The sequence below is a fragment of the Oncorhynchus kisutch genome, linkage group LG21 (assembly GCF_002021735.2).
Source record: "Oncorhynchus kisutch isolate 150728-3 linkage group LG21, Okis_V2, whole genome shotgun sequence".
NCBI lineage: Eukaryota > Metazoa > Chordata > Actinopteri > Salmoniformes > Salmonidae > Oncorhynchus > Oncorhynchus kisutch.
In genome coordinates this window covers 41,277,553-41,349,641 of record NC_034194.2, presented here as the reverse complement: position 1 = coordinate 41,349,641, position 72,089 = coordinate 41,277,553, and the positions used below count along the sequence as shown (strand labels likewise).

Below are 72,089 nucleotides of genomic sequence, written 5' to 3'. Positions count from 1 at the left end.
TTCTAAGAAATGTGTTTGTAGTTTGTCAGTATTTGTAAAGATTATCTGAACCTATTTGCACCGATTTATAAATGTATTTCAGCAATATGTGAATTGAGAGACAAAGCTGTAGTTTATTACACCGATATGAAAATAGCAAGTGAATACAAACTACCCCTCCTACAGTGGTCTGTCCCTGATTTGAAAGAGCTCCGTCATTTTAATGTGCGGTTGCTAGGTTACGCCGCGTCATGACTGGACCCAACCCACGGTTTAATGTGCGGTTGCTAGGTTACGCGCGTCATGACTGGACCCAACCCACTGTTTAATGTGTGGTTGCTAGGTTACGCCGCGTCCTGACTGGACCCAACCCACTGTTTAATGTGTGGTTGCTAGGTTACACCGTGTCATGACTGGACCCAACCCACGGTTTAATGTGCAGTTGCTAGGTTACGCCGCGTCCTGACTGGACCCAACCCACTGTTTAATGTGTGGTTGCTAGGTTACACCGTGTCATGACTGGACCCAACCCACGGTTTAATGTGCGGTTGCTAGGTTACGCCGCGTCCTGACTTGACCCAACCCACTGTTTAATGTGTGGTAGCTAGGTTACGCCGTGTCATGACTGGATCCAACCCACTGTTTAATGTGCGGTTGCTAGGTTACGCCGCGTCCTGACTTGACCCAACCCACTGTTTAATGTGTGGTAGCTAGGTTACGCCGTGTCATGACTGGACCCAACCCACTGTTTAATGTGTGGTTGCTAGGTTGCACCGCGTCATGACTGGACCCAACCCACTGTTTAATGTGTGGTTGCTAGGTTACACCGCGTCATGACTGGACACAACCCACTGTTTAATGTGTGGTTGCTAGGTTGCACCGCGTCACGACTGGACACAACCCACTGCCGTGGTTCTCCTCTCTCTCTCTCTGTGTGTGCATCCCAAATGGGCCCCTATTCCCTATTTAGTGCACTACTTTAACCAGACCCCTATGAGCCCTACATAGGATTAGGGTGCCATTGGGGATTCACAACATGTCTGGGTTATTTTATGACCCGGGTAGTCATCCTGCCAGCCAGTCAGCGTGTGGTGACTCATCGCTTCACATTACAGAGAAGAAGTGGTGAAGGGAGTAGAGGGGATTATGGGTAGTTCATTACTGCCTGGTGTGATACTTTAACAGGCCCGACAATGTGCTCTGGCTTCACTACTACGTGTGTGTGTGTGTGTGTGTGTGTGTGTGTGTGTGTGTGTGTGTGTGTGTGTGTGTGTGTGTGTGTGTGTGTGTGTGTGTGTGTGTGTGTGTGTGTGTGTGTGTGTGTGTGTGTGTGTGTGTGTGTGTGTGTGTGTGTGTGTTGCAGTAGCTAGAGGGAAGGTGCATGCCTACTTCCCACCTGCTTGCAACCCTCTCCCTTACAACTCTCGTAATAATCTGGGAAGCAGCTCTGTGTAAGCCTTACCTTGACCATAAACAGCCTCTCCTTCATCAACACTCTTGCCGGGCCTCCTCGTTGCAACACACGTTAACTGGGTGGCCCCATGCTAACTCGGCCAGTACCAGCTGTGGGGAGGTACTGGTCATCTTTGATCTTTTCTTCTCCTTTCCTCGCCACCGGAGTTGCCCATTTCCCAACAGCGTGTCACTCACTAAATCGGTTCGTCACGCAGGTATCCACTACTGCTCTGTAGCGACTTCCACCTAGAATTCCTGAAACCATTCAAGTCTACAGGCAATGGGAGTGCTTATTAACGGGCAGGACGGAATGATCTGGAATCTCCTAGCCGGGCCCCTGCACGGTAGCAGCACGGGGCTTTTGATTGTCGTCAGCAGCTGTGATTTGAGTGGCAGCTACACCTGGCAGAGTAGTCCTGTTTTAGGAACCACAGTGCTCACCCCAGCAGGGGGAAAGGTGTCTGAAACATTGCCCACTCTAACTCTCTTATTTAGATAGGCTACTGCACCTATCAGGACATTCCGCTTCAGCGGTCGCTAACAAGATACAAATAAATGTGTCCTTACGACTTATACCATGGAACATCTCTTGGACTCGAGCCACGGCGCCGACAGGCCCGAAGGAAGGACGATGCTCATCTCAGCAGAGCTGAAGCGATTTATAGCAATGACATCGCTGCAAATAGTGTGCGACCTGACTCCTTGGTGAAGGGTCGCTCAGCCATCCTTAACCAAGCTAGAGAATGAAGGTTCACCCAGCCATCCTTAACCGAGCTCAGACTGAAGGTTCACCCAGCCATCCTTAACCAAGCTCAGACTGAAGGTTCATCCAGCCATCCACCTCAAGAAGTCCACTTACAAAGACTCAGCCACCCTAGTCATAGACTGTTCTCTCTGCTACCTCACGGCAAGCGGAACCGGAGCACCAAGTCTGTCCAAGAAGCTTCTAAACAGCTTCTACTCTCAAGCCATGAGACTCTTGAACATCTAGTCAAATGGCTTCCCAGACTATCCACATTGCCCCTCCCCTCTCCACACCACTGCCACTCTCTGTTGTCATCTATGCATAGTCATTTTAATGAACTACTACCTGAACTAATTGGTGCCCCCGCACATTGACTCTGTACCGGTACCCCCTGTATATAGTCTCCACATTGACTCTGGACTCTGTACCGGTACCCCCCTGTATATAGCCTCCACATTGACTCTGTACCGGTACCCCCCCTGTATATAGCCTCCACATTGACTCTGTACCGGTACCCCCCTGTATATAGCCTCCACATTGACTCTGTACCGTAATACCCTGTATATAGCCTCCACATTGACTCTGTACCGGTACCCCCTGTATATAGTCTCCACATTGATTCTGGACTCTGTACCGGTACCCCCCTGTATATAGTCTCCACATTGACTCTGTACCGGTACCCCCCTGTATATAGCCTCCACATTGACTCTGTACCCGTAATACCCTGTATATAGCCTCCACATTGACTCTGTACCGGTACCCCCTGTATATAGTCTCCACATTGACTCTGGACTCTGTACCGGTACCCCCCTGTATATAGTCTCCACATTGACTCTGTACCGGTACCCCCCCTGTATATAGCCTCCACATTGACTCTGTACCAGTACCCCCTGTATATAGTCTCCACATTGACTCTGTACCGGTACCCCCCTGTATATAGCCTCCACATTGACTCTGTACCGGTACCCCCCTGTATATAGCCTCCACATTGACTCTGTACCGTAATACCCTGTATATAGCCTCCACATTGACTCAGAACCCCCTGTATATAGCCTCCACATTGACTCTGTACCGTAATACCCTGTATATAGCCTCCACATTGACTCTGTACCGGTACCCCCTGTATATAGTCTCCACATTGACTCTGGACTCTGTACCGGTACCCCCCTGTATATAGTCTCCACATTGACTCTGTACCGGTACCCCCCTATATAGCCTCCACATTGACTCTGTACCGTAATACCCTGTATATAGCCTCCACATTGACTCTGTACCGGTACCCCCTGTATATAGTCTCCACATTGACTCTGGACTCTGTACCGGTACCCCCTGTATATAGCCTCCACATTGACTCTGTACCGGTACCCCCCCTGTATATAGCCTCCACATTGACTCTGTACCGTAATACCCTGTATATAGCCTCCACATTGACTCAGAACCCCCTGTATATAGCCTCCACATTGACTCTGTACCGGTACCCCCCTGTATATAGCCTCCACATTGACTCTGTACCGTAATACCCTGTATATAGCCTCCACATTGACTCAGAACCCCCTGTATATAGCCTCCACATTGACTCTGTACTGGTACCCCCTGTATACAGCCTCCACATTTGACTCTGTACCGGTACCCCCTGTATATAGCCTCCACATTGACTCTGTACCGGTACCCCCTGTATATAGCCTCCACATTGACTCTGTACCGGTACCCCCTGTATATAGTCTCCACATTGACTCTGTACCGGTACCCCCTGTATATAGCCTCCACATTGACTCTGTACCGGTACCCCCTGTATATAGTCTCCACATTGACTCTGTACTGGTACCCCCTGTATACAGCCACCACATTGACTCTGTACTGGTACCCCCTGTATATAGCCTCCACATTGACTCTGTACCGGTACCCCCTGTATATAGCCTCCACATTGACTCTGTACCGGTACCCCCTGTATATAGTCTCCACATTGACTCTGTACCGGTACCCCCTGTATATAGCCTCCACATTGACTCTGTACCGGTACCCTCTGTATATAGCCTCCACATTGACTCTGTACCGGTACCCCCCTGTATATAGCCTCCACATTGACTCTGTACCGTAACACCCTGTATATGGCCTCCACATTGACTCTGTACTGGTACCCCCTGTATATAGCCTCCACATTGACTCTGTACCGGTACCCCCTGTATATAGTCTCCACATTGATTCTGGACTCTGTACCAGTACCCCCCTGTATATAGTCTCCACATTGACTCTGTACCGGTACCCCCCTGTATATAGCCTCCACATTGACTCTGTACCGTAATACCCTGTATATAGCCTCCACATTGACTCTGTACCGGTACCCCCTGTATATAGTCTCCACATTGACTCTGGACTCTGTACCGGTACCCCACTGTATATAGTCTCCACATTGACTCTGTACCGGTACCCCCCTGTATATAGCCTCCACATTGACTCTGTACCGTAATACCCTGTATATAGCCTCCACATTGACTCTGTACCGGTACCCCCTGTATATAGTCTCCACATTGACTCTGGACTCTGTACCGGTACCCCACTGTATATAGTCTCCACATTGACTCTGTACCGGTACCCCCCCTGTATATAGCCTCCACATTGACTCTGTACCAGTACCCCCTGTATATAGTCTCCACATTGACTCTGTACCGGTACCCCCCTGTATATAGCCTCCACATTGACTCTGTACCGGTACCCCCCTGTATATAGCCTCCACATTGACTCTGTACCGTAATACCCTGTATATAGCCTCCACATTGACTCAGAACCCCCTGTATATAGCCTCCACATTGATTCTGTACTGGTACCCCCTGTATACAGCCTCCACATTTGACTCTGTACCGTAACACCCTGTATATAGCCTCCACATTGACTCTGTACCGGTACCCCCTGTATATAGCCTCCACATTGACTGTACCGGTACCCCCCTGTATATAGCCTCCACATTGACTCTGTACTGGTACCCCCTGTATATAGCCTCCACATTGACTCTGTACCGGTACCCCCTGTATATAGTCTCCACATTGACTCTGTACCGGTACCCCCTGTATATAGCCTCCACATTGACTCTGTACCGGTACCCCCTGTATATAGTCTCCACATTGACTCTGTACCGGTACCCCCTGTATACAGCCACCACATTGACTCTGTACTGGTACCCCCTGTATATAGCCTCCACATTGACTCTGTACCGGTACCCCCTGTATATAGCCTCCACATTGACTCTGTACCGGTACCCCCTGTATATAGTCTCCACATTGACTCTGTACCGGTACCCCCTGTATATAGCCTCCACATTGACTCTGTACCGGTACCCCCTGTATATAGCCTCCACATTGACTCTGTACCGGTACCCCCTGTATATAGCCTCCACATTGACTCTGTACCGTAACACCCTGTATATGGCCTCCACATTGACTCTGTACCGGTACCCCCTGTATATAGCCTCCACATTGACTCTGTACCGGTACCAGCCACACATGTTGCTGAACTAGCCTGGTTACTCTTCTATTATAATAGATTGTGTATTCAGGGTTAGGGTTCCGTGTGGAGCCAGGGTTCCGTGTGGAGCCAGGGTTCCGTGTGGAGCCAGGGTTCCGTGTGGAGCCAGGGTTCCGTGTGTCTCTACATCCAGTATAAAGGAAGTTAGAGGTAGTTTAGCGAGCCAATGCTAACTAGCGTTAAAATGGTATCCACGGGTTCATCTGACTCTCTGGGGAAGTAAACAAAGGGCTTCATTACCAACATCCCGAAGTATCCATATGAGAATAGCTTTCATACCCTGTGTGTGTAATCCCAGTGAAAGTAATCGGAGCGTGTCGGTGTGTGAGAGCAGGAGATAAATGGTGTATTTGGCCAATGGTCACAGTCCTGCTCTCCTGTCATACTGATACATACACCTGCATCACTGGGACCTCTTGTTCTTTAACAGCACTCTGTCTTCCTCTTCCCCCTCCATCCTCATCCTCCTCTCTGTCTTCCTCTTCCCCCTCCATCCTCATCCTCCTCTCTGTCTTCCTCTTCCCCCTCCATCCTCATCCTCCTCTCTGTTCTCCTCTTCCCCCTCCATCCTCCTCCTCCTCTCTGTCTTCCTCTTCCCCCTCCATCCTCATCCTCCTCTCTGTTCTCCTCTTCCACCTCCATCCTGCTCCTCCTTTCTGTCCTCCTCTTCCCCCTCCATCCTCCTCCTCCTCTCTGTTCACCCTCCATCCTCCTCTTCCCCCTCCATCCTGCTCCTCCTTTCTGTTCCCCCTCTATCCTCCTCCTCTCTGTTCATCCTCCTCCTCTCTGTTCACCCTCCATCCTCCTCCTCTCTGTTCACCCTCCATCCTCTTCCTCTCTGTTCACCCTCCATCCTCCTCTTCCCCCTCCATCCTCCTCCTCCTCTCTGTTCACCCTCCATCCTCTTCCTCTCTGTTCACCCTCCATCCTCCTCTTCCCCCTCCATCCTCCTCCTCCTCTCTGTTCACCCTCCATCCTCCTCCTCTCTGTTCACCCTCCATCCTCCTCTTCCCCCTCCATCCTCCTCCTCCTCTCTGTTCACCCTCCCTCCTCCTCCTCTCTGTTCACCCTCCCTCCTCCTCCTCTCTGTTCACCCTCCATCCTCCTCCTCTCTGTTCCCCCTCCATCCTCCTCCTCCTCTGTTCTCCTCTTCCCCCTCCGTCCTCCTCCTTCCACCAACTACTCCCTCCTCTTCATCCTCTTTCTCTGCCCTCCAGGAGTTCTTTGAGAACCCAGCCTTCAGGCCAGATGGGTTGAAGCTGTACCCTACTCTGGTGATCAGGGGTACAGGTCTGTATGAGCTGTGGAAGACCGGTCGCTATAAGAGCTACTCCCCTTCTGCCCTGGTAGATCTGGTGGCACGCATCCTGGCACTGGTGCCACCCTGGACTAGAGTCTACCGCGTCCAGAGGTATGTGTGTGTGTGTGTGTGTGTGTGTGTGTGTGTTAGACAGCTAGTGTTTACTTGCTTTGACAATGTAAACACGTTTCCAATAAAGCCCCTTTGAATTGAATTGGGATGTAAAAACAGAAAAGCCCTTTTCTGAGTCAAAATGCAAACTGAGATCTACCGCTCATATACTTATTTTTTGTAATTTTTTAAAAACTGAATTTAATAAACATAAGCCTATGCAACAGCAATGAATTAAAAATAGTTCTGTAGCTGCATATTGGATATGCTTGAATTGCCTTGCCAATGTTCTTCTCAGACCAAGTTTCTAAATGATATTTTACATGATGGAGTCTGAGTGGAGGGAGGAAGCAGGGATGAGGCTGCCTCTCACCTGACTCTCCCTCCCTCTCTCTCTCTTTCTCTCTCTCTCTCTTTCTCTCTTTCTCTCTTTTTCTCTCTCTTTTCTCTCTTTCTCTCTTTCTCTTTTTCTCTCTTTCTCTTGTTCTCTCTTTCTCTCTCTTTTTCTCGTTCTCTCTTTCTCTCTCTTTTTCTCGTTCTCTCTTTCTCTCTCTCTTTCTTTTTCTCTTTTTCTCTTTTTCTCTTTCTCTTTTTCTCTCCCTCTCTCCCTCTCTCTTTCTCTCTCTCTCTCTTTCTCTCTTTCTCTCTTTCTCTCTTTCTCTTTTTCTCTCTTTCTCTTGTTCTCTCTTTCTCTTGTTCTCTCTTGTTCTCTCTTTCTCTCTCTTTCTCTCTTTCTCTCTTTTTCTCTCTTGTTCTCTCTTTCTCTCACTTTCTCTCTTTCTCTTGTTCTCTCTTTCTCTTGTTCTCTCTTTCTCTTGTTCTCTCTTTCTCTTTTTCTCTCTTGTTCTCTCTTTCTCTCTCTTTCTCTCTTTCTCTCTTTTTCTCTTTTTCTCTTTCTCTCTTTCTCTCTCTCTCTTTCTCTTGTTCTCTCTCTCTCGCTCTCTCTCTTTCTCTCTCTTTCTCTCTTTTTCTCTCTTTCTCTTGTTCTCTCTTTCTCTTGTTCTCTCTTTCTCTTGTTCTCTCTTTCTCTTGTTCTCTCTTTCTCTTTCTCTCTCTTTCTCTCTCTTTTTCTCTTTTTTTCTCTCTCTCTCTTTCTCTCCCCTCCCTCCGCTGAGAAAAGGGGACACAGTCATCTAGCTGCAGCCTGCACCAATTCCTGTTTATCTTATGACCAGAGACAGTGAAATACACTACCTAACCAAAAGTATGTGGACACCTGCTTGTGGAACATCTCATTCCAAAATCATGGGCATTAATATGGAGTTGGTCCCCCTCCCCCCTTTGCTGCTGTAACAGCCTCCACTCTCCAGGGAAAGACTTTCCATTGCTGCGGGGACTTGCTTCCATTCAGCCACGAGAGTTAGTGAGGTGGGCCCTGATGTTGGGCGATTAGCCTTTTGCTCGCAGTCGGTGTTCCAATTCATCCCTAAGGTGATCGATGGGGTTGAGGCTCTGTGCGGGCCATTCAAATTCTTCCACACCGATTTACGACAAACCATTTCTGTATGGACCTTGATTTGTACAAGGGGGCATTGTCATGCTGAAACAAGAAAGGGCCTTCCCCAAACTGTTGCCACAAAGTTGGAATCGTCTAGAATGTCACTGTATGCTGTAGCATTAAGATTTCCCTTCACTGGAACTAAGGGGCCTGAACCATGAAAAACAGCCCCAGACCATTATTCCTCCTCCACCAAACTTTACAGTCGGCACTATGCGATACCATCCTAAAGCCCTTTATGTACAGTACACTGATGTATCGGTCTCTGCTTCTCTGTCTCAGGGACATTCCCATGCCTCTGGTGAGCTCTGGGGTGGAGCATGGTAACCTCCGAGAGCTGGCTCTGGCCAGGATGAAAGACATGGGGACGGAGGTGAGGAAATGCACTGCAAATCAAATGTATAAAATAAGGCCAGAGGGGGGCGTGGCGTTCACTCTCAACTAGAACACAATTTGTTTTATTTGCCCACGACTGGAATGCTGTTTTAGCCAATCAGCATCCAGGATCCAAACTACCAAGTATATCATGAAGCAATAGGGCCCCAGGGGGTGTAGTATATTGAAGCAGTAGGGCCCCAGGGGGTGTAGTATATTGAAGCAGTAGGGCCCCAGGGGGTGTAGTATATTGAAGCAGTAGGGCCCCAGGGGGTGTAGTATATTGGCCATTATAAACTGGTTACCAACATAAATAGAACAGTAAACCAGTAGTTTTGCGTCATACCCATAATATATATAATCTGATATACACATGGCTGGAATGCTGTTTCAGCCAATCAGAATCCAGGATCTAAACTACCCGGTTTACAATAATGTGTGTGTGTGTGTGTATATAAAATGTAATTACAATCCAATGTTAGGTCATATGGAGTGGTAGTTAGCTAGTTAGAATACATGATCATAATGTCTTTCTCTCATCCACTAGTGTCGAGATGTGAGAACAAGAGAAGTGGGAATCCAGGAGATCCATCACAAAGTGCGTCCCTACCAGGTGGAGCTGATTCGTAGAGACTACGTGGCCAACGGTGGCTGGGAGACCTTCCTGTCCTACGAGGACCCAGAACAGGACATTCTGATTGGTCTGCTGCGTCTGCGGCGTTGTTCCGCCCAATCATTTCGCCCTGAGCTCAAAGGGGGCGTGTCTATCGTCCGTGAGCTGCACGTCTACGGCAGCGTGGTTCCTGTCAGTAGCAGAGACCCCAGCAAGTTCCAACACCAGGTACACACACAAACACACACCCTGGTCCTGGACAACTGTAGAACTACAGTTCAAGATTTTGTTGCTGCTCAGCACTATTCATATATTACTAGCTACTCAACATCATCATGACCTCAGCACTATTCATATATTACTAGCTACTCAACATCATCATGACCTCAGCACTATTCATATATTACTAGCTACTCAACATCATCATGACCTCAGCACTATTCATATATTACTAGCTACTCAACATCATCATGACCTCAGCACTATTCATATATTACTAGCTACTCAACATCATCATGACCTCAGCACTATTCATATATTACTAGCTACTCAACATCATCATGACCTTTTTGTTAAGTTGAACCATGTGTTTTTAAAATGAACTGAATCACTGTCTCTCTGTTATGTGTCTCTGAGTTTTTGCTGTTGACTCTTCATGTGCTCCTCCTGTTTGCAGGGCTTTGGCATGATGCTGATGGAAGAAGCAGAGAGGATCGCCAGAGAAGAACACGGCTCTGGGAAACTAGCCGTCATCTCAGGTGGGTCTCTTATCGTCTTATCTCTCTCTCCTCCATGCTTAGGAGCAGGAGACGAATGGTCTTATCTCTCTCTCTCCTAGGAGCAGTAGAGGATGGTCTTATCACTCCCTCTCTCTCCTAGGAGCAGTAGACGGCTGGTCTTATCTCTCTCTCTCTCTCTCCTCCTAGGAGCAGTAGACAGATGGTCTTATCTCTCTCCTCCTAGGAGCAGTAGACGGAGGGTCTTATCTCTCTCGCTCCTCTTAGGAGCAGTAGACAAATGGTCTTATCTCTCTCTCTCCTTGGAGCAGTAGACAGAGGGTCTTATCTCTCTCTCTCTCTCTCTCCTCCTAGGAGCAGTAGACGGATGGTCTTATCTCTCTCTCTCCTCCTAGGAGCTGTAGACGGATGGTCTTATCTCTCTCCTCCTAGGAGCAGTAGATGGCTGGTCATATCTCTCTCTCCTCCTAGGAGCAGTAGATGGATGGTCTTATCTCTCTCCTCCTAGGAGCAGTAGATGGCTGGTCATATCTCTCTCCTCCTAGGAGCAGTAGATGGCTGGTCATATCTCTCTCCTCCCAGGAGCTCTTTATTTTAATCCAGGCTTTTTCAAAAAATTCTGTAAACAGAAATACACAATGAACATAAACACATTTCAGTTTCTCCTCATGGCTCAGCCACATAATTCCAGGGTAAATACAGAGCATTCAGAATATATTCAGACCCCTTCACTTTTCCCATATTTTGTAAGGTTACAGCCTTATTCTAAAATGTATTCAATTGTTTTTTCCCCCCTCATCAATCTCCACACAATACCCCATAATGACATCACAATACCCCATAATGACATCACAATACCCCATAATGACATCACAATACCCCATAATGACATCACAATACCCCATAATGACATCACAATACCCCATAATGACATCACAATACCCCATAATGACATCACAATACCCCATAATGACATCACAATACCCCATAATGACATCACAATACCCCATAATGACAATTTAAAGTGTTTTAAAAAATGTAAAAGTTAGATCACATTTACATACGTATTCAGAACCTTTACTCAGTACTTTGTTGAAGCACCTTTGGCAGCGATTACAGCCTCAAGTCTTCTTGGGTATGTAGCTACAAGTTTGGCACACCTGTATTTGTGGAGTTTCTCCCATTCTTCTCTGTCAGGTTGGATGGGGAACATCATTGCACAGCTATTCTCTGGTCTCTCCAGAGATGTTTGATCAGGTTTAAGTCCGGGCTCTGGCTGGGTCACTCAAAGACATTCAGAGATTTATGCCACCCCTACGTTGTCTTGGCTGTGTGCTTAGGGTCGTTGTACTGTTGGAAGGTGAACCTTCTCCTCGGTCTGGGGACCTGAGCGCTCTGGAGCAGGTTTTCATCAAGGATCTCTTTATTTTGCTCTGTTCATCTTTCCCTCGACCCTGACTAGTCTCCCAGACCCTGCTGCTGAAAAACATCCCCACAACACGATGCTGCCACCAACATGCTTCACCGTAGGGATGGTGCCAGGTTTCCTCTAGACGTGACTCTTGGCATTCAGGCCAAATAAGTCCATCTTTGTTTCATCAGACCAAAGCATCTTGTTTCTCATGGTCTGAGTCCTTTAGGTGCTTTTTGGCAAACTCCAAGCGGGCTGTCATGGGCCTTTTACTGAAGAGTGGTTTGCGTATGGCCACTACCATAAAGACCTGATTGGTGGAGTGCTGCAGAGATGGTTGTCCTTCTGGAAGGTTCTCCCATCTCCACAGAGGAACTCTGAAGCTCTGTCAGAGTGACTATCGGGTTCTTGGTCACCTCCATTACCAAGAACCGTCTCCCCGATTGCTCAGTTTGGCTGGGCGGCCAGCTCTAGAAAGAGTCTTGGTGGTTCCAAACTTCTTCCAATTAAGAATGATGGATTCCACTGTGTTCTTGGGGACTTTCAGTGCTCCAGAAGTGTTTTGGTACCCTTCCCCAGATCTGTGCCTCGACACAATCCTGTCTCGTAGCTCTATGGACAATTCCTTCAACCTCATGGCTTGGTTTTTGCTCTGACATGCACTGTCAACTGTGGGACCTTATATAGACAGGTATGTGCCTTTCCAAATCATATACAATCAATTGAATTTGGACTCCAATCAAGTTGTAGAAACATTTCAAGGATGATCAATGGAAACAGGATGCACCTGAGCTCAATTTTGAGTGTCAGAGCAAAGGGTCTGAATACTGATGTAAATAAGGTATTTCTGCTTCTTATTTTTTAAATAAGCATGTTTTTTCTTTGTCATGATTTGATATTGTGTGTAGATTTAATTAATCTATTTTAGAATAAGGTTGTAATGTTACAAAATGTGGAAAAAGTCAAGGGGTGTGAATACTTTTCTAAGGCACTTTTCTAGAATAAGGACAAGTGTATCGTGGTAGAAAAGGCAATAGAGGATCAAATACATTTTAAATCTCTATTTCTTCAAGATCACATTTAAAAACTTTGCTGGCTATTCTGTCAGTTGGCATATCCAACAGTCTATTCCAATGTCTCACCATACACGCCTTCTTCCATCTCATTTCACCTCACATATCTCTGATCTGACCTGTTTCAATACGCAGAGGCAATATCCCTGATCTTCCCTGTGCACATTGCGATCCCTTGCTTTTAGGTAGGTTATACCTAATATATCTCTCACACACCAATTCGCCCTTAATCAAACAAAAGGTTCTCAATTTGGGTCTATGATAAATCCCCTCCGACCATTTTTTTGTTGTTGTCATATTGCATCAACAGTTGTTTTTTAATCATGTCTATGTCAACCTTCATTTGGTTTTCGTACAGATGTTCACAGTCAGACTCTTGGAAAAAGGTCAGACCTTTCAGTTGCTCAGGCTCCTCCCCCTATGGATAAAGTCCATAGAACAACTGTATTAGCTAGTCTGTCAGTTGGCATATCCAACAGTCTATTCCAATGTCTCACCATACACACCTTCCATCTCACCTCACAGGGTTCCCAGCCCGTGTCCCCTGTTATTTTAATCTTTATTTTTTTTTAAATGTCACCTTTATTTAACCAGGTAGGCTAGTTGAGAACACCTTTATTTAACCAGGCAAGCCAGTTGAGAACGCCTTTATTTAACCAGGTAGGCTAGTTGAGAACACCTTTATTTAACCAGGCAGGCCAGTTGAGAACGCCTTTATTTAACCAGGCAGGCTAGTTGAGAACACCTTTATTTAACCAGGCAGCCCAGTTGAGAACACCTTTATTTAACCAGGTAGGCTAGTTGAGAACACCTTTATTTAACCAGGCAGGCCAGTTGAGAACACCTTTATTTAACCAGGTAGGCTAGTTGAGAACACCTTTATTTAACCAGGTAGGCTAGTTGAGAACACCTTTATTTAACCAGGCAGGCCAGTTGAGAACACCTTTATTTAACCAGGTAGGCCAGTTGAGAACAAGTTCTCATTTACAACTGGGACCTGGCCAAGATAAAGCAAAAGCAGTGCAACACAAACAACAACAACAGAGTTACACATGGAATAAACAAACGTACAGTCAATAACACAATAGAGAAAAAATGAAAGTCTGTTTTCAGTGTGCGCAAATGGGGTGAGGAGGTAAGGCAATAAATAGGCCATATTAGCGAAGTAATTACAATTTAACAAATTAACACTGGAGTGATAGATGAGCAGATGATGATGTGCAAAAGAGCAGAAAAGTAAATAAAAACAATATGGGGATGAGGTAGGCAGATTGGGTGGGCTATTTACAGATGGACTATTTACAGATGGGTTATGTACAGGTGCAGTGATCTGTGAGCTGCTCAGATAGCTGATGTTTAAAGTTAGTGAGGGAAATATAAGTCTCCAGCTTCAGCGATTCGTTGCAATTCGTTCGTCATTGGCAGCAGAGAACTGGAAGGAAAGTTGGCCAAAGTAGGTGTTGGCTTTGGGGGTGACCCGTGAGATATACCTGCTGGAGCGCGTACTACGGGTGAGTGTTGTTATGGTGACCAGTGAGATATACCTGCTGGAGCGTGTGCTACGGGTGAGTGTTGTTATGGTGACCAGTGAGATATACCTGCTGGAGCGTGTGCTACGGGTGAGTGTTGTTATGGTGACCAGTGAGATATACCTGCTGGAGCGTGTGCTACGGGTGGGTGTTGTTATGGTGACCAGTGAGATATACCTGCTGGAGCGTGTGCTACGGGTGGGTGTTGTTATCATGACCAGTGAGCTGAGATAAGGCAAAGCATTACCTAGCATAGGCTTATAGATGACCTGGGTCTGGCGACGAATATGTAGCGAGGGCCAGCCGACTAAAGCATACAGGTCGCAGTGGTGAGTAGTATACGGGGCTTTGGTGACAAAACGGATGGCACTGTGATAGACTGCATCCAGTTTGCTGAGTAGAGTGTTGGAAGCTAAGTCGAGGATCTTTTACGAGTTTATGTTTGGCAGCGTGAGTGAAGGAGGCTTGGTTGTGAAATAGGAAGCCGATTCTAGATTTGATTTTGGATTGAAGATGTTTAATATGACTCTAGAAGGAGAGTTTACAGTCTAACCAGACACCTAGGTATTTGTAGTTGTCCACATATTCTAAGTCAGAACCGTCCAGAGTGATGCTAGTCGGGGGTGTGGGCAGCAAACGGTTGAAACATCCCCATTTTCTCTGCAATTTAATGGTATCCAATCTTGTCTCATCGCTGCAACTCCTGTACGGACTCGGGAGAGGCGAAGGTCGAGAGCCGTGCGTCCTCCGAAACACGACCCAGCCAAGCCACACTGCTTCTTAACACAGTGCACATCCAACCCGGAAGCCAGCCGCACCAAGGTGTCGGAGGAAACACCGTACACCTAGCGACCTGGTCAGCGTGCACTGCGCCCGGCCCGCCACAGGAGTCGCTAGTGCGCGATGAGACAAGGATATCCCTGCCCGGGTCAAACCCTCCCTAACTCGGGCGACGCTAGGCCAATTGTGCGTCGCCCCATGGACCTCCCGGCCGCGGCCGGCTGTGACAGAGCCTGGGCTTGAAACCTAGAGTGTTTGGTGAACACAGCTAGAACTGCGATGCAGTGCCTTAGACCACTGTGCCACCCGGGAACCCAAAAGTGTTTTTTTATTTTTACGGATAGCCAGGGGCTATCACTAACACTCAGACGTCATTTACAAAGGAAGCATTTGTGTTTTAGTGAGTCCCCCAGATCAGAGGCACTAGGAATGATAAGGGTGTGAATTGGACCATTTTACTGTCCTGCTAAGCATTCAAAATGTAACATACTTTTGGATGTCAGGGAAAATGTAAAGAGTAAAAAATATATTTTACTTTCTTTAGGAATGTAGTGGAGTAAAAATAGTCCAAAATATAAATAGTAGAGTACAGATACCCCCAAAAAAACTACTTAAGTAAAAAATACTTTAAAGTACGACTTAAATACTTTACACTACTGTCAGCATATAGTAGGATGCTTAGCATTTCATCGTATCTTACACCCATATTGAACTGTTTCATTTATTTTGCCAAATCATTAATAAACATAATTTCAGCAAGTGAAGCTCTTTGGGGAGTACTTCTACATCTGCATTGCTTGCTGTTTTGGGGTTTTAGGCTGCGTTTCTGTGAAGCACTTTGTGACATCTGCTGATGTAGAAAGGGCTTCCTAAAATACATTTGATTTCTTCATTGATGTTTACACCCATTGGTGTGTAAAAGCACTCTGTAAGATATTAATTAACACGCACACAGACAGTTGGTGCTTTGTAGAGACCGGATTGCGTGATAACATTTCCCCATCAACCCATGTCTTTATCTAACTTCTGTGTTTCAGGTGTGGGAACTAGGAACTACTACAGGAAGCTGGGTTATGAGCTGGAGGGACCGTATATGGTGAAACACCTGGAGGTGTGTCTGTAGACGGACTTGGGAATTAACGTGTTTTTATTATAATTATTTTACCAAGACACACACCAGACAAAAAATATATTTATTTGTTACTAGTACATGATTGTTACTTTGGAGACAGTGCATAGTACATGCATGACAAGACATGAACCACTCTTGTTTTGGGTATGCTTGTGGTATCAGAGGGTCGGAGTGAATAGGTCAGTTTGGAGGAAGCTGATCCTAGATCTGTGCATAAAAGAGTCACTTCTACCCAGAGTGGGAACGGCATAAGAGTCGCCTTGATGGACCAGTAGTGGTCTGTGCGTCCTCGGTCATTTATTAAGCCGTAGTTCAGGAATACTTTGTAAGAGTCTCGTCCAGCTTCATGAGATAACTAGGAGGCTGTTTAGCGTCATGTTTTTAAGTTCACCATGTTATCAGTGAGTTGAGGAAGACCACCAGTATGAATCGGTGTTCATTAACAGACTTGGCACAGTATAATTCGTCAGTCGGTGGGGAAAGTCCCCTCTCTGTCTCTGAACAGATGTTTTTATAGGGCAGGAAATGGAATAATAGTGTTGCATATGTTTATTTTTAAATCCTCTGTTAATCCTATCCCATGTTTTTTTGGCTGTTTTGTTTTTATTTACAACAAATGTTACTTTTGTTTTGGTTGTTGGACTTTAAGATTTCAGTTAAAATCCCTTTCACTGCTCTGAAAGCTGTTTTGGTTTCATGGAATAAAATATTTAACAGTTATATAATTTCAACTCTTGTCACTTTTTTTTGCCCTTGTTTTGTTATTGAATGTGTTTACTCTCGATAAGAGCTTCAGCTAAAATACAAAAGACAAATGTACTTGTCTGTCAGAGAATGCCTGTGTTGATGAGATAAACATGTTTCTAATTATACTGCATGAGTTTCCAGTCAAAAACAGAGTAGAGAAATATAAGCTAAAGAATATAACATTTTTTTACAAAAATCAGCCTTTTGTCTCTCTGACTCTGAAAAGCCATTTGAGGTAAAAAGAAATAGCTGCCTCCATCACCATGGCAGCACTTCCTATGATGATGTGTTCTAGAATCTAGAGTAGCCTATCAGAGGTTGTGTTCCTCAGGAGACCCCAGATGATGAGAACTCTGATGGTTTTTACTGCTTCATTTGACACACGAAGCCAGTCCAATTACATCTCTATCAGTCCTCAGTCAACTGAGCAGCGACTGAGTGGCCCACTGACTGCATCCCAAATGGCATCTTATTCCCTACATAGTGCACTACTTTTGACCAGAGCCCTATTTGGAACAGGGTACCATTTGGGATGTAACCGCTCTCCATAAAAGGAGGCCTGTCACAAAAAAAACGGACCCTCGTAACTGTGAAACCTCTTTTCATGTGGAGACCATGGGCACGTTTAAGTGGTAAGGTCAAAGCAACCGGCTGTAGGAGAAAGTGGAGGGGTGATTTCTGGGGAGGTTTGTACACGACAGACGGAAGTCGGACACTAGTGTGGTTTTCCAACAGCAACGCTCAGAACAACATGGCAGTGTTGTCATTGTTTATAAAAGTGTTTCTTTATATAATGTTGAAATAAACATGTCTCCAACACCGATATCATACAATCACAAACTGAAGTCACGTGTGTACACTTTGTACAATAAACTAGTAGGAGAGAGCCTCAAACATCACATTAATTTTGTATATATCCAGGTTATACATGAATCATGGCAAAGTTGGTTCCTGTTTGTGTGGGTCAAACAAAAACAGCCTAATGATTGGTTGACCACAGAGCCTCCCCCTATGCAGGCGATGGCTGCAGGATGAAGATGATGAAGAACAACTGCACAAACTTGCTGTCGACTGCAGTCAAAAACTTCATGACCTTTGATCACATGATTTTTGACCAGTTCATGCTTTTGAAATGTATTTATTATGGTTCCCCATTAGTTCCTGCCAAGGCAGCAGCTACTCTTCCTGGAGTTTATTATGGATCCCCATTAGTTCCTGCCAAGGCAGCAGCTACTCTTCCTGGGGTTTATTATGGATCCCCATTAGTTCCTGCCAAGGCAGCAGCTACTCTTCCTGGGGTTTATTATGGATCCCCATTAGTTCCTGCCAAGGCAGCAGCTACTCTTCCTGGGGTTTATTATGGATCCCCATTAGTTCCTGCCAAGGCAGCAGCTACTCTTCCTGGGGTTTATTATGGATCCCCATTAGTTCCTGCCAAGGCAGCAGCTTCTCTTCCTGGGGTTTATTATGGATCCCCATCAGTTCCTGCCAAGGCAGCAGCTACTCTTCCTGGGGTTTATTATGGATCCCCATTAGTTCCTGCCAAGGCAGCAGCTACTCTTCCTGGGGTTTATTATGGTTCCCCATTAGTTCCTGCCAAGGCAGCAGCTACTCTTCCTGGAGTTTATTATGGTTCCCGTTCAGTTCCTGCCAAGGCAGCAGCTACTCTTCCTGGGGTTTATTATGGTTCCCCATTAGTTCCTGCCAAGGCAGCAGCTACTCTTCCTGGAGTTTATTATGGTTCCCGTTCAGTTCCTGCCAAGGCAGCAGCTACTCTTCCTGGGGTTTATTATGGATCCCCATTAGTTCCTGCCAAGGCAGCAGCTACTCTTCCTGGGGTTTATTATGGATCCCCATTAGTTCCTGCCAAGGCAGCAGCTACTCTTCCTGGGGTTTATTATGGATCCCCATTAGTTCCTGCCAAGGCAGCAGCTTCTCTTCCTGGGGTTTATTATGGTTCCCCATTAGTTCCTGCCAAGGCAGCAGCTACTCTTCCTGGGGTTTATTATGGATCCCCATTAGTTCCTGCCAAGGCAGCAGCTACTCTTCCTGGGGTTTATTATGGATCCCCATTAGTTCCTGCCAAGGCAGCAGCTACTCTTCCTGGAGTTTATTATGGATCCCCATTAGTTCCTGCCAAGGCAGCAGCTACTCTTCCTGGGGTTTATTATGGATCCCCATTAGTTCCTGCCAAGGCAGCAGCTACTCTTCCTGGGGTTTATTATGGATCCCCATTAGTTCCTGCCAAGGCAGCAGCTACTCTTCCTGGGGTTTATTATGGATCCCCATTAGTTCCTGCCAAGGCAGCAGCTACTCTTCCTGGGGTTTATTATGGATCCCCATTAGTTCCTGCCAAGGCAGCAGCTACTCTTCCTGGGGTTTATTATGGATCCCCATTAGTTCCTGCCAAGGCAGCAGCTACTCTTCCTGGGGTTTATTATGGATCCCCATTAGTTCCTGCCAAGGCAGCAGCTACTCTTCCTGGGGTTTATTATGGATCCCCATTAGTTCCTGTCAAGGCAGCAGCTACTCTTCCTGGGGTTTATTATGGATCCCCATTAGTTCCTGCCAAGGCAGCAGCTACTCTTCCTGGGGTTTATTATGGATCCCCATTAGTTCCTGCCAAGGCAGCAGCTACTCTTCCTGGGGTTTATTATGGATCCCCATTAGTTCCTGCCAAGGCAGCAGCTACTCTTCCTGGGGTTTATTATGGATCCCCATTAGTTCCTGCCAAGGCAGCAGCTACTCTTCCTGGGGTTTATTATGGATCCCCATTAGTTCCTGCCAAGGCAGCAGCTACTCTTCCTGGGGTTTATTATGGATCCCCATTAGTTCCTGCCAAGGCAGCAGCTACTCTTCCTGGGGTTTATTATGGATCCCCATTAGTTCCTGCCAAGGCAGCAGCTTCTCTTCCTGGGGTTTATTATGGATCCCCATTAGTTCCTGCCAAGGCAGCAGCTTCTCTTCCTGGGGTTTATTATGGATCCCCATTAGTTCCTGCCAAGGCAGCAGCTACTCTTCCTGGGGTTTATTATGGATCCCCATTAGTTCCTGCCAAGGCAGCAGCTACTCTTCCTGGAGTTTATTATGGATCCCCTGTTGTCCAGCAAAATTAAGGCAGTTAAACAATTTTAAAAACATTACAATACATTAATTACAGAATGCACAGCACACTGTGTGGCCCTCAGGCCCCTACTCCACAACCACATCCACAACACACTGTGTGGCCCTCAGGCCCCTACTCCACAACCACATCCACAACACACTGTGTGGCCCTCAGGCCCCTACTCCACAACCACATCCACAACACACTGTGTGGCCCTCAGGACCCTGCTCCACAACCACATCCACAACACACTGTGTGGCCCTCAGGCCCCTACTCCACAACCACATCCACAACACACTGTGTGGCCCTCAGGCCCCTACTCCACAACCACATCCACAACACACTGTGTGCCCTCAGGCCCCTACTCCACAACCACATCCACAACACACTGGGTGGCCCTCAGGCCCCTACTCCACAACCACATCCACAACACACTGTGTGGCCCTCAGGCCCCTACTCCACAACCACATCCACAACACACTGTGTGGCCCTCAGGCCCCTACTCCACAACCACATCCACAACACACTGTGTGGCCCTCAGGCCCCTACTCCACAACCACATCCACAACACACTGTGTGGCCCTCAGGCCCCTACTCCACAACCACATCCACAACACATAATCCATATGTCTATGCTTGTGTTGCTTCCCAGTCCCTGCTGGTCCATAAGGTGTATGTTTTACCTGTTTTTTCAATCTGATTCTACTGCTGCATCAGTTATCTGATGTGGAATAGAGTTCCATGTAGTCATGGCTCTATGTAGTACTGTGGAATAGAGTTCCATGTAGTCATGGCTCTATGTAGTACTGTGGAATAGAGTTCCATGTAGTCATGGCTCTATGTAGTACTCTGCACCTCCCATAGTCTGTTCTGGACTTGGGGATTGTGAAGAGACCTATGGTGGCATGTCTTGTGGGGTATGCATGAGTGTAGAGCTGTGTGCTAGTAGGTTAAACCAACAGCTCGGTACATTCAGCATGTCAACACTTCTAACAAAAACAAATAGTGATGAAGTCAATCTCTCCTCTACTTTAAGTCATATTATTGTTAGCTCTCCGTGTACATTTAGGGGCTAACCGTGTTGCCCTGTTCTGAGCCAATTGTGGCACCTGACTACACTACTGAACAGTAGTCCAGGTGGGACAAAACTAGGGCCTGTAGGACCTGCCTTGTCACCTCAACTTGCTCAATCTCCACATTATTTATTACAAGATTTAGTTGAGGTTTAGGGTTTAGTGAATGATTTGTCACAAATAAAGTACTTTTAGTTTTTTTTGTATATTTAGGACTAACTTATTCCTTGCCACCCACTCTGAAACTAACTGCAGCTCTTTGTTAAGTGTTGTAGTCATTTCAGTCACTGTGGTAGCTGATGTGTGTAGTGTTGAGTCATCCGTATATATAGACACTCAAAGCCAGTGGCATGTCATTAGTTAAGATTTTAAAAGTAATGGGCCTAGACAGCTGCCCTGGGGAATGCCCGATTCTACCTGGATTATGTTGGAGAGGCTTGCATTAAAGAACATCATCTGTGTTCTGTTAGACAGGTAACTCTTTATCCACAATATAGCAGAGGGTGTAAAGCCATAACACATTTGTTTTTCCAGCTGTAGACTATGATCGTCTCACAAAACAGCCCCTCAATCTTTTTATCATCAACTTCTCTCAGCCAATCATTAGTAATTTGTGTAAGTGCTGTGCTTGTTGAATGTCCTTCCCTATAAGCGTGCTGAAAGTCTGTTTGTTTACTGTAAAATAGCATTGTTTCTGGTCAAACTTTACTAAGGGTTGTTAACAGGCTGATTGGTCGGCTATTTGAGCCAGTAAAGGGGGCTTTACTATACTTAGGTAGCGGAATGACTTTTGCTTCCCTCCAGGCCTGAAGTCACACAGTAATTTTCCATCCAAATTGTCAGGCCCCTTGTGGGGCTTGTCATTGTTGATAGACAGCAATCATTTTTTCACCTCTTCCACACTCACTTTAGGGAATTCAAAATTACAATTATTGTCTTTCATAATTAGGTCAGATACACTTGGATGTGTAGTGTAAGCATTTGTTGCTGGCATGTTATGCCGAAATTTGCTAATCTTGCCAATGTAAAAATGATTCAAATAGATGGAAATACCAGTCGGTTTTATAAAAATTACATTGAAGGTGATACGAATATTTTTACTGTAATACTTTGTCATTTATCTTTGTTTCATTGTGTAGTTTTTTCTTATTTTTATTTAGTTTAGTCAGTTGATTTCTTAATTAGCAATACGTTTGCCAATTGTGGTTGTGCGGCCAGACTTATTTGCCATTCCTTTTGCCTCATCCCTCTCAACCATACAATTTTGTAAATTGCTCATCAATCCACTGGGATTTAAACAAATGTACAGTAATTTTTCATAATTGCATAATTATTAGTGCATAATTATTAGTGCATATATAACCGATGTGAAATGGCTAGCTAGTTAGCGGTGGTGCGCGCTAATAGCGTTTCAATCGGTGACGTCACTCGCACTGAGACCTTGAAGTAGTTGCTCCCCTTGGCTTTTGTGGAGCGATGGGTAACGATGCTTCGTGGGTGTCAGTTGTCTATGTGTGCAGAGGGTCCCTGGTTCGAGCCCGGCAAGGGGACGGACCAATGTTATACTGTTACACATAATTATTAGAAACTGGGATATGAATTTTCATAAATGTGTTAAGTGCAACATCTGGTTGGTCCTCATTACGCCACCATGGACCAACAAATATTCTTTACATCAACAACATAGGAATCACTACAAAATGTATTGTATGACCTCTTATACACTATATTAGGCCCCACCTTTGGAACTATGGTTTTCCTAGATATGGCTACTAAAATTGTGATCACTACATCTGATGGATCTGGAGACTGCTTTCAAGCCAATTTCTTAAGCATTAGTAAAGATGTTGATGATTTAATTCCTGTGCTGTTTGACTGATAACCTGAACCAGGTTGCAGAGTTGCAAAGTTTGAAGCTTTTTCTTGAGTGGGCAGCTTGATGAACACCAGTCAATATTTAAATCACCCAGAAAATATGTATTTTCTTTTGATATATCATACAGTACCAGTCAAATGTTTTTTTTCTTTATTTTTACTATTTTCTAGATTGTAGAATAATAGTGAAGATGTCAAAACTATGAAATAATATGGAATCATATAGTAACCAAAAAAATGTTAAACAAAATAGAAATATATTTGAGATTTGAGATTCTTCAAAGTAGCCACCCGTAGATTCTTTCCTTTGCCTTGATGACAGCTTTGCACACTGTTGGCATTCTCTCAACCAGCTTCACCCGGAATGCTTTTCCAACAGCGGTGAAGGAGTTCCCACATGTGCTGAGCACTTGTTGGCTGCTTTTCTTTCACTCTGCAGTCCAACTCATCCCAAACCATCTCAATTGGGTTGATGTCGGGTGATTGTGGAGGCCAGGTAATCTGATGCAGCACTCCATCACTCTCCTTCTTGGTCAAATAACCTGTACACAGCCTGGTGTGTTGTGTCATTGTCTTGTTGAAAAACAAATGATAGTCCCACTACGCACAAACCATTAGGGAAGGCATATTGTTGCAGAATACTGTGGTAGCTATGCTGGTTAAGCCTGCCTTGAATTCAAAATAAATCACCAACAGTGTCACCAGCAAAGCACCCCCACACCATCACACCTCCTCCTCGCTTCACGGTGGGAACCACACATGCGGAGATCACCCGTTCACCTACACTGCATCTCACAAAGACACGGCGGTTGGAACCAAAAATCTTACATTTGGATTCATCAGACCAAAGGACAGATTTCCACTGGTCAAATGTCCATTGCTCGTGTTTCTTGGCCCAATCAAGTCTCTTCGTCTTATTGGTTTCTTTGTAGCAATTTGACCATTTGGGGCGGCAGGTAGCCTAGTGGTTAGAGTGTTGGGCCAGTAACTGAAAGGTTGATAGATCGAATCCCCGAACAAGGCAATTAACCCACTGTTCCTTGATCGTCATTGTAAATAATAATTTATTCTTAACTGACTAGCCTAGTTAACTAAAAATAAAATGAAGGCCTGATTCACACAGTGTCCTCTAAACAGTAGATGTTGAGATGTGTCTATTACTTGAACTCTGTGAAGCATTTATTTGAGGTGCAGCAGAGGTAAGGGTCTTCCTTTTCTGTGGCAGTCCTCATGAGAGCCAGCTTCATCATAGCGCTTGATGGTTTTTGAAACTGCACTTGAAACATTCAAAGTTCTTGACATTTTCTGCATTGACTGACCTTCATGTCTTAAAGTAATGATGGACTGGCATTTCTTTCTGCTTATTTGAGCTGTTCTTGCCATAATATGAACTTGGTCTTTTACCAAATAGGGCTATCTTCTGTATACCACCACTACCTTGTCACAACACAACCGATTGGCTCAAATGCATTAAGAAGGAAACAAATTCCACAAATGAACTTTTAACAAGGTGCATCTGTTAATTGAAATGCATTCCAGGTGACTACCTTGCGAAGCTGGTTGAGAGAATGCCAAGCATGTGCAAAGCTGCTATCAAGGCAAAGGGTGGCTACTTTGAAGAACCCGTTTAACACTTTTTTTGGTTACTACATGATTCCATGTGTTATTTCATAGATTTGATGTCCTCACTATTATTCTACATTGTAGAAAATAGTAAAAAATTAAGAAAAACCCTTGAATGAGTAGGTGTGTCCTAACCTTTGACTGGTACTGTACATTATCAAGCATTTCACACTAGTTATCCAGATACTGTCTGTTAGCACTTGGTGGTCTATAGCAGCTTCCCACAATAATGGGCTTTAGGTGAGGCAGATGAACCTGTAGCCATATTACTTCAACAGTATTTAACATGAAATCCTTTCTAATCTGGTTCTGAAAATAAACAGTAACACTTCCACCACTGGCATTTCTGTAAATGTTATAACCTTGTATTGCCACCACTGTTTCATTAAAGGTATTGTCTAGGTGAGTTTCAGATATAGTCAGCATATGAATGTCATCTGTTACTAGCAAGTTATTAATTTCATGAACCTTGTATCTTAAACTACATATGCTAATGTGGGTTATTTTGAGCACTTTTCTTGGATGCTTGCTTGTTTTCATTGCTTTTACTAGGAAGCTTAGCAGAAGTAGATATTATATTATCATATAATATTATCATGTTATTATCATGGTAATATTATCATGTTATTTATGTTAGTGCAGGGTGAGTTGCACACAGTGGACTTCCTTCTAAGGCACACCGCCTCAGTGCTAACAGCATAAATCTGTTTCATAGACAGTTCATAGACAGACATCATGGTGGGCAGGGTAGCCTAGTGGTTAGAGCTTTGGACTAGTAACCGAAAGGGTGCAAGTTCATATCCCCGAGCTGACAAGATACAAATCTGTCGTTCTGCCCCTGAACAGGCAGTTAACTCACTGTTCCTAGGCCGTCATTGAAAATAAGAATTTGTTCTCAACTGACTTGCCTAGTTAAATAAAGGTTTTAAAAAATATATATATATATACAATAGCTGTAGGATCAGCAGAGGCATTCAGGGCAGTTCGAAGGACATCATTTAGGTTACTTACATTGTGTCTACCAACGCCCCTGGGATAATGTACATTTACTAAAGCATTATGATGACTCAGCGACACAATGGTAGAGGATTAACTGAGCTGAGCTCGGGTCATTGATAAATCATTGTCTCAACGCAGCCTTATAATGCTGTGAAAGGATCCAGGAACCAAAATGATTTGGGTGGATCCCATCCTCATAATGCTGTGAAAGGATCCAGGATCCCAAATGATTTGGGTGGATCCCATCCTCATAATGCTGTGAAAGGATCCAGGAACCAAAATGATTTGGGTGGATCCCATCCTCATAATGCTGTGAAAGGATCCAGGAACCAAAATGATTTGGGTGGATCCCATCCTCATAATGCTGTGAAAGGATCCAGGATCCCACGTGATTTGGGTGGATCCCATCCTCCTTATAAAACACGTTTTGTTTTCAAAAGGTATCGAAATTGTCAACAAAAGTTACACCCACTGAGCTGCAATAATCACGTAGCCAGTTGTGAAGAGAAAGAATCCTGCTAAAGCATTCAATGGCACGATTCAGAGAAGGGCACATGGCCAGATATGATTGGTATTGTATTAGTGTCGTGCAGAGAGTCAATCAGCTCTTTAAAATCCAGTTTCAACTGTTCAGAGCTGCCCTTCATAAGGTCATTAATACCCAACTGGACTACGATAGAATCAATGTCCATGTCCTGACGTAGTCCATTCAGGAGCAGCTTTGTAATGTCATTATACTCGAGCTCCAGGATAGTATATTTTTTTTGCACCAGGACCAATTCTTACACATTTCTTACCATGGAGCAGCCCAAAATCACAGCTGGCGAGAAGGACGAGGAAATCCGCCCACTCACACACTTCACAGGATGGTGCAGGCCTCCGACAGATGGAGAAGTCCCGCTCGATCCAGAGCAGGGATGGAAGATTGCCGACGTCAACTTCGAAATCACAGGGGAAGGAGTAGGAGTAGGCACAGCGGCCGCAGACACGGGTGCCCCCAGTGACGAAAGGGCAGGAAGATCAGGCTCCAGACACAGGTACCCCCAGCGACGAAGGAGTAGGAATAGGCACAGCGGCCGCAGACACAGGTACCCCCAGTGACGAAAGGGCAGGAAGATCAGGCTCCAGACACAGGTACCCCCAGCGACGAAGGAGTAGGAGTAGGCACAGCGGCCGCAGACACAGGTACCCCCAGCGATGAAGGACTAGGAGTAGGCACAGCGGCCGCAGACACAGGTACCCCCAGTGACGAAGGAGTAGGAGTAGGCACAGCGGCCGCAGACACAGGTACCCCCAGCGATGAAGGACTAGGAGTAGGCACAGCGGCCGCAGACACAGGTACCCCCAGTGATGAAGGGGCAGGAAGATCAGGCTCCAGTGCGACAAAACTATTTTGTTGTCTGTATCCGCTAGTAGGACCATTTTTATCCCCCATAATGCAACACACTTTGAAAAGGCGGTGACCACTTTACAAAAGTGATCCGCTCAATCTTGCCCCAAGTCTCAGATTCTCTTCAGTGAGTGTGGTGTTGTTTGAGTCAAAGATGAATAAGTCTGAATGAGTAAGCCCTACTCTGCACTGCATCATTTCCTGGAACTAATGTTGTGACTTCACTGTGTGTTACTGTTTCACTTTTAACACTGAAGCAATGGGGCCAATATCACATCTCCTTATGCTGCCGCTCTGTCTCGGTCTGCTACTATCTGTGAAATCTAAAACTACTCTCCTCAGAATCCCCAACTGACAATTTTCTCCCTAACTTTTATCTCCTTTATGTCATCTCCTGTTAACGTTTCAACTGGCCAGGAGGCTACAGAGGTCTGGAGCAAACAGACTGGAAGCCTGGGGTCCAAGCTGATTTTGATACAGTTCACTGTTATAAAACGTAGGCGAAAGCAGGTTAAACAGCTCAGTTGGCTAGCTCAGACCTTATTTGACCTCGCCTCAGTTCTCAGGAGCTCCCGTGGTCATTTCCAATTCATCTTCATCAGGCTGGGAAGCCACAGAGGTCTGGAGGAAACAGAGTGGTAGCCTGATTGCTAAAACGCAGTGAAAATTAGGTCGCTAAGATAACCTGAAGATGAAAACGAGTTTGAGTTTCCAAAATCCTCGGAATCCCAGGTTACCAGTCCGTTTCCTCCAGACCTCTGTGGCCTTCCTAGCTTTATGAAGATGAACTGAAGATGACATGAAGCACCTGAAAGCTGTCCTTACTGAGCTGAGGTCAAAGAGGGTGGGCGTATCCCAAATCCCAAAGGGTGCCATTTGGGACATATTCTGTGTCTGAGTGTTTTATTTAGCAGCCAGCCAGGCGTGAAGGGAAAGGCCAGGAGTTTCTGAGAGGAGGAAATGTCACAGCCCTTTCCCAAATGGCACCCCCGACCCTATTCCCTATATAGTGCACTGATTGACTAGGGACCATAAGAATCTGGTGAAAAAGTAGGTCTCTATGTAGGGAACAAGGTACCATTGGGGATGCAAGCCCCACATATAAAACGTGTTTAAAAGACTGTGAGCAGAACTCTATCTCATTCTACAGTCTAAAGGTTAGCCCATAACACAGAGATACAGTGCCTTGCGAAAGTATTCGGCCCCCTTGAACTTTGCGACCTTTTGCCACATTTCAGGCTTCAAACATAAAGATATAAAACTGTATTTTTTTGTGAAGAATCAACAACAAGTGGGACACAATCATGAAGTGGAACGACATTTATTGGATATTTCAAACTTTTTTAACAAATCAAAAACTGAAAAATTGGGCGTGCAAAATTATTCAGCCCCTTTACTTTCAGTGCAGCCAACTCTCTCCAGAAGTTCAGTGAGGATCTCTGAATGATCCAATGTTGACCTAAATGACTAATGATGATAAATACAATCCACCTGTGTGTAATCAAGTCTCCGTATAAATGCACCTGCACTGTGATAGTCTCAGAGGTCCGTTAAAAGCGCAGAGAGCATCATGAAGGACAAGGAACACACCAGGCAGGTCCGAGATACTGTTGTGAAGAAGTTTAAAGCCGGATTTGGATACAAAAAGATTTCCCAAGCTTTAAACATCCCAAGGAGCACTGTGCAAGCGATAATATTGAAATGGAAGGAGTATCAGACCACTGCAAATCTACCAAGACCTGGCCGTCCCTCTAAACTTTCAGCTCATACAAGGAGAAGACTGATCAGAGATGCAGCCAAGAGGCCCATGATCACTCTGGATGAACTGCAGAGATCTACAGCTGAGGTGGGAGACTCTGTCCATAGGACAACAATCAGTCGTATATTGCACAAATCTGACCTTTATGGAAGAGTGGCAAGAAGAAAGCCATTTCTTAAAGATATCCATAAAAAGTGTCGTTTAAAGTTTGCCACAAGCCACCTGGGAGACACACCAAACATGTGGAAGAAGGTGCTCTGGTCAGATGAAACCAAAATTGAACTTTTTGGCAACAATGCAAAACGTTATGTTTGGCGTAAAAGCAACACAGCTCATCACCCTGAACACACTGTCAAACATGGTGGTGGCAGCATCATGGTTTGGGCCTGCTTTTCTTCAGCAGGGACAGGGAAGATGGTTAAAATTGATGGGAAGATGGATAGAGCCAAATACAGGACCATTCTGGAAGAAAACCTGATGGAGTCTGCAAAAGACCTGAGACTGGGACGGAGATTTGTCTTCCAACAAGACAATGATCCAAAACATAAAGCAAAATCTACAATGGAATGGTTCAAAAATAAACATATCCAGGTGTTAGAATGGCCAAGTCAAAGTCCAGACCTGAATCCAACCGAGAATCTGTGGAAAGAACTGAAAACTGCTGTTCACAAATGCTCTCCATCCAACCTCACTGAGCTCGAGCTGTTTTGCAAGGAGGAATGGGAAAAGATTTCAGTCTCTCGATGTGCAAAACTGATAGAGACATACCCCAAGCGACTTACAGCTGTAATCGCAGCAAAAGGTGGCGCTACAAAGTATTAACTTAAGGGGGCTGAATAATTTTGCACGCCCAATTTTTCAGTTTTTGATTTGTTAAAAAAGTTTGAAATATCCAATAAATGTCGTTCCACTTCATGATTGTGTCCCACTTGTTGTTGATTCTTCACAAAAAAATACAGTTTTATATCTTTATGTTTGAAGCCTGAAATGTGGCAAAAGGTCGCAAAGTTCAAGGGGGCCGAATACTTTCGCAAGGCACTGTAGTTGTATCACTGTGGCTTTACCCTCCCTGGCCCTGTCACTACTCTCTCTATCCTCCAGCCACTCTCAGCTTCAGCTGCTGTGTTCGTTCCCCTAATGGCACCCTATTCCCAATGTAGTGCACTACTTTGGACCAGGTCTCATTGGCATTTGGTCAAAAGTAGTGCACTACATTAGGGAACAGGGTGCCATTAGGGATGCAAACTCTGTCCGTTATGGTAATGAGGCCGTATTTCAGGGACCCAGATTTCTGATCTGTTACCTTTTACGAGAGTCATCTCCACCTGGGCTGAGTGAGTGATAGGAGGAACAATCAGGGAACCCTACAGGTTAATACAGGAGCAAGTCTCAAATGTACTGAACCAAAATATAAACGCAACATGCAAACATTTAAAAGATTTTACTGAGTTACAGTTCATATAAGATAATCAGTCAATTTAAATAAATTCATTAGAACCTAATCGATCTAATTTCACGACTGGGAATACAGATATGCATCTGTTGGTCACAGATACTTTTTTAGAAAAAGCTAGGGGCGTGGATCAGACAACCAGTCAGTATCAGGTGGGACCACCATTTGCCTCATGTTGTCCCACTCTTCAATGGCTGTGCGAAGTTGTTGGATAACTGGAAGACGGTGTCGTACACGCTGATCCAGAGCATCCCAAACATGCTCAATGGGTGACATGTCTGGTGAGTACACAGGCCATGGAAGAACAGCTTCCAGGAATTGTGTACAGATCCTTGCGACATGAGGCCGTGAACTATCATGCTGAAACATGAGGTGATGGCAGCAGATGAATGGCACGAGAATGGGCCTCAGGATCTTGTCACTGTCTCTCTGTGCATTCAAATTGCCTTTGATAAAAACGCAATTGTGTTCGTTGTCTGTAGCTTATGCCTACCCATACCATAACCCCACCATGGAACACTCTGTTCACAAGGTTGACATCAGCAAACCACTCACCCACATGACTCCATAAACGTGGTCTGCGGTTGCGAGGCCGGCTGGACGTACTGCCAAATTCTCTAAAATGACATTGGAGGTGGCTTATGGTAGAGAAATGAACATTATATTCCCTGGCAATAGCTCCGGTGGAAATTCCTGCAGTCAGCATGCCAACTGCACGCTCCCTTAAAACTTGAGACATCTGTGGCATTGTGTTGTGTGACAAAACTGCACATTTTAGAGTGACCTTTTATTGTCCTCAGCACAGATGAAAGCACCTGTGTAATGATCATGCTGTGTAATCAGCTTCTTGATATGCCACATCTGTCAGGTGGATGGATTATCTTGGCAAAGCAGAAATGCTCACTAACAGGGATGTAAACTAATTTGTTTACAACATTTTAGATTAGTAAGCTTTTTTGTGAGCTTGAAACATTTCTGGGATATTTTATCCATCTGAAAGCTTATCCATCTGAAAGCTTATCTATCTGAAAGCTTATCTATCTGAAAGCTTATCTATCTGACATCATATCCATCTGACAGCTTATCTATCTGAAAGCTTATCTATCTGAAAGCTTATCTATCTGACAGCGTATCTATCTGAAAGCTTATCTATCTGACAGCTTATCTATCTGAAAGTTTATCTATCTGACAAGCTTATCCATCTGAAAGCTTATCTATCTGAAAGCTTATCTATGTGACAGCTTATCCATCTGACAGCTCATCCATCTGAAAGCTTATCTATCTGACAGCTTATCCATCTGAAAGCTTATCTATCTGACAGCTTATCTATCTGACAGCTTATCCATCTGACAGCTTATCCATCTGAAAGCTTATCCATCTGAAAGCTTATCCATCTGAAAGCTTATCCATCTGACAGCTTATCCATCTGAAAGCTTATCCATCTGAAAGCTTATCCATCTTCGAAAGCTTATCCATCTGACAGCTTATCCATCTGAAAGCTTATCTATCTGAAAGCTTATCTATGTGACAGCTTATCCATCTGACAGCTTATCCATCTGAAAGCTTATCTATCTGACAGCTTATCCATCTGAAAGCTTATCCATCTGAAAGCTTATCTATCTGAAAGCTTATCTATCTGACAGCTTATCTATCTGAAAGCTTATCTATCTGACATCATATCCATCTGACAGCTTATCCATCTGAAAGCTTATCTATGTGACAGCTTATCCATCTGACAGCTTATCCATCTGAAAGCTTATCTATCTGACAGCTTATCCATCTGAAAGCTTATCTATCTGACAGCTTATCCATCTGACAGCTTATCCATCTGAAAGCTTATCCATCTGAAAGCTTATCCATCTGAAAGCGTATCTATCTGAAAGCTTATCTATCTGAAAGCTTATCTATCTGAAAGCTTATCCATCTGACAGCTTATCCATCTGACAGCTTATCCATCTGAAAGCTTATCCATCTGAAAGCTTATCCATCTTCGAAAGCTTATCCATCTGACAGCTTATCCATCTGAAAGCTTATCCATCTTCGAAAGCTTATCCATCTGAAAGCTTATCCATCTGAAAGCTTATCTATCTGACAGCTTATCTATCTGAAAGCTTATCTATCTGACATCATATCCATCTGACAGCTTATCCATTTGAAAGCTTATCTATCTGAAAGCTTATCTATCTGACAGCTTATCTATCTGAAAGTTTATCTATCTGACAGCTTATCCATCTGACAGCTTATCCATCTGAAAGCTTATCTATCTGAAAGCTTATCTATGTGACAGCTTATCCATCTGACAGCTCATCCATCTGAAAGCTTATCTATCTGACAGCTTATCCATCTGAAATCTTATCTATCTGACAGCTTATCCATCTGAAAGCTTATCCATCTGAAAGCGTATCTATCTGAAAGCTTATCTATCTGACAGCTTATCTATCTGAAAGCTTATCTATCTGACATCATATCCATCTGAAAGCATGCACAGTAAACGGAACGATGAATGCTAGGAACATGAAAAGAATGGGAAAATGTTTGTATGAAAAAGTATTACTGGTGTTTAACGTGGGAATTCAGTAAACCATCTAGTGTAAACGTCAACAACTGTGTCAACGTCAACAACTGTGTCAACGTCAACAACTGTGTCAACGTCAACAACTGTGTCAACGTCAACAACCCCCCCCCCAGATGCTAACACAGAGACTGATTAATAACATCACAAAACGGATATAATCAGAGAATCTGTGTTGATAAGATTAAAAACAATCTAATTACACAACAATGTAGTGTTGTTAAAAACAGAGCAGAGAAATATTAACTATAACGTTTTTCCAGCTGTCTGAAAATAACAGAATATTTCAACAACAAAAGATTTTCATTTGTCTCCGACTCTGAAAAGCCATTTGCATTAAAGCACCTGGCTCCATCACCATGGCAGCACTTCCTATGATGATGTGTTCTAGAATCTAGAGTAGCCTATCAGAGGTTGTGTTCCTCAGGAGACCCCAGATGATGAGAACTCTGATGGTTTTTACTGCTTCATTTGACACACGAAGCCAGTCCAATTACATCTCTATCAGTCCTCAGTCAACTGAGCAGCGACTGAGTGGCCCACTGACTGCATCCCAAATGGCATCTTATTCCCTATATAGTGCACTACTTTTGACCAGAGCCCTATTGGGAACAGGGTACCGTTTGGGATGTAACCGCTCTCCATAAAAGGAGGCCTGTCATTTGAAAAACGGCTGACAAAAAACTGACCCTCGTTGTAACTGTGAAACGCTGAGAGAGACTAAACATAATTTTGGTGTGATGAGTTTAGGATTTGTGTAAATTGATGTGTACCATCTCTCAGGCTTGCTGTAATTGGCAGAATCATATAAACTAAGGCATAGCCTGGAGGGGTTAGTATTTGTATTTATTATGGATCACCATTAGCTACCCAGATACTCTTCCAAGGGTCCAGCAAAATTAAGGCAGTTTATACAATTTTAAAAACATTACAATACATTCACAGATTTCACAACACCATGTGTATAGTGTGTACGTTATCGTGTGTGTGTGTATGTTATCGTGTGTGTGTGTATGTTATCGTGTGTGTGTGTGTATGTTATCGTGTGTGTGTGTATGCATTTGCCTGTTTGTGTTGCTTCATAGTCTCTGCTGTTCCATAAGTAGTACTTCTTTCTGTTTTTTAAATCAAATTTTACTGTTTGCATGAGTTACTTAATGTGGAATAGAGTTCCATGGAGTCATGGCTCTATGTAGTACTGTGGAATAGAGTTCCATGGAGTCATGGCTCTATGTAGTACTGTGGAATAGAGTTCCATGTAGTCATGGCTCTATGTAGTACTGTGGAATAGAGTTCCATGTAGTCATGGCTCTATGTAGTACTGTGGAATAGAGTTCCATGTAGTCATGGCTCTATGTAGTACTGTGGAATAGAGTTCCATGTAGTCATGGCTCTATGTAGTACTGTGGAATAGAGTTCCATGTAGTCATGGCTCTATGTAGTACTGTGGAATAGAGTTCCATGTAGTCATGGCTCTATGTAGTACTGTGGAATAGAGTTCCATGTAGTCATGGCTCTATGTAGTACTGTGGAATAGAGTTCCATGTAGTCATGGTTCTATGTAGTACTGTGGAATAGAGTTCCATGTAGTCATGGCTCTATGTAGTACTGTGGAATAGAGTTCCATGTAGTCATGGCTCTATGTAGTACTGTGGAATGGAGTTCCATGTAGTCATGGCTCTATGTGGTACTGTGGAATAGAGTTCCATGTAGTCATGGCTCTATGTAGTACTGTGGAATAGAGTTCCATGTAGTCATGGCTCTATGTAGTACTGTGGAATAGAGTTCCATGTAGTCATGGCTCTATGTAGTACTGTGCACCTCCCATAGTCTGTTCTGGACCTGGGGACTGTGAAGAGACCTCTGGTGGCATGTCTTGTGGGGTATGCATGGGTGACTGAGCTGTGTGCTAGTAGTTTAAACAGACAGCTTGGTGTATTCAACATGACAATACCTCAGTACAAGTAGTGATGATGTCAATCTCTCCTCCACTTTGAGCCAGGAGAGATTGACATGCATATTATTAACATTAGCTCTCTGTGTACATCCAAGGCCCAGCCGTGCTGCCCTGTTCTGAGGCCCAGCCGTGCTGTTCTGAGGCCCAGCCGTGCTGCCCTGTTCTGAGGCAATTGCAATTATCCTAAGTACATTTTTGTGGCACTTGACCACACAACTGAACAGTAGTCCAGATGTGACAAAACCAGGGCCTGTAGGACCTGTCTTGTTGATAGTGTTGTTAAGAAGGTAGAAACCAGGGCCTGTAGGACCTGTCTTGTTGATAGTGTTGTTAAGAAGGTAGAAACCAGGGCCTGTAGGACCTGCCTTGTTGATAGTGTTGTTAAGAAGGTAGAAACCAGGGCCTGTAGGACCTGTCTTGTTGATAGTGTTGTTAAGAAGGTAGAAACCAGGGCCTGTAGGACCTGCCTTGTTGATAGTGTTGTTAAGAAGGTAGAAACCAGGGCCTGTAGGACCTGTCTTGTTGATAGTGTTGTTAAGAAGGTAGAAACCAGGGCCTGTAGGACCTGTCTTGTTGATAGTGTTGTTAAGAAGGTAGAAACCAGGGCCTGTAGGACCTATCTTGTTGATAGTGTTAAGAAGGTAGAAACCAGGGCCTGTAGGACCTGTCTTGTTGATAGTGTTGTTAAGAAGGTAGAAACTAGGGCCTGTAGGACCTGCCTTGTTGATAGTGTTGTTAAGAAGGTAGAAACTAGGGCCTGTAGGACCTGCCTTGTTGATACTGTTGTTAAGAAGGTAGAAACTAGGGCCTGTAGGACCTGCCTTGTTGATACTGTTGTTAAGAAGGTAGAAACTAGGGCCTGTAGGACCTGTCTTGTTGATAGTGTTGTTAAGAAGGTAGAAACCAGGGCCTGTAGGACCTGTCTTGTTGATAGTGTTGTTAAGAAGGTAGAAACTAGGGCCTGTAGGACCTGCCTTGTTGATAGTGTTGTTTAGAAGGTAGAAACTAGGGCCTGTAGGACCTGCCTTGTTGATAGTGTTGTTAAGAAGGTAGAAACTAGGGCCTGTAGGACCTGCCTTGTTGATACTGTTGTTAAGAAGGTAGACCAGCGCTTTATTATGGACAGACTTCTCCCCATCTTACTGTTGTACCAATATGTTTTAACGACAGTTTACAATCTGGGATTTCTCCAGGCAGTTTAATCACCTCAATTTGCTCAATTTCCACCTTATTTATTACAAAATTAATTTGAGGTTTAGGGTTCAGTGAATGATTTGTCCCTAATACAAGTCTTTGTGTTTTAGAAATATTTAGGACTAACTTTTTCCTTGCCACCCATTCTGAAACTAACTGCAGCTCTTTGTTGAGTGTTGCAGTTATTCCAGTCTCTATAGTAGCTGACATGGGTAGTGTTGAGTCAAACTCATACATTCACATTGGCTTTAAGCAAAGCCAGTGGCTTGTTAGTAGTAAAGATTGAACCATTTCATGAAGCTCCCGACGTACAGATCTTGTGCTGACCTTGCTTCCAGAGGCAGTTTGGAACTCGGTAGTGAGTGTCGCAACCGAGGACAGTTACACGCTTCAGCACTCGACAGTCTCATTCTGTGAGCTTGTGTGGCCTACCACTTTGTGGCTGAGCCGTTGCTGCTCCTAGACGTTTCCACTTCACAATAACAGCACTTACAGTTGACCAGGGCAGCTCCAGCACGGCAGAAATGTAACTTACTGACTTGTTGGAAAGGTGGCATCCTATGAGGGTACCACGTTGAAAGTCACTGAGCTCTTCAGTAAGGCCATTCTACTGACAATGCTTGTCTATGGAGATTGCATGGCTATGTGCTTGATTTTTTACACTTGTCAGCAACAGGTGTGACAAATAGCTGAATCCACAGTTATGAAGAGGTGTCTACATACACTACACAGTGCATTATGAAAGTATTCAGACCCCTTCACCTTTTCCACATTGTTACAATTCTAACTTATTCTAAAATGTATTCATGTATTTATTTTCCTCATCAATCTACACACAATACCCCATAATGACATCACAATACCCCATAATGACATCACAATACCCCATAATGACATCACAATACCCCATAATGACATCACAATACCCCATAATGACAAAGTGAAAACAGGTTTAGACATTTTTCAAAAATGTATTAAATGTAAAAAAAACATGAATCCCTTATTTACGTAATTATTCTGACCCCTTGCTATGAGACTCGAAATTGAGCTCCGGTTCATCCTGTTTCCTTTGATCATCTTTGAGATGTTTCTACAACTTGGAGTCCACCTGTGGTAAATTCAATTGATTGGATATGATTTGAAAAGGCCGACACGTCTATATAAAAGGTCCCACAGTTGACAGTGCATGCCAGAACAAAAACCAAGCCATGAGTTTGAAGGAATTGTCCGTAGAGCTCCGAGACAAGATTGTGTTGATGCACAGATCTGGGGAAGGGTACCAAAACACTTCTGCGGCATTGAAGGTCCCCAAGAACACAGTGGCCTCCATCATTCTTAAATGGAAGAAGTTTGGAACCACCAAGAGTCTTCCTAGTGCTGGGCGCCCAGCCAAACTGAGCAATCGGGGAGGTTCTTGGTAAGGGAGGTGACCAAGAACCTGATGGACAACCATCTCCGCAGCACACCCCCAATCAGGCCTTTATTGTAGAGTGGCTAGACGGAAGCCAATCCTCAGTAATTGGAACATGACAGCCCGCTTGGATTTTGCCAAAAGGCACCTAAAGGACTCTCAGACCATGAGAAACAAGAATCTCTGGTCTGATAAAGCCAAGATTGAACTCTTTGGCCTGAATACCAAGCGTCATTTCTGGAGGAAACCTGGCACCATCCCTTCAGTGAAGCATGGTGACCTTACAGTGAAATGTGTAGCGAGGCTACATACATACATACACCAGTTAGTCAGGCTGAGGTAGTATGTACATGTAGATATGGTTAAAGTGACTATGCATATATGAACAGAGACTAGCAGTAGCGTAAAACAGGGGTTGGCGGGTGGCGGGACACAATGCAGATAATTGGGCCGACCAACCAGGCTGAGGTAGAATGTAGATGAACGTATAGTTAAAGTGACTATGCATATATGATAAACAGAGAGTTGCAGCAGCGTAAAGGAGGGGTTGGGGGGGCAGCACACAATGCAAATAGTCCGGGTAGCCATTTGATTGCCTGTTCAGGAGTCTTATGGCTTGGGGTTAAAAACTGTTGAGAAGCCTTTTTGTCCTAGACTTGGCACTCCGGTACCGCTTGCCATGCGGTAGTGGAGAGAAAAGTCTATGACTGGGGTCTTTGACAATTTTTTGTGCCTACAGGTGTGCCAAGCTTGTAGCATCATACCAAAGAAGAGGCTGTAATCGCTGCCAAAGGTGCTTCAACAAAGTACTGAGTAAAGGGTCAGAATACTTATGTAAATGTGATATTTCAAATTCTAAAAACCTGTTTCTGCTCTGTCATTATGGGATATTGTGTGCAGATTGATGAGGGGAAAAAAACCAATTTAATCCATTTTAGAATAAGGCTGTAACGTAACAAAATGTGGGAAAAGTCAAGGGGTCGGAATACTTTACGAATGTACTGTACATACAAACGTATCTCAAATTCACAAATTAACTGAGCATCATATTGATTGAAGACACTACTGACCGACTCAAACTCCATAAATATGCATTTATTAAATCACATTCCCATAAAATGTTACAGTCTAATACATGTATATACATCAAGTGGTATCTTCAAGCAGTGCTACAATCATTCAAGTACATTCCATGATTCATGAAATAATAAATATTAGATGCAAACCATTTCTGACCACAACGTGGGCCTATAGGCTAGCGAACCAAACTGTCTGTAGCATCGAAGACAAAAACACCACTCACTCACCTCACTCACCTACCTACCTACCTACCTCACTCACCTACCTCACTCACTCGGTATATTGATGTGCCTAAAGAACAGTAAGCTTCCCTCAGAGTCAGAAGACTAGGGCCCGGTTTCCCAAAAGCATCTTTAAGGCTAGGTACAGAACCCCAGGCTCCTATGTAGCAGTAGTTGTTCCTGGTGACTTGGTGCGTGCATGGGTGCTGGCAAGTCAGCACACGTTTCTTTTGACCATTAGATGGCTAGAGCATTGGGTCACCAAGGTTGTGGGTTATATTTCTGTAGGGACCGTCATGGTCCCTCACACTAGTAGATAAGACTGACTATGAGTGTTCAGCACATTGGATATAGAAGCTCTGTCACCTGCTCTGCATCCCAATATGCACCCCATTCCCCATCTAGGGCACTTACTTTGACCAGGGTCCAATATCCCTGTAACAATACACTACTTTTAACTAAAACCCTAAGGGCCCTGGTCTAAAGTAGTGCACTATATAGGGAATAGGGTATCCTTTGGGACGCAGACCCCGTCACTGTGCGTCCTCCTCCATGGCAGAGCGGACCCTGTCTTCCAGTTGGGCGGCGGTGGGCCGGGCGTCCGGGTCTGAGGCCAACATGTCCAGTAGCAGGGTGCAGACAGCCTGGCCAGGAGGGGGCGGTAGAGAGGGGGAGCGGCGGGACTTCATGGGGATGCACAACTGGAGGTCTGGGTTCTCACACAACGCCTCGCCCAGTGGCATCAGCCAGCGAGCCTTACACACATACGCACCTGTAGGGAAAAATACTGTGTATCAGTACTAACATCTTTAAGGAGTCTGCATGTTTCCCAGTCAAAGGAAGATACTTTGATGATATTTTGTGACGTTTTTTTGTTCATTTTGGACTTCGGTGAGGGAATTCTTCCCCGGGATGTTCAGGCACACCATTTTTCCTCATTTTTCCGGGAGGCAAGTTCGGAGCCAAAGTCTACACCCCAAACATTGGAGTTAGATGTAAAATTGCGCATCTAAGATAAAAAAATGACTCTATCATTACTTTTGACATCTTAGATTAATTCGTACAATTTTGAGATAGTGTATACGGGCTACGGCATCTCGAAATGGACAAACAGCACTATTCTTCTCGTTTTTCAAGAAAAAGTCTTGAGAGTATGTAGGTACAGTCGTTCGGTTCACCGAGTTCTGCTTACGCGCCAGCTGAACTGAAACAAGCTGACGCCTTAAAAACACATACGCACCTGTGGGACCACACAGGTACAGGACAGATATCAGTATTTCATTTTCAGAAAAAATATCATGTAGAAAAAAAAACAACAAGCCATCATCTTGATCCTTCAACCAGGAGAACATGACCCACTGTAATAATTACTGTAGTAGAACTGTCATCCATTCATGGACTCTTGGAAGACAACAAAAGGAGGCAGAGGAGTAATGAGCCACTACTTTACTGGCCGGGGAAGTTTCCTTCCCTCCCTCACTCACCCCATCCATTCACCCACCAGACCATGGGCAACATAATGACGCCTCAGTTCCCCGGTTTATATTTAAATCCAGGATTGTCTTCGGTAACAGAGACATTTTCATTCAGGTTGATAACCCACTTGAAACGGAGGTGGGGAAGGAAGATATTTTAAAACGAAGGTGGGGAAGGAAGATATTATAAAGGGAGGTGGGGAAGGAAGGCGTTAGAAAGGGAGGTGGGGAAGGAAGGCATTATAAAGGGAGGTGGGGAAGGAAGGCATTATAAAGGGAGGTGGGGAAGGAAGGCATTATAAAGGGAGGTGGGGAAGGAAGGCATTATAAAGGGAGGTGGGGAAGGAAGGCATTATAAAGGGAGGTGGGGAAGGAAGGCATTATAAAGGGAGGTGGGGAAGGAAGGCATTATAAAGGGAGGTGGGGAAGGAAGACATTATAAAGGGAGGTGGGGAAGGAAGGCATTATAAAGGGAGGTGGGGAAGGAAGGCATTATAAAGGGAGGTGGGGAAGGAAGGCATTATAAAGGGAGGTGGGGAAGGAAGGCATTATAAAGGGAGGTGGGGAAGGAAGGCATTATAAAGGGAGGTGGGGAAGGAAGGCATTATAAAGGGAGGTGGGGAAGGAAGGCATTATAAAGGGAGGTGGGGAAGGAAGGCATTATAAAACAGAGGTGGGGAAGGAAGGCATTATAAAGGGAGGTGGGGAAGGAAGGCATTATAAAGGGAGGTGGGGAAGGAAGGCATTATAAAGGGAGGTGGGGAAGGAAGGCATTATAAAGGGAGGTGGGGAAGGAAGGCATTATAAAGGGAGGTGGGGAAGGAAGGCATTATAAAGGGAGGTGGGGAAGGAAGGCATTATAAAGGGAGGTGGGGAAGGAAGGCATAAAAAAGGGAGGTGGGGAAGGAAGGCATTATAAAGGGAGGTATGGAAGGAAGGCATTATAAAGGGAGGTGGGGAAGGAAGGCATTATAAAGGGAGGTGGGGAAGGAAGGCATTATAAAGGGAGGTGGGGAAGGAAGGCATTATAAAGGGAGGTGGGGAAGGAAGGCATTATAAAGGGAGGTGGGGAAGGAAGGCATTATAAAGGGAGGTGGGGAAGGAAGGCATTATAAAGGGAGGTGGGGAAGGAAGGCATTATAATGGGAGGTGGGGAAGGAAGGCATTATAAAGGGAGGTGGGGAAGGAAGGCATTATAAAGGGAGATGGGGAAGGAAGGCATTATAAAACAGAGGTGGGGAAGGAAGGCATTATAAAGGGAGGTGGGGAAGGAAGGCATTATAAAGGGAGGTGGGGAAGGAAGGCATTATAAAACAGAGGTGGGGAAGGAAGGCATTTTATAGTAAACCTGTAGCATAGTGTTTTCCTCCAACAGAGCTGCTCGTGGACACCAGACATTTTAGAGAATTAAATCTGACAGTCTGTATTCTACTGCTTCATCATCCTCCGACTCTGAAGAGCCAAAATGAAACCGCGAGCATTCATATTCAAGGGTTAGCTTAACTAACCCCTCTGAATCTTTTCACAGATAGTCAACATAGATTTGTTCTCCATAGGCCGCCACAGGCCGAGACAACACAAACACATCCTCCCTCACCCAGTTGTTCCTGTGTGGAGCCCTCCCTCCCTCCCTCCAACTCACCCAGTTGTTCCTGTGTGGAGCCCTCCCTCCAACTCACCCAGTTGTTCCTGTGTGGAGCCCTCCCTCCCTCCCTCCAACTCACCCAGTTGTTCCTGTCTGGAGCCCTCCCTCCAACTCACCCAGGTGTTCCTGTGTGGAGCCCTCCCTCCCTCCCTCCAACTCACCCAGGTGTTCCTGTGTGGAGCCCTCCCTCCAACTCACCCAGGTGTTCCTGTGTGGAGCCCTCCCTCCCTCCAACTCACCCAGTTGTTCCTGTGTGGAGCCCTCCCTCCCTCCCTCCAACTCACCCAGTTGTTCCTGTGTGGAGCCCTCCCTCCAACTCACCCAGTTGTTCCTGTGTGGAGCCCTCCCTCCCTCCAACTCACCCAGTTGTTCCTGTGTGGAGCCCTCCCTCCCTCCCTCCAACTCACCCAGTTGTTCCTGTGTGGAGCCCTCCCTCCCTCCCTCCAACTCACCCAGTTGTTCCTGTGTGGAGCCCTCCCTCCCTCCCTCCAACTCACCCAGTTGTTCCTGTGTGGAGCCCTCCCTCCCTCCCTCCAACTCACCCAGTTGTTCCTGTGTGGAGCCCTCCCTCCCTCCCTCCAACTCACCCAGTTGTTCCTGTGTGGAGCCCTCCCTCCCTCCCTCCAACTCACCCAGTTGTTCCTGTGTGGAGCCCTCCTCCAGGAAGGTGAGTCTCTCCAGTACGGCCCAGAACATCACTCCCAGGGAGAAGATGTCTGCCTGGGCTGTGTAGGTGAGGCCACCCCACACCTCTGGAGCCATGTAGAAGTCAGAGCCACACGTAGAGGAGAAGTGCTGTCTGGTCAGACTGGTGTCTCCTTCCATCCCCTGGCCCCCCTCAACACTCATCTTACTCAGGCCAAAGTCAGCCACCTAAAGGAAGATAGTGTGGAATGGAAGATTGAAGAAGGTGAATATTGTTACAGTATCAAGCTGAGGATTTAAATTAACTGTCTGTGTTTGGCTGTTAAAACCATTTCACCCTTTTAGTAGACAAACAAAGAAATGTTCTATGTACTTTTCAGTTGGGACCGTGGTTACACTGGTGTTCAGTACAACGGTGTTATAATGGGGCCGGAGGGGATTGCATCATCTCTGTCCCTATATGCAGGACCCTACATGTAATGGGGCCGGAGGGGATTGCATCATCTCTGTCCCTATATGTAGGACCCTACATGTAATGGGGCCGGAGGGGATTGCATCATCTCTGTCCCTATATGTAGGACCCTACATGTAATGGGGCCGAAGGGGATTGCATCATCTCTGTCCCTATATGTAGGACCCTACATGTAATGGGTCCGGAGGGGATTGCATCATCTCTGTCCCTATATGTAGGACCCTACATGTAATGGGGCCGGAGGGGATTGCATCATCTCTGTCCCTATATGTAGGACCCACATGTAATGGGGCCGGAGGGGATTGCATCATCTCTGTCCCTATATGTAGGACCCTACATCTAATGGGGCCGGAGGGGATTGCATCATCTCTGTCCCTATATGTAGGACCCTACATCTAATGGGGCCGGAGGGGATTGCATCATCTCTGTCCCTATATGTAGGACCCTACATCTAATGGGGCCGGAGGGGATTGCATCATCTCTGTCCCTATATGCAGGACCCTACATCTAATGGGGCCGGAGGGGATTGCATCATCTCTGTCCCTATATGCAGGACCCTACATCTAATGGGACCGGAGGGGATTGCATCATCTCTGTCCCTATATGCAGGACCCTACATGTAATGGGGCCGGAGGGGATTGCATCATCTCTGTCCCTATATGCAGGACCCTACATCTAATGGGACCGGAGGGGATTGCATCATCTCTGACCCTATATGCAGGACCCTACATGTAATGGGGCCGGAGGGGATTGCATCATCTCTGTCCCTATATGTAGGACCCTACATCTAATGGGGCCGGAGGGGATTGCATCATCTCTGTCCCTATATGTAGGACCCTACATCTAATGGGGCCGGAGGGGATTGCATCATCTCTGTCCCTATATGTAGGACCCTACATCTAATGGGGCCGGAAGGGATTGCATCATCTCTGTCCCTATATGTAGGACCCTACATGTAATGGGGCCAGAGGGGATTGCATCATCTCTGTCCCTATATGCAGGACCCTACATGTAATGGGGCCGGAGGGGATTGCATCATCTCTGTCCCTATATGTAGGACCCTACATGTAATGGGGCCGGAGGGGATTGCATCATCTCTGTCCCTATATGTAGGACCCTACATCTAATGGGGCCGGAAGGGATTGCATCATCTCTGTCCCTATATGTAGGACCCTACATGTAATGGGGCCGGAGGGGATTGCATCATCTCTGTCCCTATATGTAGGACCCTACATGTAATGGGGCCGAAGGGGATTGCATCATCTCTGTCCCTATATGTAGGACCCTACATGTAATGGGTCCGGAGGGGATTGCATCATCTCTGTCCCTATATGTAGGACCCTACATGTAATGGGGCCGGAGGGGATTGCATCATCTCTGTCCCTATATGTAGGACCCACATGTAATGGGGCCGGAGGGGATTGCATCATCTCTGTCCCTATATGTAGGACCCTACATCTAATGGGGCCGGAGGGGATTGCATCATCTCTGTCCCTATATGTAGGACCCTACATCTAATGGGGCCGGAGGGGATTGCATCATCTCTGTCCCTATATGCAGGACCCTACATCTAATGGGGCCGGAGGGGATTGCATCATCTCTGTCCCTATATGTAGGACCCTACATCTAATGGGGCCGGAGGGGATTGCATCATCTCTGTCCCTATATGCAGGACCCTACATCTAATGGGGCCGGAGGGGATTGCATCATCTCTGTCCCTATATGCAGGACCCTACATCTAATGGGACCGGAGGGGATTGCATCATCTCTGTCCCTATATGCAGGACCCTACATGTAATGGGGCCGGAGGGGATTGCATCATCTCTGTCCCTATATGCAGGACCCTACATCTAATGGGACCGGAGGGGATTGCATCATCTCTGTCCCTATATGCAGGACCCTACATGTAATGGGGCCGGAGGGGATTGCATCATCTCTGTCCCTATATGTAGGACCCTACATCTAATGGGGCCGGAGGGGATTGCATCATCTCTGTCCCTATATGTAGGACCCTACATCTAATGGGGCCGGAGGGGATTGCATCATCTCTGTCCCTATATGTAGGACCCTACATCTAATGGGGCCGGAAGGGATTGCATCATCTCTGTCCCTATATGTAGGACCCTACATGTAATGGGGCCGGAGGGGATTGCATCATCTCTGTCCCTATATGTAGGACCCTACATCTAATGGGGCCGGAGGGGATTGCATCATCTCTGTCCCTATATGTAGGACCCTACATCTAATGGGGCCAGAGGGGATTGCATCATCTCTGTCCCTATATGTAGGACCCTACATCTAATGGGTCCGGAGGGGATTGCATCATCTCTGTCCCTATATGTAGGACCCTACATCTAATGGGATCGGAGGGGATTGCATCATCTCTGTCCCTATATGTAGGACCCTACATCTAATGGGACCGGAGGGGATTGCATCATCTCTGTCCCTATATGTAGGACCCTACATGTAATGGGTCCGGAGGGGATTGCATCATCTCTGTCCCTATATGTAGGACCCTACATGTAATGGGTCCGGAGGGGATTGCTGCCGTTTTACGGGCTCCTAACCAAGTGTATTATTTATTTTTTTATTTTTACTGGATTGTTTCCAATTTATTTTGTACATAAATGTTGCTGCTAACATCTCTTATGACCAAAATAAGCTTCTGGATATCAGAACAGCGATTACTCACCTCAAACCGGACAACGATTTTTTTTCCTTTAATGAGTCCGAAGCAAAGGATATACTGCTTTCCGGAGACAAGGCCCAAATACACGGTCATTCGCGTGAAGAAAAGGCACAGATACAGAGGGAGAATGTCGGGGTGCCTTGTGAGGATTCGGAGGCGAGTGAGTAAATCACCACTACCATCGGTTCTATTGGCCAACGTGCACTCACTGGAGAATAAACTGGATGATCTATGGTCGAGACTATCCTACCAATGGGACATTAAAAACGGTAATATCTTATGTTTCACCGGGTCGTAGCTGAAGTTTTATTTACTTTCATAATATGCTTATGTGGGAAAAGTCACTTGGGGCCCTGAGAGGGGAGAGGTCAGGATTGTCTTCATATGCGAGTGTATATGTTAAACCATGTGAAGGGCTCCACAATGTCTGTACTCCAGTACACTCCCTCCTTTTCCCATTGGGGGGAGGAGTACGGCAGTGTCTGGAACCATTGTATGTCCCCTCTGATGTTGAAACTTATCTTGACCTAGTATATAACCTAGAGGCTCACTCCTCTCAGAGAGTTTGTCCAGGGGTGGGTTGTATTTGAGATGGGAGTATCTAGAATTGACAATTGATATATGCCATTGGAGGAGATAATGTTTTGGTAATATAAAGTACCAAGAACGAGATTAGAACCTCGTTTAGGAGACCAAACTGAACGATAATTTATAGCTAATGCTGTCCGGCTATGGGATACTCCTCTCTCAAGTAAAAGTCTTTCTTTGTGAACAGTTCCTATTATCTGTGGTTTGTCATGTCGACTAGGGGGTGGATCTTGGCTATAAAAGATCTCAGTTGCCATTATGTTGACTCTCTCAGAATTCACTTGTAGACACTGAATTGATCTGAGAGTCACAGGGCTATGGTGAAGCTCTTTAAAGTATAACTCTGACTTGTGTGTGGTTTGTAAACTCTCCTTCCACTTAGTAATACAGGAAATTACCATGACAGTGCATCAGCGGGACAGAGTGTGCAATGTCTAATATTTTTTTTTAAGTCTTGAGGTACTGCTCGCCTGAGGTAGTGTATCTACCAAGAGAGTTCTCATCTATATTATTCGGAGCAGTCTATTTACCACCACAAACCGATGCTGGCACAAAGACCACACTCAACCAGCTGTATAAGGCCATAAGCAAACAAGAAAATGCTCATCTAGAAGCGGTGCTCCTAGTGGCCGGGGACTTTAATGCAGGTAAACTTAAATCTGTTTTACCTCATTTCTACCAGCATGTCACATGTGCAACCAGAGAAAAAACAAGAACCTCTAGACCACCTTTATTCCACAGAGATGCCGACAAAGCCCTCCATTTGGAAAATCTCACCATAATTCCATCCTCCTGATTCCTGCTTACAAGCAAAAACTACAGCATGAAGTACCAGTGACTTTCTCAATGCGGAAGTGGTCAGATGACGCGGATGCTACAGGACTGTTTTGCTAGCACAGACTGGAATATGTTCAGGGATTCATCCAATGGCATGGAGTATACCACCTCAGTCACTGTCTTCATCAATAAGTGCATCGACAGCCTCCGGGGTGGCGCAGTGTTTAAGGGTGCTGTACTGCAGCGCCAGCTGTGCCACCAGAGACTCTGGATTCACACCCAGGCTCTGTCGTAACCGGCCGAGACCGGGAGGTCCGTGGGGTGACGCACAATTGGCCTAGCGTCTTCTGGGTTAGGGAGGGTTTGGCCGGTAGGGATATCCTTGTCTCATCGCGCACCAGCGACTCATGTGGCGGGCCGGGCGCAATGCGCACTAACCAAGGTTCCCAGGTGCGCAGCGTTTCCTCCGACACATTGGTGCGGCTGGCTTCCGGGTTGGATGCGCACTGTGTTAAGAAGCAGTGCGGCTTGGTTGGGTTGCGTATCAGAGGACGCATGACTTTCAACCTTCGTCTCTCCCGAGCCCGTACGGGGGTTGTAGCGATGAGACAAGATAGTAGCTATCAAAACAATTGGATACTACGAAATTGGGGAGAAAAGGGGGTAAAAATTCAAAAATAAATTAATGAGTGCATCGACGACGTCATTCCCCACAGTGATCGTACGTACATATCCCAACCAGAAGTTAAAGGCTAGACCTGCCACTTTCAAGGAGCGGAACACTAATCCGGGCACATAAGAAATCCCGCTATATCCTTAGATGAACTACCAAACAGGCAAAGCATCAAAACAAGACTAAGATTGAATCCTACTACACCGGCTCTGATGCTCGTCAGATGTGGCAGGGCTTACAAACTATTACGGACTACTATTACGGACGTAATCTCTATCGCACTCCACACTGCCCTTTCCCACCTGAAAAAAAGGAACACTTAAGTCAGAATGCTGTTCTTTGACTACAGCTTAGCGTTCAACACCATAGTGCCCACAAGGCTCATCACTAAGCTAAGGACCATGGGATTAAACACCTCCCTCTTCAACTAGATCCTGGACTTTCTGACGGGCCGCCCTCAGGTGGTAAGAGTAGGCAAGAACACATCCGCAATGCTGATCCTCAACGCATCCTCAGGGATGCGTGCTTAGTCGTCTCCTGTATTCCCCGTTCACCCACGACTGCATGGCCAGGCACAACTCCAACACCATCATTAAGTTTGCTGACGACAACAGGCCTGATCACCAACAACGAGACAGCCTATAGGGAGGTGGTCAGAGACCTGGCAGTGTGGTGCCAGGATAACAATCTCTCCCTCAATGTGATCAAGACAAAGGAGATGATCGTGGACTACAGGAAAAGGAAGGTCCAACAGGCCCCTGTTAACATCGACAGGGCTGAAATGGAGCGGGTCGAGAGTTAAGTTCCTTGGTGTCCACATCACCAACAAACTATCATGGTCCAAACACACCAAGACAGTCGTGAAGAGGGCACGACATCACCTTTCCCCCCTCAGGAGACTGAAAAGATTTGGCATGGGTCCCCAGATCCTCAAAATGTTCTACAGCTGCACCATATATACCGCCTGGTATATTGCAAACTGCTCAGCGTCTGAACGTAAGGTGCAACAGAGGGTAACGCGTACAGCCCATCACATGGGCCAAGCTTCCTGCCAACCAGGATCTATATACTAGGCGGTGTCAGAGGAAGGCCCAAAAAATTGTCTAGGGCTCCAGTCACCCAAATCATAGACTGTGCTCTCTGCTACCGCATGGAAAGCAGTACCGGAGCGTCAAGTCTAGGTCTAAAAGGCTCCTTAACAGCTTCTTAACAATTAATCAAATGGCCACAGGACTAATTACATTGACAACTCCCATCCTTTGTTTTTACACTGCTGCTATTATCTATGCAGTCACTTTACCTCTACCTACATGTACATATTACCTCAACTAACCTGTACCCCCACACATTGACTCAGTACCGGTACCCAAGGTTTATATCCTCATTGTTATGTAATTTTATTGTGTAACTTTATTTTATTTTTTACTTTAGTTTATTTAGTAAATATTTTCTTAAGTATATTTCTTTAACTGCATTGTTGTTGGTTAAGGCCTTGTGAGTAAGCACGGTAAGGTCTACACCTGTTGGTTAAGGCCTTGTGAGTAAGCACGGTAAGGTCTACACCTGTTGGTTAAGGCCTTGTGAGTAAGCACGGTAAGGTCTACACCTGTTGGTTAAGGCCTTGTGAGTAAGCACGGTAAGGTCTACACCTGTTGGTTAAGGCCTTGTGAGTAAGCACGGTAAGGTCTACACCTGTTGGTTAAGGCCTTGTGAGTAAGCACGGTAAGGTCTACACCTGTTGGTTAAGGCCTTGTGAGTAAGCACGGTAAGGTCTACACCTGTTGGTTAAGGCCTTGTGAGTAAGCACGGTAAGGTCTACACCTGTTGGTTAAGGCCTTGTGAGTAAGCACGGTAAGGTCTACACCTGTTGGTTAAGGCCTTGTGAGTAAGCACGGTAAGGTCTACACCTGTTGGTTAAGGCCTTGTGAGTAAGCACGGTAAGGTCTACACCTGTTGGTTAAGGCCTTGTGAGTAAGCACGGTAAGGTCTACACCTGTTGGTTAAGGCCTTGTGAGTAAGCACGGTAAGGTCTACACCTGTTGGTTAAGGCCTTGTGAGTAAGCACGGTAAGGTCTACACCTGTTGGTTAAGGCCTTGTGAGTAAGCACGGTAAGGTCTACACCTGTTGGTTAAGGCCTTGTGAGTAAGCACGGTAAGGTCTACACCTGTTGGTTAAGGCCTTGTGAGTAAGCACGGTAAGGTCTACACCTGTTGGTTAAGGCCTTGTGAGTAAGCACGGTAAGGTCTACACCTGTTGGTTAAGGCCTTGTGAGTAAGCACGGTAAGGTCTACACCTGTTGGTTAAGGCCTTGTGAGTAAGCACGGTAAGGTCTACACCTGTTGGTTAAGGCCTTGTGAGTAAGCACGGTAAGGTCTACACCTGTTGGTTAAGGCCTTGTGAGTAAGCACGGTAAGGTCTACACCTGTTGGTTAAGGCCTTGTGAGTAAGCACGGTAAGGTCTACACCTGTTGGTTAAGGCCTTGTGAGTAAGCACGGTAAGGTCTACACCTGTTGGTTAAGGCCTTGTGAGTAAGCACGGTAAGGTCTACACCTGTTGGTTAAGGCCTTGTGAGTAAGCACGGTAAGGTCTACACCTGTTGGTTAAGGCCTTGTGAGTAAGCACGGTAAGGTCTACACCTGTTGGTTAAGGCCTTGTGAGTAAGCACGGTAAGGTCTACACCTGTTGGTTAAGGCCTTGTGAGTAAGCACGGTAAGGTCTACACCTGTTGGTTAAGGCCTTGTGAGTAAGCACGGTAAGGTCTACACCTGTTGGTTAAGGCCTTGTGAGTAAGCACGGTAAGGTCTACACCTGTTGGTTAAGGCCTTGTGAGTAAGCACGGTAAGGTCTACACCTGTTGGTTAAGGCCTTGTGAGTAAGCACGGTAAGGTCTACACCTGTTGGTTAAGGCCTTGTGAGTAAGCACGGTAAGGTCTACACCTGTTGGTTAAGGCCTTGTGAGTAAGCACGGTAAGGTCTACACCTGTTGGTTAAGGCCTTGTGAGTAAGCACGGTAAGGTCTACACCTGTTGGTTAAGGCCTTGTGAGTAAGCACGGTAAGGTCTACACCTGTTGGTTAAGGCCTTGTGAGTAAGCACGGTAAGGTCTACACCTGTTGGTTAAGGCCTTGTGAGTAAGCACGGTAAGGTCTACACCTGTTGGTTAAGGCCTTGTGAGTAAGCACGGTAAGGTCTACACCTGTTGGTTAAGGCCTTGTGAGTAAGCACGGTAAGGTCTACACCTGTTGGTTAAGGCCTTGTGAGTAAGCACGGTAAGGTCTACACCTGTTGTATTCGGCGCATGTGACAAATAAAATGTTATTTAGTTACACTGAAGTGTTCAGTTGGGACCGTGGTTACACTGAAGTGTTCATCTTCTTAGCACGCACACACCCCTTTCCTTTCCCTTCCCTTTGAATTTTGGTGCACCTACCTTGATGAGAGGCCCGTTAGGCGTGAGACAGACAAGCACGTTGTCTGGCTTCAGGTCTCTGTGTACGATGCGGAGACGGTGGAGGAAGGCCATGGCTGAGCTTAGCTGCTGGACCACACTGTGGTTCCTCTGGCTTTCTGGAGGTCTGGACAACAGGTAGTGGTTCAGGTCTCCCCCATCACAGTACTCCATCACCAGCCACAGGGCCAAGCAGCGCCTGGGACCACGGTTGTCCTTCTCTCCTGTGGGGGCTGGTCTCTTTCTGGGCCTGGAAAGGCCAGAAATTTTCCTCACAGGCGTTTTGGACATGGATAAGTCAGAGTTAGTTGATTCCTGGGATTTGGACCTGAAGAAGTCTGACTCGGAGTTAGTTCTCAATCTGCTCTTGGTTCTGAAGAGACCACCTGAGTTAGTTCTGTTCTTAGTTTTAGACCGGGAGGAGTCTGACTTAGTCCTTTTCTCCTCCTGGCTCTGCTTTATCCCCACCACGCTCCCTTTTAGGGCGCTCTCCACCAGGTCCAGAGGCAGCCTGCCTGGCCTGAGGGGCTGCAGGGTCTTGGGTCCGGTCTGCAGCAGGCAGCCATGGAGGGCGATGACATTGGGGTGGTTCTTGGCCGTGGCTCTCATAGCCCACAGCTCCTGGAGGTAAAGCTCGATGCACTCTGGGCTACTGCAGGGCAGGCGTTTTATGGCGACCCGCTCGCCTGTTTTAGCCATGTGGCCCTCGAAGACCACCCCGTAACTGCCTCGTCCGACCTCCCTCTCAAGGGTGTACAACTCCTCCATCTTCTGACTCACTATATAAAACAGTAACTTGGATTGTTCTTAGATTCTTGGTTTGAAGTCAGTGTTTGCGTTTACCATGTCTGCAAAATGACAAAAATATTGTTAGCTAGTTGTAGCTATCATGAAATTGATGAGACGTGATATGATCTCAGTCTTTCCTGTTTGAGCAAATAAACTTAGCAACAAGTAGCTCTCGAAAACACAAAGGTGCTTCCAGCATACACCCTTTTGGGTTATCAGCTGATTGTATGGAGGGCAGCTGGGACCATGTGAATTACAATCCCACTACAATTAGAAACGTTAATAATCCTCACTTGCAATACGTTTTTTTAGAAACAGCTGGAAGTTAACAGTGAAAAGAATCTTTCAAATACAAAAGACACAGTTAAATGTACATGGTTGAGCAAAGTTGCATCCTGGTTGCACCCGAAAGAATTTTCAAAACATGATACGAAACTTCACCCCCAATTATGCTTAATTTGGCAGAATCTCAATGGCATTTTCTTGATTCCTTGCATCTGTAACAGGGTTATATTGGTGATTCCCCTTGCCACTTTATTGTTAAGCCAATGGGTTTTTGGTTTGAGTTTGTCTTGCCTTCACCTACTCAACATGGCATCTTATTGGCTGGTTTGCGTAGCTTGCTTACGAGGGGGGATGTTCCAGTTAGAATCGTCCCAGTGAACAAGCACCAAACCAGCGGTAAGTTGTTGGTTGCAAAGCACTGTACATCAAAAGTGATTTTTATACTCTCAAGTGATGATTTAAATGTACAATTTATATCAAATTGTTTGTAAATGTTATTCGAACATCACACATAAGATGCAGTGGTTTTTGGAGAATATTTGTTGTGCATTTTGTTGTAGAGAATTCCCGCCAGTACTAGCTAGCAACTTACCGTGTCTGGTGGGGGGGTTTCATATATTTTGTACAGTGCGTGAGTGCAGAGTTGGATGGTGAGACGTGCATTGCATGACGTGCAATTTTGTGTCGTTCTTATCAGGTACATTGTTAACGATATTATATTGTAATATTTTGGTAACTGCCCCAGTGAACAAGCACCAAACCAGCGTGCGTGAGTGCAGAGTTGGATGGTGAGACGTGCATTGCATGACGTGCAATTTTTTGTCGTTCTTATCAGAATAAAGCTACATGTTGGAGTTCCATGTCGATGACTGATTGTACACAACGCCAGACGAGTACTGTTACACATCCATCCTCTCCTCCTTGTCAAAATCCATTGGATGAGAAGGCCAGAGGTCCCGCCCCTGTGACCTTTTCCTCCAATGGATTTTGAGAAGGAGACGAAAAAAGAGGATACGAGGAGTTTACAATTGAGATCTTCCCAGAGTCACTAAGTGGGGAAAGTCTAAATGGTATCCTTGGGACATCCCAACTCTGATGTCACCCCATTGAAGTTGAAATGTGAAACGGTTAAGATTAGGTAAGGGTTATGGCTAAGGTTAGGGTAGGGGTTAAGGTTAGGATGTCCCAAGGATTCCGGATAGCACTAACCCTAAGAAGGCGCTGCATGATCATTCAGATGTCTGCATTGGCCATGCAGCATTTACAGTGTTATGTCCTCTGCAGAAGTCAGGGCATTCATACTTATTGTGGTTCTCCGGGCAGAGCTTTTGTGAAGGAAGTTGTCAAGGAAGTAAGTTTGTGTTTATACAGGACCTCCCACCTTCACCTACCGTCAACCAAGCATGTCAATGTGGAGCCCTCTGCATTGTGCAACCAGAATACAACTTTACTAAACTGTGAACATTTAACTGTATATTTTGAATTTGAAACATTATTTCTCGCGTATATGAATGTTAAAGTTATAAATGTTTCTAAAACTGTATCGAGTAAAAGGCGTATTTGCGTTTAGACAGAGGATTTAGTGAATAGCCCAAAGGCCTGTAGATGGAGTTAGTCATTTCATGTTACAGTCCAAAGACATTGTATTCAACTGGTTATACAATCGGATCTCCCGTGGACCGTTCATAAATAAATCTTATATTCAGCTGCAAATGCGTCGATTTCTTCCTTAACTCGATTTAATGGTGAAAAACAACAGGGAAAGTATACGCATACGTCCTTTATGAAACAATGTTCCACCACCAATGCTAGTAGAGTGTCTGCACTACAATGCCTTTTAGATGACAATATGAAATGTATGCACGAAAATGTAACGTTATGAACTCATATTTACCATCTATTTGAATGGGCAAATGTTAGCTACCTAGAAGCCCGCTATAATTATCTAATGTATCTAACTTGTTAACATGTTGTTTGCTAACAGGCATTAACAGTAGCTAAAGAAGTTAGCTAACTAGATAACGTTAGCTAATATTTTGTCAATTTGACTGACTATAGTAAAATGTGGTTACCTAGCTAGTTGAGGAGATCTTAACAATAGTAATGTACTTCCAACTGACTTTCACTTTTCACAAATACATTTACCAGATTTGCATATTTAAATCGCTTGTCTTGGTAACGGTAACAACCGAGCGTCCTTCTCGTTTGAGTTACGGTTGGCTAACTGGTTAGCTTGCTAAACGTATCGAGACATTTTAATTTAGTTACATTAAGTAAATTACACTTACCCCATAGAGTTCATTTATATTTTTTCACTAAAAGTTCATTATAACTATGTGTATCTGTTAATTTGACTAAGAGGTGAATCTGAAACGGATACCAACATCTTCGAGTCAAATGAAAACAAAGATGGATTTGCAATACTTTCCTCTCCCCTTTGGAACGTCCCGCTCTTAGACAAATGTGCGCTGTGATAGGCTACAAAACCGTACGTAACGACAACGTTTACGTGTATCATTGGCCAATCAACGAAGATGCATGTTTGATATAATTCGAAATGTCCAATGACGGAACGTTTCATATAATTTAATCAAAATGGCGGATAAATGAAGATAGTTCACTCAGGCAGTGTTTGCTGTTGAAATAAAAGTGTCAATTGCGGTCTACTTAACTGGGTGTCTCCCATAAACACCAATGCAATCAATAGCAGCTGGGTAGTCTACTTTGTTCATTGACTGTCAGTAGTCACGTTTCCATCCAGTTTTTATGCGAGTAAAGTCATACTGTATACAAAAAAATAATCACGATATCTGTGATGGAAACAGGTCGTTTCGGTACAATTTTATATATGCCGACATATCATTTATTCACTCTGCGTCAGTAAACATCGGCAAAAAAGCGCAATTAAATTGTTGCAAGCGTCACATTTAGCCATCAACGCTCTGGATAACATTTTACTTGCTATATTGTATTTACTTTGCCATCATGGCCTTTTTTTGCCTTTACCTCCCTTCTCACATCATTTGCTCACATTGTATATAGACTTGTTTATACTGCATTATTGACTGTATGTTTGTTTTTACTCCATGTGTAACTCTGTGTCGTTTTATCTGTCGAACTGCTTTGCTTTATCTTGGCCAGGTCGCAATTGTAAATGAGAACTTGTTCTCAACTTGCCTACCTGGTTAAATAAAGGTAAAATAAAAAAATAAAAACATGAAAACAGCCTAACCGGCTCTGCTAGGGCGAGTAAAATGGTCAGAGTCATTTGTGTCTGTAAGTAGCTAGCAAGTTAGCCCGTCAGCCTGGGTACTTGACCGCAGTTGTGAGGTCAGAATGCTCGGATCAACCCTACTCTTCAGCCAGAGAATCCAGTGTGCCCTCTGAAGGGTCCAAGAATTTATGAATGGACAATATGACCATGCTGAATTTACAGCCAGATGGCACTCTGGCACTCCAGATTTAATTTAGGAACAGACCCTACATGGTGGGATCTTTTTGTGTCCATAAAATTAATTATGCAATAAATGGTGTTGGCTTTTTTGCCAAAGTTTACTGACACCAGCCATATTCAACAGGTGTTGAGCGTTTGTAAATTCATCAGTTATTCTGCAGTCTGGCACACTCAGACGAGAGTGCTCTGAAATCGGAGTAGATAGCCAGAATGAATTCACGAAAACCCTTGGAGTCAGATGAGGATATGATGAGTGGTCCTCCCACTATGACTCAGGAAACCATGCAGTTTATTAGGCTAGAGATGAAATCAATTGTGAATTTCAGAGTGGTAAAAGTGCAAATAATATATACTTAATTCGATGTTGGACAGTAGTTAGGCTACACCTAATGGAAACAGATGATTTTTTACTTGAAATGATTATTACATATTTGCTTGTGTTACTCAAACACGATTGAATTAAGAAATAATAATTAGAAATCATGTAAGATTGATGAAATGTATTTAAGTATTAATGTTTCTAACAACTCAAATACCTCAAAAAATTAATCAATGACTCCTTTCCAATGGAATATCAAGGATCTTACTCATGGTGACATGATGATCGATGCTTGGCTGCCGTTTGACTAATAAAAATAATCTGTCTCCTTTGTCCATAATCTCATGATGTAGTAGTAGTCTGCACCAGCACTGTATCTGCTATCTGTTAGCTGGAGCTCACTACATCATCACTCACATTACCTGACACCCTAGACCTACTTTAATTTGCATACCACCCCATCCATTGAAGATGCAATCGCCATCACACTGCACACTCTCCTATTCCATCTGGACAAGAAGAAATACCTATGTCAGAATGCTGTTCCTTTGACTATAGCTCAGCCTTCAACACCATAGTACCCTCCAAGCTCATCATTAAACTCGGGGCCTTGGGTCTGAACCCCACCCTGTGCAACTGGGTCCTGGACTTCCTGACGGGCCGCACCCAGGTGGTGAAGGTAGGACACGACACCATTACGTAGATGCGCAACACAGGGGCCCTACAAGGGTGCGTGCTCCGCCCCCTCCTGTACTCTGCGTTCACCCATGACTGCATGGCCACGCACACCTCCAACTCAATCATGAAGTTTGCAGACAATAGGAGTAGGCCTGATTACCAGTTTACAGGGAGGTGAGCTCCCTGGCGGACTGGTGCCAGGAAAATAACTTCTCCCTCAACGTCAACAAAACAAAGAAGCCGATTGTGTACTTCAGACAGCAGAGGGAGCACATCCATGGGACCGCAGTGGAGAAGGTGAAAATGTTCCTCAGCGTACACATCACTGACATGGTCCACTGACATAGACAGTGTGGTGAAGGTGGCGCAACAGCACCTCTTCAACCTCAGGAGGCTGAAGAAATTTGGCTTGGCCCCTAAGACCCTCAAACTTTTACAGATGCACAATTGAGAACATCCTGTCGGGTTGTATCACCTCCTGGTTTGGCAACTGCACCTCCAGCAACCGCAGGGCTCTCCAGAAGGTGGTGCGGTCTGCCCAACGCATCACCGGGTGCACACTACCTGTCCTCCAGGAAACATACAGCACCCGATGTCACAGGAAAGCCAAAAAGATCATCAAGGACATCAACCACCCGAGCTATCATCCAGGAAAGGTCAGTACAGGTGCATCAAAGCTGGGACAGAGAGACTGAAAAACAGCTTCTATCTCAAGGCCATCAGGCTGTTAAATAGTCATAACTAGCTGGCTTCCACCCGGTTACTCAGCCCTGCACCTTAGAGGCTGCTGCCCTATGTACAGTTGATGTCGGAAGTTTACATACACTTAGGTTGGAGTAACTAAAACTAGCTTTTCAACCACTCCACAAATTTCTTGTTAACAAACTATAATTTTGGCAAGTCGGCTAGGACATCTACTGTGTGCATGACACAAGTCATTTTTCCAACAATTGTTTACAGACAGATTATTTCACTTATAATTCACTGTATCACAATTCCAGTGGGTCAGAAGTTTACATACACTAAATTGACTGTCCCTTTAAACAGCTTGGAAAATTCCAGAAAATGTCATGGCTTTTGAATCTTCTGATAAGCTAATTGACATAATTTGAGTCAATTGGAGGTGTACCTGTGGGTGTATTTCAAGGCCTACCTTCAAACTGAGTGCCTCTTTGCTTGACATCAGGGCAAAAATCCAAATAAATCAGCCAAGACCTCAGAAAAACAATTGTAGGCCTCCGCAAGTCTGGTTCATCCTTGGGAGCAATTTCCAAACGCCTGAAGGTACCACGTTCATCAGTACAAACAATAGTACGCAAGTATAAACACCATGGGACCATGCAGCCATCATACCGCTCAGGAAGGAGAAGTGTTCTGTCTCCTAGAGATGAACGTACTTTGGTGCGAAAACAACAGCAAAGGACAACAGCAAAGGACCTTGTGAAGATGCTGGAGGAAACGGGTACAAAAGTATCTATATCCACAGTAAAACGAGTCCTATTACGACATAACCTGAAAGGCCGCTCAGCAAGGAAGAAGCCACTGCTCCAAAGACGCCATAAAAAAGCCAGACTACGGCTTGCAACTGCACACGGGGACAAAGATCGTACTTTTTTGAGAAATGTCCTCTGGTCTGATGAAACAAAATTAGAACTGTTTGGCTATAATGGCCATTGTTATGTTTGGAGGAAAAAGGGAGAGGCTTGCAAGCCGAAGAACACCATCCCAACCGTGAGGCACGGGGGTGGCAGCATCATGTTGTGGGCGTGCTTTGCTGCAGGAGGGACTGGTGCACTTCACAAAATAGATGGCATCACAAGGAAGGAAAATTGTGTGGATATATTGAAGAGACATCTCAAGACATCAGGAAGTTAAAGCTTGGTCGCAAATGGGTCTTCCAAATGGACAATAACCCCAAGCATACTTCCAAAGTTGTGGCAAACTGGCTTAAGGGCAACAAAGTCAAGGTATTGGAGTGGCCATCACAAAGCCCTGACCTCCATCCTATAGAAAATGTGTAGGCAGAACTGAAAAAGCGTGTGCGAGCAAGGAGGCCTACAAACCTGACCTAGTTACACCAGCTCTCTGGAGGAATGGGCCAAAATTCACCCAACTTATTGTGGGAAGCTTGTGGAAGACTACCTGAAACGTTTGACCCAAGTTAAACAATTTAAAGGCAATGCTACCAAATACTAATTGCGTGTATGTAAACTTCTGACCTACTGGGAATGTGATGAAAGAAATAAAAGCTGAAATAAATCATTCAACTATTATTCTGACATTTCACATTATTAAAATAAAGTGGTGATCCTAACTGACCGAAAACTGGGGATTTTTACGAGGATTAAACGTCAGGAATTGTGAAAAACTGTGTTTAAATGTATTTGGCTAAGGTGTATGTAAACTTCCGACTTCAACTGTACATAGACATGGAATCACTGGGCACTTTAATGTTTACATACTCTTTTACTAATTTCATATGTATATACTATATTTAGGTAATGGCACTCCAACATCGCTCATCCCAATATTTATATATTTCTTAATTCCATTCTTTTACTTTAGATTAGTGTGTATTGTTGTGAATTGTTAGATATTACTGCACCCGTTGGCGCTAGGAACACAAGCATTTAGCTACACCTGCAATAACATCTGCTAAATATGTGTATGTGACCAATACAATTAGATTTGATTTAATATGGTGTCAAATCCGATTCAAAAGTCGAACGAGCACTAGATGGTGCGCATGAGCACGATGAAACATTGCATAACATAACACAGAAAAGTCAAAAAGGGTTTGAATACTTTCTGAATGCACTGCATGTCTCAAGAGAAAATCATTTGCCCTTATTAAACTTCCCAAATACTTTCTGAATGCACTGCATGTCTCAAGAGAAAATCATTTGCCCTTATTAAACTTCCCAAATGCACTGCATGTCTCAAGATAAAATAATTTGCCCTTAAACTTCCCAGATCATTTTCGATCAATAGATGTTGAATTTAACTTGTTTTGACGGCTATAAGTAAGCAATAAAAGACCAGAGGTGGTGTGGTATATGGCCAATATACTACGGCCAATGGCTGTTCTTAGGACGCAGCCCTTAGCCGTGGTAGGCCAACATCTAATTTCAGGGAAATGTCCACAATGGAACTGACATTAGTTCTGTGAGCTTGTGTGGCCTACCACTACGCAGCTGAGCTGTTGTAGCTCCTAGATGTTTTCACTTCACAATAACAGCACTTAGTTGACCGGGGCAGCTCTAGCAAGGATAGACATTTGACCAACTGACTTGTTGGAAAGGTGCCATCCTATGACGGTGCCACGTTGAAAGTCACTGAGCTCTTCAGTACAGGCCATTCTACTGCCAATGTTTGTCTATGGAGATTGCATGGCGGTGTGCTCCTTGATTCTATACACCTGCCTGAAACAGGTGTGGCTAAAATAGCCAAATCCACATACTTTGTATATATAGTGTATTTCTGTATTTCATTTCCTATACATTTGCAAAAATTCCTAAAAAACATTTTTCCCCTCATCATTATGGGGAATTGTGTGTAGATGGACAAGAATTCTTGTTTAAATACATTTTGAATTCCGGCTGTAACAATGTGGAAAAAAGGGTTTGAATACTTTCTGAAGTCACTGTAAATCATTGGATGGTGACATGCTTACCGGACTTCCTTTACTCGCAAAATAAATGTTAGATGATAACCTGGTTACAAAAAGATCCCACCATGTCAAACTGGACAACTCATCTGTCAGCATTCATAAAATTGTACCAAAGCTTCCTGTTTCCATCATCTGTTGTGATTTTTGTATATATATATATATATATATTTTTTTTTAAAAACATATTACTATAATCACATAACTGTGGATGGAAACATGGTTTATGACTGACATGTGTTTGTCCCACCTACATTATTAAGATGAATGCACTATGTCACCCTGGATAAGAGGCTGCTCAATCACTAAAATAATATGCTGCCAGAGAGCTCAGACATGCTGATGGTGATTTTAATACAGAGTGGCTTGGAGAAGAGACACAAGAACAAAATACACAGATGCTAATTTGTTCATTTATTTAAATACAGAATATTTGCATTTAAAGCAGAAGCAACTATGCTACGGGTAAAAATCACAAATTCTGTCATTTGATTTCAACAACAAAAATCAAATAAAAACATTGATCTCATCTAGATAAAAGTAAAAAGGTCAAATATTTTTAAAATATTTTTTATTTTTAATTTATCATAAAGACCTGGTGACCGGATGACATTGGAAAATGAGCTCATCTATTGATTGATAATGAGTAGACGATCAATCAACAGACTCCTAACAATATGAAGGTCTCCAATTAGAAGCAGCAGGATCAATACATTCACAAGGAAATTGTGATGGGAGCTAGCCACTGCACGGCTCTGTCTGGTGCTAAACGACTATCAACCCGACACAGAATGGAGTCCAATCGTGACAATAGACACTCAAAGCAAGATTTTTTTATTTTTTTTTTATGTACACAGATTATTTCCCTTAAAATAGCAAGGTTTCCATCCAATTGGAGACAGAATTTAAATACGAATATTCAAAAAAAATCTGCATAAAAACAATCTTCATATTTTTACTACCTGGGATGAGTTTCTATAAATTGACTTGTTGAGAATAAAAGGATGTGCATGATGGACACAGTGAGCATAATAACTATTCCGCTTCAATTCCAATGTAACGTTAACTAATAAAAAATAAAAAAAATTAAAAAAACAAGTTAAATGGGATTCCATCTTCTTTTCAACTCTCTCGACTATAGTGAATGTGCCCATTCTGGTCTTGGCACGTCTGCACTAGCCTCCAGCTCCCAGATACAGTGCGGGTATCGTCTACATGATGACATTATTATGGACGAAAGAGTGAGATAATTTTTTATTTGTCAAAACGACAGCCAAGCATCGATCATCATGTCACCAGAATAAGACCCTCAATATTTATTGGAAAGGAGCATCAAGCTCGTCACCGTGCACTTTATGCAATTTACCGGCATTAAAAGGTTGGATGGAAACCTGGTTAGTTTTTTTGTTGTATTTTCCCCTTCACATGGAGGTGCATGGAATGGGTCCATTCAAAAACACACATATATATATATATATATACACTGCTCAAAAATATAAAGGAAACACTTAAACAACACAATGTGACTCCAAGTCAATCACACTTCTGTCAAATCAAACTGTCCACTTAGGAAGCAACACTGATTGACAATACATTTCACATGCTGTTGTGCAAATGGAATAGACAACAGGTGGAAATGATAGGCAATTAGCAAGACACCACCAATAAAGGAGTGGTTCTGCAGGTGGGGACCACAGACCACTTCTCAGTTCCTATGCTTCCTGGCTGATGTTTTGGTCACTTTTGAATGCTGGCGGTGCTTTCACTCTAGTGGTAGCATGAGACAGAGTCTACAACCCACACAAGTGGCTCAGGTAGTGCAGCTCATCCAGGATGGAACATCAATGCGAGCTGTGGCAAGAAGGTTTGCTGTGTCTGTCAGCGTAGTGTCCAGAGCATGGAGGCGCTACCAGGAGACAGGCCAGTACATCAGGAGATGTGGAGGAGGCCGTAGGAGGGCAACAACCCAGCAGCAGGACCGCTACCTCCGCCTTTGTGCAAGGAGGAGCACTACCAGAGCCCTGCAAAATGACCTCCAGCAGGCCACAAATGTGCATATGTCTGCTCAAACGGTCAGAAACAGACTCCATGAGGGTGGTATGAGGGCCCGACGTCCACAGGTGGGGGTTGTGCTTACAGCCCAACACCGTGCAGGACGTTTGGCATTTGCCAGAGAACATCAAGATTGGCAAATTCGCCACTGGTGCCCTGTGCTCTTCACAGATGAAAGCAGGTTCACACTGAGCATGTGACAGAGTCTGGAGACGCCGTGGAGAACGTTCTGCTGCCTGCAACATCCTCCAGGATGACCGGTTTGGCGGTGGGTCAGTAATGGTGTGGGGTGGCATTTCTTTGGGGGGCCGCACAGCCCTCCATATGCTCGCCAGAGGTAGCCTGACTGCCATTAGGTACCGAGATGAGATCCTCAGACCCCTTGTGAGACCATATGCTGGTGCGGTTGGCCCTGGGTTCCTCCTAATGCAAGACAATGCTAGACCTCATGTGGCTGGAGTGTGTCAGCAGTTCCTGCAAGAGGAAGGCATTGATGCTATGGACTGGTCCTCCCGTTCCCCAGACCTGAATCCAATTGAGCACATCTGGGACATCATGTTTCGCTCCATCCACCAACGCCACGTTGCACCACAGACTGTCCAGGAGTTGGCGGATGCTTCTAGGTCTGGGAGGAGATCCCTCAGGAGACCATCTGCCACCTCATCAGGAGCATGCCCAGGCGTTGTAGGGAGGTCATACAGGCACGTGGAGGCCACACACACACTACTGAGCCTCATTTTCACTTGTTTACATCAAAGTTGGATCAGCCTGTAGTGTGGTTTTCCACTTTAAATTTGAGTGTGAATCCAAATCCAGACTTCCATGGGTTGATAAATTTGATTTCCATTGATAATTTGTGTGATTTTGTTGTCAGCACATTCAACTATGCAATGAAAAAAGTATTCAATAAGAATATTTCATTCATTCAGATCTAGGATGTGTTATTTTAGTGTTCCCTTTATTTTTTTGAGCAGTGAATATTGCTCATTGACAGGGTGACAATTATCTAGTTGTGACGCTAGATTACTACCGTTTAGCATAAGCACTGCACAGACTACCGTTTAGCATAAGCACTGCACAGACACCGTTTAGCATAAGCACTGCGCAGACTACCGTTTAGCATAAGCACTGCGCAGACTACTGTTTAGCAGAAGCACTGCACTTGTGGAGTTTCAGATTCTGTCTATTTGCATAGGCCTTCCCACAGATGTCACACACGAATGGTTTGACACCCGTGTGCACATGTCGCTCGTGATATTTTAGATGACTTGACTGGGTGAACCTTTTCCCACATTGATCACACTCAAACGGTTTCTCCCCTGTGTGAATGAGCATGTGAGCTTTAAGAGTAGGATTGCTAAAGAAACCTTTCCCACAAACACTACATTGACATGGTTTCTTCCCCGTGTGAGTGACCATATGATTTTTTAGGGTATAACGTCTTGGAAAAACTTCCCCACAAATCTCACACTTGAAAGAAGGCTTTTCTTCGCCGTCTGTGTGCGTGTTTAGTTTATGTATGGTTAGGGTTCCGGACTGGGTAAAACTTTTCCCACAAAGGTCACAGTGATATAGTTTCTCACCTGTGTGCGTTATCTCGTGTCTTTTGCAATTACCCGAAGAATGAAACTTCTTGCCACAAACGTCACAAGAAAAGGGTTTTTCTTCCTTGTGTCTCCTCATGTGTTTATACAGATGGTCTCTTTTGGCGAAACATTTGCCACACACGTCGCAGACGAAGCGTTTCTCTGGCGTTTCTCCAGGGTGGCTGGCTACCATGTGCTTTCTGAGAGCGTGTCCATTGTTGAACGGTTGGCCACATACAGTACAGCTATGATCCTTCTCTTTATGAGTCATCATATGGGTTTTTAAGGACACGCCGGTGAAGAACGTTTTGCCGCATGTCTCACAGCAATACTTCCTCTCTCCGGAGTGTGTTCCCTGATGATAAGACAATCCTTCTCTGGTCTTTAAGACCTTTGGGCAGGAAGAGCAGCTGAATGTCCTCTGCTTTACAATGCACTTGTGCCTTTCCCCTACAAACTTCTTTTCACAAACAGCGCACGTGACCGTTTTCTCTGTTTTGTGACGTTTCTTGTGCGACTGTAAAGTACATTTCTGGCGAAACACCGAGTCGCAATCGGTACAACTGAACGTGTTCTCCTGGTGTTTAATGGAATGTTTTGCCATCTGTTTCTCCAGATTAAAACCTTTCGCACAATGAGAGCATCTGTAAGATTTTGTATGGGACTGAAGGTGTCTCGTCAGATACCATTTCTCCTTGAAACATTTGCCACAGTGGGAACAGATGAGGGCGGCGTCTGCAGAATCTCCACATTGGACATCTTGATCATCTCCATCCCTACCTGCGTCTTGTTTGTCTGGGTCCGAAGCAGATCTAGGTTGAAGAGAAAAAAGGTTAAGACAAGAGGATTCTAATATCCCATAACTCTTTGCATTAAAGAGGAAGAATTCTTTTTTTCTTTTTTTATCAAAAAAAGGGAGCTATGCTAGTTAGCAACAGCGCTTAATGTGTTTATTTTCAAAAACTACCATACGGAATTATTAGGGTTGTCCTAACCTGGGTATCTTCAACCTAGATGCAGATGGTGCCTGAGGGTCAAGGTCATCACCCTGGCTGGGATCAACCTCAGGGAGCCATTCCTCGTCTGATGAAGGTGAGGGCAAGGGGGCAAGGCCAGGGTAATCCTCCTGACTATCAGACTCAGAAGATCCCTCGTCTGTAAAACAGAGAAGATCATTGTGGTTGTTGCTGTGCGGAAGAAAAATCTGAGATGTAACTGGTTTCAGGAAACTAGGCATATGGCTCGCGTCACTACTTCACAGGAGAGGCATTTGAATGCAAATAAATGTTATTTTTTAATCAAAAATGTGTTCTGAATATTTCTGGAATATATTAACTTTCATTTGCCTTAGTAACAAACTTGTATGCCATCTGTAAATACAATTGTTATATTAGAAGCCTAGATGGTTTAGTCACAGAAAAAGAGGGGAACCTTCCCGCTAGCAATACTTGGCTGAGATAATGGATGGGCTGGACATGCCGTGAGATGAGTTCTGATTGGTCTGCCATGTAGCACACTTGTGTCTATAACATGAGCTGGTCAATATGTGTAGGTACTCCTTTCGTGCGCAGCTTTAAAAATATATATATCACGTAGTAGAACTACAAAAGTGTTGCTCTTCACTTTCTGGAGGACCGAGTTTTGAAATCAGTGGAATTAGGAGTATGATAGCTATGGAGATGCAGAAAATTCTGACGTTTGATTGCAAATATGCAGACGGAGTCAAAAAGAGAACACACAGAATGCTGTTGTATAACCTGTCTCTGGATTACATCTTCAAACATTGTGACAGAGAGGGAGAAGTTTCCATCCATGTATACGGGGGTAAGATAGTCTAGCTAGCTACATTTTCAGATATGCTTTATCTTTGTCACAAAGTGGTTTTCATTTCAAGTTAAAGTGTACCGTTAGCTAGCTAACGTTACAAATAATATTACTACACGATTATACACATATCTAAGAGCCATTTGCATAGCTAGTTATAGCCTAATGTTAGCTAGCTAGCTAATATTGAACTTTGTTGGTTAGATACCCGCAGATTCATGCAGGGTAGCAACGTCACGAGTTGGGATTATGGTTCATTGTTTAGCTAGCTAGCGACATGTCTAAACAAACAACAACAAAAAAAGACTCCACCATGCAAGTAATCATTTCACTACACCTTCTATATCCTGTACAAGTGACAAATAAACTTTTATTTGATATAGCATGTGTTTACCAGAGACGGTAATGTGTAGAACATGATCTGCACCAAAGTCAAATGAGGCTATAACGTTTGTCTCATTGGCCTGTGTCCAAGTTCTAAAATTCTCCAGTAGAACGCTTTGCTTTTATTTCGTCGCACTCAGAAACGTAAGCTATGTTCTGTAATTGGCTCACCATTAACAAGTTTATTTTCCTGTAATAATGAAGACACGAGCTAGTGAAGTGAAGATGTTGTCAGCTATATGATATGGTCATTGTTTGATCTGGCTAGCCATCTAACTAACAAGCTAGAAACTAACCAAAATATTGTTTAGAATGTTGCCTGGTTTGATAGAGTGACATATACTGAATTTTTAAATGGGTGGTTTATTTGTGTTAAAATACACTAGTTATGCTATTTTGGATCACCAGGCAGGTGATGTCATGCAGCCTGTAGTTTTTGTGTTTATACTTATGCATAACGACAAGTTTGATTTCAGACAACAATAGAATATTCATTATGTCACTGCTACAACTGTCAATAGACAGCCTTCAGTCTTAATCTTTGGTTGTTTAGTACATGGCCTCACATGTGAATCCTTAAAGAGATGGGTGGGGCTAAAGCTTAAGAGGGTGTGAACAATGCTGAATGGGTGTAAACAAAGAAGAGCTCTCAGTAGGTTTACTAAAACATTCAAGGGCCATTTTCTCAAAAGTGGAGTTACAAGTTTATCAACTTTCAAAGCAGAATTACTTTCCCATTGTTCCTCAACTGTAGTGTCTGATATGCCATTTTCTAGCTCTGAGTCTCTACTATGATATACCATTTTCTAGCTCTGAGTCTCTACTTTTCTACAATGTAAAAAAAATTAAAAACACAATTACAAATTTTACTACATAAGCCGTTCGGTCACAAATTACTTAACTGTATCAAACAAAAATATGTACACAATGTTGTAATATAATTGATGTTACACAGGAATAGGAAACTGTACTTGGAACATCCATAGAGTTAAATAGACGACTCTAAATGGATAAAAACCTGGTTTTGGCATGGACACTGCCATTAAAGGCTTCCACCATTTTAAAGTAGTCAACTGGGTGGGACTTCCTATGGTTAAGGAAGGATCACGATTCCATTCGGGTCATCAGGAGGGATCAGCCAATGAATTATACTCGTGAACAAACATTCCATAACGGCAGGTTCCAGGAAAAATCACCAACCTTGGCTTTATACCCGTTTAAAACAACACAATCTAGGTGTCAGTGTGCACTAGGGTTGGGCTGTATTCCATTCATTTTCTCTCTCTCTCTTAACTCCCCAGTCCTTAACAATTACAAGCACACATTAAAAAAAAACTACGAAAACACCACTATGCTTGAAAAATGTGGAACTCAGTAATGTGTTTTACGTGAAATTAAAGATCACTTTTACTTGATTAATTTTTTATTAAGTTAGTATACTTAAGTATCAAAAGTTTTTAAATTCCTTACATTTTTTTATTTTATTTGACGGATAGCCAATGATACACTAACACTCAGACATCATTTACAAATTAAGCATTTGTGTTTAGTCAGTCTATCAGATCAGCGGCAGTAGGGATGACCAGGGATGTTCTCTCCATAAGTGTGTGAATTGGACCATTTTCTGTCCTGCTAAGCATTCAAATGTAACAAGTACTTTTAGGTGTCAGGGGAAAATGTATGGAGTAAAAAGTACATTATTATCTGCATGAATGTAGTGAAGTAAAAGTTGTCATAGATATAAATAAAGTACAAAAAAACTTCTTAATAAGTAGTACTTTAAAGTATTTTTACTTAAGTACTTCACACCACTGCAACTGTGGGATCTTATAGAAATAGTACCTTTTCAAGTCCAATCAACTGAAGGGTATAACTATTTGTTGGATATTGGAGGGAACTGAAACACACTGTCGTGCACGTCGATCCAGAGCATCCCAAACATGCTCAACGGGTGGCATGTCTGGTGAGTATGCAGGTCATGGAAGAACTGGGACATTTTCAGCTACCAGGAATTGTGTACAGATCCTTGCGACATGAGGCCGTGAACTATCATGCTGAGATATGAGGTGATGGCAGCGGATGAATGGCACGACAATGGGCCTCAGGATCTTGTCACTGTCTCTCTGTGCATTCAAATTGCCATCGATAAAATGCAAGTGTTAGCTGTCCGTAGCTTATGCCTGCCCATACCATAACCCCACCATGGGACACTATTTTCACAAGGTTGACATCAGTAAACCAATCACCCACATGACTCCATAAATGTGATCTGCGGTTGTAAGGCCGGCTGGACGTACTGCCAAATTCTCCAAAATGACATTGGAGGTGGCTTATGGTAGAGAAATTAACATTCAATTCCCTGACAATAGCTCTGGTGGACATTCCTGCAGTCAGCATGCCAATTGCACGCTCCCTCAAAACTTGAGACATCTGTGGCATTGTGTTGTGTGACAAAACTGCACATTTTAGAGTGGCCTTTTATTGTCCTCGGCACAAGGTGCACCTGTGTAATGGTCATACTGTGTAATCAGCTTCTTGATATGCCACAACTGTCAGGTGGATGGATTATCTTGACAAAAGAGAAATGCTCACTATTAGGGATGTAAACTAATTTGTTTACAACATTTGAGAACAATAAGCTTTTTGTGCGTATGGAAAATGTCTGGGATCTTTTATTTCAATTCATGAAACATGGTACCAACACTCATTTAAAGCAAGTCTAAGATCGGTAAATATGTTCTATGCGCACTAGTTCTATGCTTACCTTATGTTCAGTTTTTGCTTCATACTTTCGGCAAATACAATATTTTAGTGGTACAATGATTCTTTACACTATACTTGCTTATTTTTGTCACAAACTGAAAAAAAGCAAACTATTCTAATTTTAGCAAACAGCAAATGGTGGAGGGGTTCCTTCACAGAGCATCTTTAAATTCAGGCTGTAACAATAAAATGTGGCTAAGGTCAATAAGTGTGAATACTTTCTGAAGGCAAAGCGATCTCTCTATCATTCTCTATTCGCTTCCCCATGCTCTCACAGACTCTGTAATGGGACAGATACAATGTTGTGTCCTTTAACTCTCTCTTATGGGAACATCCACAACCATAAATGAACAATCAATGTAAAAACAACTACAAATGACTCACCTTTTACGGCTCCTTTTTGAGTCGCAACTGCTTCTCTAATATCTCCTGGACAGATTATAAATACATGTGATTTTACTTCTGGGTTAAGCAAGTTTACTGCTTCTCCACCACTTGTGCCTTCTCCACCAGTCTTCTCCACCGCTGTCACCTCCATCTCGTCCACAGTCATTAGTAATGATATTTTCTCCATCGAGCTTTTACTCAACACTTCCATGAATGACGCAAACTTTATCTGAAAGATTAATAATAACAACAATTGACTGAATTACTGACACCGTCACTGACCATTCAAAATACACACTCACTGCCTGCCTCGTTTCTAACACATCTGAATAAATATATTCCTGGGCTATCCAACTCTGTTCCTGGAGACTTACCCTCATGTAGGTTTTCGTTTCAACCCCAGTTGAAACTCACTTGAGAATCATGAGCGCTAGATTAAGGTTGGAGCGAAAACCCCACAGGACGGTAGTGCTCCAGGAACAGGGTTAGAGAGCCCTGTTATAAGTTAACGTTAGCTAGCTAAATGTAAAAAATAAAACAAATTGATCCATAGAGAATGACAGAGGCCTCTAGTAGCCAAAAGGACGATTTAGCATGGACAGCGACATTTAACTATTCCACCATGTAGTCTACGTGGGGTTTCCTATGGGTTGTGGCCCCAGCCTCTCAATGGCGCTGCCCATGCAGTCACAAACCCTAGTATGGCAGATATATATATATATATCTGCCATACTAGGATAGTCTTCTACCCATCTCTACGGTTTGATCACAGATAATTGGTTTGATGGTGCACTTTTCACTCACTTTGTTGGTTGTATTCACACGCTCCATTTCTCTCTTCAGGAAACGATTGTCTTTATTCTCCAAAACAGCAGCACACACGTCGAGAAGTCGCCCCATCTCGCTAACTGTTGATTCAACTAATAACCCCATGATTTGGGATAGCTGTGTCTGAAATATATCTGTGCTCGACATGACTGCTAGCAAGTTATCTCCGAAATAGCCTACTTTGAAAATATGTAGTTTGCTTCTTTTCCGCTGTCTAATGTTTCCGGCATTACGCTGTATTATTGTCCGAAATGAAACGCAATCGAGAAGAAATGTTCCTACCATTTTCCCGTAACATTGGGTGTATTCACTAGGAACCAACCGAAACGGCGAGGGACCTACCTGAATTAGTCCAGTAGAAACTCTCATTTTCGTTGCAAAACGTATATTACTAATAATTGCAGCCCTGGTGAACATGTTGTATGTAGAATTAGGATACACAATGCGCTCCTATCAGTGGCGTGGAATTTGTTAGATAATTAAACATAAGTATTTCAAACTAATACCGCGATGTATTGAAAAATACACATATTGTGAGCTGACAAAAATTAAGACAATGGTGTTGTTCACAGTGTTACCAAAGCCGGATGTCAGCTGCAGATAAATGTGGTTGTCTTTATATTATCATACTTCAAACGTAGGCCTTTTGTTATGATGCTGCCACAGTTAAGACTAGAGTCCTTCATTGTAACAATTACGAAGTGGACAACCTGCCTCTGTTTTGGATAAAGCTGAGGGATATGGGCCTTGAGAGATGTAACCACTCTCAAATTCGAGCTATGGTTGCAAAAACTGACCATCCATGATATCAAAATGATAGTTTAAACCATGTTTTGAGGCTAACATAGTGTTTGTTTACATTTACATTGTTTACAAACATTGGAGTGAAACAAGCTTTTTGGTTCGATCTGCTGGGGTACAGGAGATGAGCTAAGCTCATGAAGCATTTATATAATATTCTATTGTATAAATATCATACAATAGAATATATCATTAATTTATAAATCCCAAAATACATGTAGAGACTAAGGATTCTAGCTTTAAATTAGCATAGAAAATATTGTAAACTGCATTATTTTTGTGTCCAACTGTTCTCCACTGTTAGCATTGACCCCGGGGCGGCCTAAATCATTACTCTAGTCCAGTCTCCAGATGATAATCTCAGTGATTAATAACAGTGATATGTCATACAGTTTCCAGTTATTAATAATTCCAGGATTAGATTGTCTCTAGAGCAGATAGATTGTCTCCAGAGCATAATGGGTATGTTTCCCAGACACAGATTAGTCCAGAGCAGGACTAAAAGTTGTTCTCAATATAATATTTGATTTTAATTCAGGACTACTCTGCGTCTGGGAAACCGACCCAATAGGTCTACCAGGGACAGAGTATTCATTGTAATGAACTTCATTTTTTTTTGTGGGTACCTTTACAAAACAGCATTTCAGAAGAGTGTTTTGCTTGTGGAATAACGTAGTTATTATGTCACACTTCCAGAAAAACGTCAGTCTGGTACATCAATGAGGTGCTTTTGGGCGCTGCAGTAGGTTTTCTGATTGAATCAATATTCAATTTGGCTGAAAAGAAAACAAAGAATGCACATGTTTGAAAAGAAGAGATGCTGCACCACAAGCAATTGTTTTTTCAACATCACTGGCTGATAGGTTGAGTCTGTGTGTGTGTGTGTGTGTGTGTGTGTGCACACGCACGCATGTGAGTGTGTTTGGGTGTGTGAGGCTCAGACCCTGCATTGAGAGGAGAAGATATCTGTCATTGGTATGTGAAATATGATTATGGAATATGGAGGGCCTCTCCTGATAGGTTTCACTGGTTTTTATCTTATCTTCTTCTACAGATAATGAACTATATTTATGATCAGAGGCTTACTGGTAAGAGTTATAGCTCACAGACATCTGCATACACATACAGTGGAACAATAGTGG

General features: G+C 44.3%; 3 protein-coding genes across 3 annotated transcripts in view; 1 reads left to right on the top strand and 2 right to left on the bottom strand.

The window, feature by feature from the left end:
* The window catches only part of elp3 (elongator acetyltransferase complex subunit 3), a 25,642-nt gene extending 8,645 nt beyond the window's left edge, over positions 1-16,997 (top strand). The window contains exons 10-14 of the mRNA XM_031800311.1: positions 6,916-7,109; positions 8,890-8,980; positions 9,530-9,823; positions 10,272-10,353; positions 16,163-16,997. Coding sequence (XP_031656171.1) covers positions 6,916-7,109; positions 8,890-8,980; positions 9,530-9,823; positions 10,272-10,353; positions 16,163-16,248 — 747 coding nt within the window. The 3' untranslated portion in view covers positions 16,249-16,997. The remainder of the gene's footprint in view (positions 1-6,915; positions 7,110-8,889; positions 8,981-9,529; positions 9,824-10,271; positions 10,354-16,162) is intronic.
* A 21,493-nt stretch (positions 16,998-38,490) lies between these two features.
* Positions 38,491-54,772, bottom strand: si:ch211-63o20.7 (Serine/threonine-protein kinase pdik1l-B-like). The gene is made up of 4 exons (XM_020471796.2): positions 54,493-54,772; positions 51,113-51,978; positions 42,470-42,710; positions 38,491-39,489 (listed from the first exon to the last, which is right to left on the bottom strand). The coding sequence occupies exons 2-4, from the start codon at positions 51,896-51,898 to the stop codon at positions 39,251-39,253; spliced, it is 1,266 nt and encodes a 421-aa protein (XP_020327385.2). The 5' UTR covers positions 51,899-51,978; positions 54,493-54,772; the 3' UTR covers positions 38,491-39,250.
* Positions 54,773-60,721: 5,949 nt separating this feature from the next.
* On the bottom strand, positions 60,722-70,419 carry LOC109879634 (oocyte zinc finger protein XlCOF6). Its single transcript, XM_020471798.2, has 4 exons — positions 70,123-70,419; positions 69,316-69,547; positions 64,956-65,115; positions 60,722-64,772 (listed from the first exon to the last, which is right to left on the bottom strand). Exons 1-4 carry the CDS (start codon positions 70,291-70,293, stop codon positions 63,512-63,514), a joined length of 1,824 nt encoding a protein of 607 aa, XP_020327387.1. The 5' UTR covers positions 70,294-70,419; the 3' UTR covers positions 60,722-63,511.
* Between the last annotated feature and the right edge of the window lie 1,670 nt (positions 70,420-72,089).

What these genes read in the sequence shown, in the direction of transcription:
- si:ch211-63o20.7 (XM_020471796.2), bottom strand. Translation starts at nt 51,898, where the DNA reads ATGGAGGAGTTGTACACCCTTGAGAGGGAGGTCGGACGAGGCAGTTAC. An exon ending in CTAACGGGCCTCTCATCAAG is followed by an intron (nt 42,711 to 51,112) that starts GTAGGTGCACCA and finishes ATCTTCCTTTAG; the next exon opens with GTGGCTGACTTTGGCCTGAG. An exon ending in CTCCACACAGGAACAACTGG is followed by an intron (nt 39,490 to 42,469) that starts GTGAGTTGGAGG and finishes TTTTCCCTACAG; the next exon opens with GTGCGTATGTGTGTAAGGCT.
- LOC109879634 (XM_020471798.2), bottom strand. Translation starts at nt 70,293, where the DNA reads ATGTCGAGCACAGATATATTTCAGACACAGCTATCCCAAATCATGGGG. An exon ending in TCAAAAAGGAGCCGTAAAAG is followed by an intron (nt 65,116 to 69,315) that starts GTGAGTCATTTG and finishes TCTGTTTTACAG; the next exon opens with ACGAGGGATCTTCTGAGTCT. An exon ending in TCTAGGTTGAAGATACCCAG is followed by an intron (nt 64,773 to 64,955) that starts GTTAGGACAACC and finishes TCTTCAACCTAG; the next exon opens with ATCTGCTTCGGACCCAGACA.